Genomic DNA, 72,089 nt, shown 5'->3' on the forward strand with positions numbered 1-72,089 from the left:
CTCCAACCCCACTGCTGGCTTGCCTAGATGAGGGACTGACACTTCCCTAGCTTGCATTCATGTGCCTCCTCGATCCTTTCCTCCCAAGGGACCATCAGCTCTATTAAGGCCACCCGCCTTGTTGCCTGGGACCAGAGCACGATATGTGGTCGGAGGCTGGTAACGGCAATCTCCTCTGGAAACTTGAGTTGCCTTCCGAGGTCAACTCTCATCTCCCAGTCCTCTGCCGTACCAAGGATACCTAGACATCAGTTCTCCTTGCCTGCCTTCTCCCCAGGCCTGAGGAAGCAAATGAAGTGTGGCCCTTTATCTTGTGCCTTTCTGCTTCCTCTCCTTCTCCAGTCCATCGGCCAGTTGTGCCAGCACCTGATCATGGCATCACCTGAACCTCCCTTCAGTCAGGCCTGCCCGACAAGATGACAGAATGTGCTCCATTTTTACCGGTCTCTTGCACAGAGCACAGGAAGGATCCTCTGTCAGTCTCCATCTTTGGAGGTTTGTTGGTGTTGGCAGGACGTTGTACATGGAGCTAAGGAGGAACTTTATTCGAGGCCCCTCCATATTCCAGGGGTCCTTCCAACTGAGGGATCTTCCTCTGACACTTTCCCACCGGGTTTCATAGCTACTGCCCTGGCTTGTCTACTCTCCTCCTACACAGCCCTAATCTCATTCTGCACCATCCCTTTCTGGTCCTTTGCCCTTGCCTCCTTCCAGCTTGCTCATGTGATGACTCCCAGGCCAAGCCTCCCCTGGGCCACCTTGACCATGACATCTCCATGCTGTAAGCGCTCCTCCGCTTCCCTCAGAGCTCCACCGGCCTTAAACCTGTTGCACATTTATACATCATGGCCAACCGAACTTTGGCTGTCTTAAATTCCTCCACGACTGAAGTAATTGGCAATTTGCTCCCTGAGCTGTATAGCCCTATAGAGCAAAAGCTTTAGAGGACTGACAGCCACCTCCAGAGGAATTTTTTAATTCTCCTTTCCAAAGTCTCCACTGATGTCAAGAGAACCTCATACACAAGCAGTGGCCACAGGAGCCTTGGAAGGATGCTGTGTTGGTAGCCCCATACCTTGAACTTTCGGGGCAGGCCACTCCTCTCCAGGGGTTTCAGCCATTCTTCTGCTTGGTTGATCATCTCCTTCACACTTGCTTTGTCAGTCAGGTCGGCTCTGTAACACCTCCCTAAGCTCTTTACTGGCTTCTCTGTGACTGTTGGGATGGTATCTTCACCGATCTTAAAATGGAAGCGGTCCTGCACCCGTCCCTGTTTCAGTACCAAGCTTCTCGATTTTGAGGGTTTGAAGCATCTGCCCTCTGGAACTGACCTCGCTGTTATTGACAAGTCATCCATAAATGCCCTTACTGGGACCTGTTGGACTCCACTTGACAGCACATCTCCCCGTCTGGGCTTCTCCACTGACTTGATGAGGAGGTTTATCGCTGCTGTGAACAGAATCACAGAGATGGTACATCCAGTAGTGATTCCGACCTCCAATCTCTGCCAGTTGGTGGTGAAGTCACCAGAGGTGAATTGCATCTTAAAGTTCCCAAAGTAGTTCCAGAGGAGCAGTCGCACCTTCTGGGGGACTTGATAAGGTCTGAGATTGTGGTCGACCAACTTGTGCGGCACTGTGCCATAGGCATTCGTTAGATCAAGTCACAGGACAGCTAAATCTCCCTGGTTCCTCTTCACATCCTCGATGATCTTGGAGATGACGCTGCTGTGTTCGATGCAACCGGGAACTCCTGGTACTCCACCTATCTGTACAGAGGTGTCAGTGTACTTGTTGTTAATCAAGAACTGGGTCAGCCTCATCGCCAAAATTCCAAAGAACACCTTCCCCTCCACATTCAACAGCGAGATTGTGCAGAAATATTTCAAGCTGGAACAGTCCTCCTGCTTCAGCCTCTCACAGTTCTTGTAAACTCTGTACGGAATTCCATTCAGCCCCAGTGCAGATCTTCCCCTCGCCTTTCGGATGAAGTCATTGACTTCGTGCCATCTGGGCTCTACATCATCCAAGGAGATCGTCGGCTCCTCTGGGCTGCACAGCTTTCCTTCCAGGTCGAGTTCTTCCTCTCGCCTTGGGTCACTGTGCACTTTACGGAGGTGCTCTTCTACCTCCTCCTTCAGGGCCTTCAGCAACTCCTGATCTTTTTTCTCCAAGGAGCCCTGACAGGTACTTGAAGGGTTTTTTTGTAAACTTGACCCTCTCCTTTTCCCGCCTCATTCTTTCCCTTCACTGGCACTCCACTCTGCGCAAGGTCTTTATGCGCTCCCTATTGTAATCTCACATCTCTTTAAGGGCAGGTTTTTCATCTTCAGGAGCCTGCCGAAAGACCTTCCTCAATCTTTTCAGATCGCCTCTGAGTTTATCTCTCTGCTCCGTCCCAAAGTGCTCTACTCCCATATTCCAGATAATAATGGACATTGCCTTTATCTTCCTGCCAATGTCACCCGCGAGGACAGACTGCAGGTCTTGGTCTATCTCCCCATTGAAAGACTCCCAGTATTTCATGGCTGCTGCTGTTGTCCACCGCACTAGCTTTTTCCTCTTTTCCTCTACCTCAATGGCCCAAACTTGCTGACCTGTTTCCTGGCTGGCTTGCCTCTCTTGATGTTGCTTGTTGTCTGATACATTGTTGGTATTTGAGGGAATGCTTACTCCTTCATTGTGTCCCTGGAGATTCTGGGTGCTATGGTCGGACACCTGTCCCTGCCTCTCCTCCATCTCACCAGGTTGCCCTGTGCATTGCACACAACTGTGTCATAAACAGCCCATCCTACTCTGATGTATCTTCAGACCCCTATCGCCTTTGCAATCTTTTCCACACCTACAGACTCTTGTTGTTTCCCGTTGTTCTGAACCACTGTCCTTTGATCATCATCCGTGGTCATTTCAGTTGTCTGTCCTGTAGATCGCTCATCCTCCCCCGCTCTCGCATGACCTTGGGGGTATCTTACAATAAACTTTTCCATAGCGTCTTAAGTTGGGTTCCTCCTCAAGGAGGAAGTGTTTTGGCTTGTCAAACCTTGGCACCCCATTTCTGGTCTTCCCCAGATGCCACATGCTAATCACTGTAGTTTACTGTATATAATGTAAACCCAAATACATTTTATAAATACAATAAATCTGCATTTTAGCATATACTATAAAGTTTAAAAACATCTTGACTGCAATGATGGTCACATGCAAGTACATTATGTTGAATATTGCCTTAAAAACATGTGTGGCGTTATGTATGAAAGAGTATAATTCAAATAAGGGCTTTAAAAAGAATAAGTCTCATTAATGTGATTTAATAAAATTAATGACTTTTTCAACACAGGCAAGAGCTAAGCTTATAAACCATTTTTATTGTGAGATCATAAAAGACAGAGTTAAGCCAAAATCATCATCAGGATTTTCCAGGAGTCTGGCAAAAAAATTATTATTTAATAGGATTTTTGTAGAGCTGAGTCTTATTCTTAAAATGTCTGGATATAAATCTAGTCTAAACCTTCTGTAATATTTAGAATAGCACAATGTCTGCAAGTGTTTATACAGGTTCAGATTGTATATAAAAAAATAATACTAATAATTGGGTGGAAAAAAACTGAAGTTTGTGTGTGTGTGTGTGTGTGTGTGTCTGTGTGTGTGTGTGTGTGTGTGTGTGTGTGTGTGTGTGAGAGAGAGAGAGAGAGAGAGAGAGAGAGAGAGAGAGTGTGTGTGTGTGCATGCGTGCGTGCGCATTATGATTATGTGAATTCTTCGAAGTTACAATGCAGAATTTTCTAGCAAATAGTCTCTTTAAGACACATGGGTGGTGTTGTAAATCATTAAAGGCTGTTGATTAATGAGAAAGCCACACTTACAGGTAACAACAACTTGAAAAGTAATTAATTTGATTGAGCTGTTAAAGTTATTGGTACAAGGTTTGCAGAAGTAATTACAACAAACTATTTTTCCACCAAAAGACTAATCAGGCTGCAGAGACAGTATGGTTAACTGGAATATATTTAAAGAGTCATGTCATCTGCACATGTATAAGCAGAATATATACAAATTTTGCTTTATAATCTGTTAAATGCATATTATGAGCATGTGCGTTTGTTCTATGATAGATATTTTTTTCTGTCATTTTTCTACCTTTGGGTTACAGATTAGAGACAGTGGTAGTATTGTATATTTTATAATCGGATATATGCATTAGCTCACTCCTTTGACATCTTAAACTTGTGACACAATCTTGCTGGGGCATGTGGATAGGTGCTCTAATGCAATCGATTTTTCCATACTCCCTGTTCCTAGGATTAACCAGAGTTAAAATGGGAATCAAAACGCCCTATTATCTTTCATCAAAATCTGTCTGCCTGCCAGCGTCGGCTGCGCTGAACTGATGGTAAGCCATCCTCACTGCCTCCCTTGTGAACTGAAGATGATGCAATCTTTCCACAATTAGCATCATACTTTAATTTTCAGAGGGTAGAATAAAATGCTTTATTTAAAAAATAGGAGTGTGCATTATATATATATATATATTATGTATTATAGATATATATATATATATATATATATATATATATATATAGCGTATTGATGCACAAATCTGTTCCAGATTTGTCCAACATTATTTTTTATTGTTTATAATTATTGTTTATTGTTTTGTTTTTGTTTGTTTGTTTGTTTTTTTTTGGTGGGGGAGGTTCTCTCCCTTTGGTCTTAATTAAATGTTCTTTCTATTCTCATGTCATATATGTATGTATGTATGTATAAATGTATGTATGTACCAAGAGCTTCTTAAGAAACCACAACAAATTAAGCTAATAAAGCTAATTCTGATTCTGAAAAATATAAACAAATATTTAATTATAATATAGATTCTTAAAAACGGCACAACATATTTTTCCTTTTGACAGTACAGTGTATGATAATTGCTTCCATCAGCCAATCAGCATTACTGCAGACATGGAGTCATTAGTCACATGGCATTTAGCTTGAGGTGATTGGCTCCTGGCAACAGACCTGAGCACTCACGAGCTGCCAAGAAATAAGGTATATTTCAACTGCTTTATAATCTACTTTTTAGGCTTGTCTGGATGGCAAATATAATTTTATTTTATGCTGTTTGCCAAGCACTTGAAAAAATGGCCACATTTTTATATATTTGTTCATGTGTTTTGCATTAGCTCACTGTGTCGCCTCGTTTAGAAAAACAAATAAGGGTGTGTTTGTAGTCTTTATGCTCAAGGGTCTGCATGAAGATAGCAATTAGCATGCGAGTTAAAGTGAGAATAGGAGTTTTTCTGAGTTCACAACACAAATCTGTCACCACTGAGCCCTTCGGTAAGACACATAATCAGTGCATTGTAATTCATTTTTTATAAAAATTGCTAGGTAACGAGATGTACCCAATAATCACATAAGCAGGTTAGAATAGCTTGTGACAGCTGTAATTAAAAATAAACAGTTTAGAAAGATATGCACCCCTAGCATAACCCTGAATGGATAATGAATCTATAACAGCAGATGAAAATAAAATAAATTTCTTTTATTGATGGTAATTTCCGCTGGCTCAGCAGAGACACAAGAAGAGATTTGTCCTGGCCTGGTTTCAATTTTCACTGGTTCATTTTCTTAACTATAAGAGCTATTTCTTAGTCAGGCGTGTAATCTGTTCAATATAATTCAATTTGGATAAAAGGTGCTTGATAAATAGTTACCTGTAAACCACAAGCACATATTAGAACAATGTGTGTGTTGCTGTAATTTAGTAGAAACATTTTTGTCTTTTTTTTTTTTGGGTGGAGTAGTGGTTTGAAGTTCTGTTCCATCCTTAAGGTAGATTTGCACAACATAATAATGTGCAGCCTGTTCTAATGTTGCAGTTTATGAGCACATGATGTCTGGAGAAGTAGGTAAGCAATAAACAGCTCACAAAACACTCTTTGTGGAATTGTTTAGACTATTATGTTGGTAGATAATGTGTTCAGTTCACCAGCCCATAACAAAGTATATGAATAATTACAATGGGAGGCCTCAGGTGTGGTTAGTTGAATATTTGTGAAACTATTAGAGCTCATGGTTCGTTTTAAAAGTGCAGTTCTGTTCATTTTATCAGTGGGAAGGAAAAGCTAGACAGAAGATATAGTGCTAAGTTATGTAACAATTGTAGCAGATGCATCTCTTTCAGAGCCAAACTCATGCAAAGCCCTTTCAAAGAGATAGAGAGCAGCTGCCTCTCAGACATGTGGAATAGGATTTTCCATCAAACAAACATTCTCTCAAAGGGGCCCTCTTTTAGGAAAGAGCACCTCTTAGAAATTAGGGAAAAAACTCTGAGGCTATGTTGGCCCAATAAAATTAAATCTGATTAAGGGAGCGCCAAAGTTTGGAGTTGTTGTTACTATTTGAATGCCATGACAAAATATGTTTCTTGAAACTCCAAGCCACACATTCGGGCCACAGTGTTAGTTTTACTAGACCATCAGAGGTTTCTTTGGCAGTGATGGGTTTCAGAGGCATTTTAGCTGTCATGGTTTAAAATTTTTCTTTAAATAATACAGTTGAGACCTAGTAGCCTATTGAATGCTGGAGGGCTGCATGTCAATGTTACAACAAAGAATTGTATTAAATATCTTCCTGTGAGACCTATTCTTCAATGCTTTGTGGAGTGAAGAGGTGTCTAAATTGCCTCAGCTAACCACTGGTGTACCTCAGGGTTCGGTGTTCAACCCTCTCCTTTTCTCGACCTGTAACATCACTGAGTCCTGTCATAAAGTCTCATGACTTTTCCTATTCCTGTTACACAGATGATAGAGGGTCATTATAGTTCAACAAGCCCAAGATCTCATCATCTATTGCAGGAAATCTTTCTGACATTTTGGACTAGATGAAGGAATGCCACCTCTAGCTGAAATTAACTTAGGTCAACAACACTACAGGCAGCCATGAATCTTATTGTATTTGACATCCAGCTGAACTTTACAAACCACATCTTAGCATGCAGATTCATGCTCTGTGATATCAGGAAAATCAGAGACTTCCTGTCTGATTATGCTGTGCAGGTCCTAGTCCAGGCACTTTTTATAGCTATTCAGGGTTTCCCATACATTCATTAATTTGTGGCAGCCCGTCACAATATCAACGCTGACCGCCACAGATTGATTTTAGATTTTTTAACTATTTAATATGGGTACAATTGTATTTTATTGTAGAGCTGCGCGCTGCTTGCTCCCTCCCTTTCACAAACTGACAACGGAGGCACGCACGACTAGCCCCTCCTCTTCGAACACGATCTGAATCAAAACATGAGCATGCGTTAGTTAGAGGACGGATTGTTGCCGGTGCTTAATGCTTATTCCCCAGCGAAGATTCCAGAATCAATCCGGAGCTCAATGGTTAGTAATGAACACTGTTGCTCAACTTAACTCTGAGAAGTTAGTCTATGTTAAGCGCTGTCGCGTTTCCATTACAGATTCGCGCAAAACTTTTGTGTTTTTTTCTAAATATCGATAAACAACTATTGTATCCATTAACCGATGTTATGCAACTAAAACGTCATTTTTTTTTCTCGCGCGATCAGTCATTCCAAAAATCATGGCAACGGACGTTGGTAGGTTTATATATATCACAGCCACCAGACTAGACATTATATTATTATTATCTCAGTGCATATGTCAGTAAAATATGTCAGTAAGTTTGTGAGTTTGAGTGTGTGTGTGTGTCCATCCCCAGGTCCAGGTTTGTGTGTGTGTGTGTGTGTGTGTGTGTGTGTGTGTGTGTGTGTGTGTGTGTGTGTGTGTGTGTGTGTGTGTGTGTGTGTGAGCAAAATTTGCAACAAGAAGTCTGTGGAGCAGTCATAGCATAGAAAGTGTAGCAATGGCATAGCAATGTAGCAATAGCAATGTCTTTAAAGGGATAGTTCACCCAAAAATGAAGTTTCTATCATCGTTTACTCACCCTCAAGTTGTTCCAAACCTGTATGAGTTTCTTTGTTCTGCTGAACACAAAGGAAGATATTTGGAAGAATGTTTGTAACCAAACAGATCTCGGTCCCTATTGACTACCATAGTATATATTTTTTCCTACTATGGAAGTCAATGGGGACCGAGATCTGTTTGATTCTGTCATTCTTCCAAATATCTTCCTTTGTGTTCAACAGAACAAAGAAACTCATACAGGTTTGGAACAACTTGAGGGTGAGTAAACGATGATAGAATTTTCATTTTTGGGTGAACTATCCATTTAAGGTATCTGACACTAAGTGTTGGCAATGGAAATGTGTACTGTACTTGTCACTAAAAATATATGATATATTTATGATATATTTAACTTAATCCCCCCCCACCCCTTCCCCGGTCCCCGGTCCCCAAACACCACACCACCGCAAATAGAATCCAATTCTGTGGGAAACACTGCTATTCATATGTTTATGTTTTGCACTTAATGTTTTTGCTATAGCTTTAATTAAATACATTCATCCAAAATATGTTTTTGTAATTCTTAGGCATTTTTATTTTTTTAGACATGTTATTGATAAGTTACAAAACAAAAAGAAAGCAACATCTGGAAACACTGCATAATTTGTATCCATTTTAAACAATATAAAATGTACAAAAATAAATAGCTTTACAATGAAGAAGTAACAAAGTACAATCCTTCACTGAAGGTATAATATGTGTTGTCGCATTTTTAATATGACTAATATGACTAATGTATACAACTAGAATGGTCAATACCATATTAACATTCATATACAATCATTTTAAAGGAGCATTAACTATTTCTGAGTTTAGGTTCATGCTGTACTGTTTTTTCTCAATACGTTCACATCTACACAGTTCTTTCAAGCTTTCAGATATATCCACTCATGGAGTATGAAATACCCAGGAAGGACTGATGTTTCCAAACTTCCAGGTTTTCATTCACTTAGCAGTTTACAAATAAAACAGTGTTTAATACAAAGAACAGCGATAGTAAATAGTAAGTTATACAACCATCTGAATGGACACAAACATTATGTTTGTTGAGGAATTTTCAAAAGCTACATCTAACACTTTCCTGTTATTATTAAAGTTTTAGGATATAAATTAGGCTCAACCACTGTTTACCTCTGATATAGTTTTAAATATACATGAAAATAGCTCTAAGAGATTTATATGACCATGCTCTATCAAGTGTTGTTGATACGCTTTAACTCTGAAAGTGAAAATAAGACACTAATAAATGCAAGCCAAGATTTATAAATAAAAAAGATGTAAATTATTGACCAAATCACAAAGTAAATCAATAAAAAAAATTATAGCACCTTTATAGCACCTTAGCAAGTGACAGTTTCTAGTAAGATTGTCCCATTACAAGTTTAAATAAATCCATTTTACAATTCCACATTTATTTAAAAACTGAATGTACAAAAACAAAAAAGTTGGAACTGATTTAAAATAATGTCTTGAATATTAAGTCTTAGCCAATCGGTGTGTTTTTTTTATGGTTAAGAATCATTAAATATGACATACTTGAAAAATAATTTATGTGGAATGCTCTAAGAAAGCAATTAGGAGACAGAAGTTAGGAAAACTGCAATAAAGCATTGCTTGCTGAGGTAGTTATCTATTGGATCAAACTTCAATAGTGGTTATAAATATGCATGTATATATCTGGAAAACCAAAGGCCAAGTGATCAATCCATGCAACATTCACTAAAAGCACAAAAAAATTTCCATCTAAGGCATGAATATTTCCTGCTTCAACCTGAAGCACGGTCAAATGAAAATTTGTATTCTTTCACAGGAGTGTCTTATCACCTCTGAATAATTTGAAAGCCTGCATGATGTTCTTAACACTCTTGGTAGAAACACTTTTCAGACACTGATTCAGGCATCTTGGCAGGATCACAGTTCTCCGGTTCTACAATCTTTCCAGCGTAATCAATGCAGAGAATCCTACGCTGGTGTTCCCCATGGCCACAAGTTTGTGAGCATGAAGACCAAGGCCCTATTTGCCATATAGGACATGGCAGGTCTGCGCAGGGCCTGATATCAGACGGTCTGAGATCTTTATTGCAGTGATTTGAGTAGAAGCCAGCATTGTCTTTACATTCCACATTTCTCCTAGTCCATCCTGAACCACACGTTTTGGAGCATTCAGACCACTCGCCCGAGACCCACTGTGGTACCCCAAAAGGATGAATAAGTTTGCCAGCCATCTTTTTGTCTTTGGGTTTGCTAAACGACATGGTTTTGGGGATGTAGAAGGTGTATTTGACCTTTGGTGGGATGGATTCCCCAGCGGTGGAGAGCAGCTGTATTGTGACTGGTTCCTGGAGCTGGCGGAAGCTCTGAAGTCTCTCCAGTGTGGTGGACGAGCCACTGTATTTCAGCACAGCACCCAGCACTGGAATATACTGCTCCACTGTGGATACCGAGAAGTTGCCATTCAAGATATAATCACCATTTTCTCTTCGTACAGCCAGGTAATTTCCATCATGTGGTATACTTCCATGGCTCTGCTGTTTGATGTTAATGTTAGTGGCTCCACTTGGAATCGTCACAATGTCTCTATATCCATGGCTAAAGAAATGGGATAAAGAGCAACAATAAAGTTCCAGAAGTAAAAATTCATTCATTTTCTCCTTAGCGAAATAAATTTTTTACAATAACTTTAAAACTTTAAAGAAGACCTGTTGTGAGCTCAGAATTTGTTAATCAGTGGTATATGCTTTTGTTAAAGTCATCTGTTTGTATTACTTCAACTTATTTGTAAAATAAACATGTTAAACTGCAAACCAAAATGACAATACCCATGATTATGTACAGAAAATTTCACCAGAGACTGGGTGGCAAGCAAATCATGCAGGAAATGCACTCTCCCAACAAGCACTACAAGTCGGTCTCCCTAGGTCTCAAAATACTGTATATATAAATATTTAGCAATAAATGTAACCTTTTGTTTCTAGAGATAAAATCAACATCTTCAAATTAATACTTTTTATTTTAGCTTTGTGTTTGCCATTCGCGATCAGTCTTGTACCTTTGTCTTTTTGTTGGATTTTCAACTACTTTTTTTGCTTTAAATCAAAGTTGTGATTCATTGGCTTGGTTAATGGTTTATTATGCTTTAATAAAGACTTTTTCAAAATTCCTATTGGAAAAATTGAAATGTATGGCAAAAACTTCTGGAACTAACACATCTAAAAATTTGGTCAGCCATATGCATTTTATTATTGTGACGATAATAGACAAACTTTTATAAGAGAGTGCACATTAAAAAGTAGCAGTGAGAGATTCTTACACGACTTTATTGAATGAGCCAGATATCATCCTGCAGCTCTGGCCATTCCCTCCACACACACCGCATTTGTCCAGCTTCTTACTAGAATCAATCTCCAGGTCACAACCAGCTTTGATACACTGGCCTTGCACACAAAATGATGTGGTATCTGGACCACATGGGGTTCCATCAATTACCTAAGATCGAAACAGTGGTTATACTTACAACAAGTTAACTTTTCTTCCTGTAGCACAAATAATTGTAAATCTTCAAATGTAACTTACTTTAGCTGCAAACACTCTGAATTCACTGCTGCTTCTTGCTCTGCAAAACAGTTTACACCGATCCCGTAATGACACTCCAGCGTATTTTGGTATCCACTGCTTCACATTTCCATGAACATCAAAGTGATTTGGATTGTTGTACTTCTCACATTGTTCCTCTCTGAAACTTTTTCCTGCAGTAACACAGAATTTTTACCTTTTATAATAACACACTATGAAAAGACAGATAGCTAAATAAATTAACTGAGACTGAAGAGAACAACTCACCTTGGTTATTCTCACAGGTCTGTTTGTTGCAGGACTGATACTTCACTCTCTGGCCCACACAGTATTTACCACCATTTTGAGGAGATGGATCAGTGCACTCTCGGTAGGAGAACATCACTCCACCTCCGCATGATCTGGAACACGGTTGCCATGTTCCCCACTCGCCCCAGCCTCCATCCACAGCCGGCTAAACCAGAACAACCACACATACAAATGAATGTCCTACACTCCTGAAGTATGTGATTACAATGGCACTAGTATTACCCAACCAAATGCACTCTTAGACAAAAAGGTACAAAAGCTGCTACCACACTGTAAAAACTAAAGGTGCCTCAGGTTTCCTTTTGAGTACTCCAGGAACCTTTAAATTTATTTTAAGTGCCTCAAAGCTCTTTTTCTCATAATATGGTTCCTGGAGGAATTATAGTCTTTGCAGTTCGTGTAGGAACTCATGGGATCCTTGAAGCACTTTGTTCCCAGTTCTGAGGTTCTGGAGTCACCCTTTCATTACACGGAGACCTCAAAGTGCTCTGGAGGTTCCTGGAGGAACTCACATTTTAAAAAAGGATTATTGTAAGCTCTTTTAACATTAAAATGGTTCCTGGAAGATCTCACTTGTAAAAGCCAGCATCTGGAAGAACCCAGAGATTCATGTGACAAAAATTAAATTTGACTGATTATTATTGTTATTAATATTTACTTTTTAGGAATGTGATGGAACAATGACTTTTGTGGCACTTTCCATGTGAAAAAAAAAACGAAATGTTTGTAAAAATCTTCACACTTGTTCTGTCAAAACATAAATAAATAAATAAAATAACAAAAGGGAGTCACGTGGGACCACCAAGGGAGATGGCCGCACACTAGGGTAGCTCCTAAAGCCCGTTGATTTATGTTCTGAATTTTGAGATACACGTCAATTGTGGGTATAATTCCGACACCCCCTTTTCGACTTTGAGGTTTATCTAGTACTGCAGCCTTCGGAAAAATGGCAAATAATAACAAAGCGAACTTTTTCAAGGGAGCTACCACGAGGAAGAAACAAGCTAGCATTAGCCTCGCCCCGGCCCAGACCCCGGAGCTAGAGCTGCCTGAAAGCACACCTGCGACTGATGACGCCCCTCCAGCGGCAACGGAGGAGAGCACGGGGAGTGACAGCAAAAAGGACGTTTTAGAAGAAATAAAGAAAATGAATGCTACACTTCAGGGGGTGGCAAAAGATGTCACCACTATTAAAGACACTACTAAAGAACTGAAAGATTCAGTGGAAGATATAAAAGTGAGGCTGGGAGAGACGGAACAGCGTATATCAGACATTGAAGATGCTAGCGCGCTTACTGAGGCAAAAGTGGACAAATGCGAGGAGAGGTTGGAGGTGTTATGGTCACGCGTGGAGGATCTTGAAAACCGTAGTAGGAGAAATAATGTACGGATTATCGGACTTAAAGAAGGTGTGGAGGAACCCGGAAAAGTGGATCAATATGTGACGGAGATTCTGGATAAAGCATTTGAGCTTTCTGGAAGTGAATTTGAAATTGAGCGTGCGCATCGTTCCCCTGCACCAATGCCGGATCCTAATAAACCTCCCAGGGCGATACTTGTCCGCTTTCTACGTTCATCTGCCAGGGAGAAAGTACTGCGAGTGGCCAGAGAGAAACGGGGGATCGACTGGGAAGGTGCTAAGCTTTCCTTCTTTGAGGATGTTACGAGGGAGTTGGCGGAGAAGAGAAAAGCGTTCAACCCGGCGAAGAAGCGTCTTCGAGAGCTACAAGTGAAGCATAGGCTGGCTTATCCTGCAACACTTATGTTTATGTGGAACGGACAAAAGAAAACGTTCAAAGATGGAAAAAAGGCTGATAAGTTTCTGCAGGAGTCGATTTAGAGGAGTGCGAGACTTAATGTAACATTATGGAGAAGTGTTTGTCAACTGAAAACTATAAGGTAACAAGCAATGGGCAGAACGGGGCTGCATGGGTTGTGCTGCCGTCGTACATCTAGTGTGTCTTACGGACCAAGTAAACTTTTAGAGACTCAAGCTATAGTTAGTTTGGGATGGGTAAGAGGGGAGGGAGGGCAGGGGGTAGTCGCTTAGCAACGTTGTTCTGGGTTGCAGTGTTCATATTGTTCATGTTTGATTTTTCTAAGACAGCTAGTTGGAATGGGCCAGATGTGTTTTGTAATACTGAGTGCCATATATTTGAGTTGTGTAATGTTTTTGGCTTTGGGCAGATTCGTAAAGTGCACAAGGAGTGTCCTTTAACTTTTTATTTTATTTTATTTTATTATTTTTTTATAGAAATAGATGAATAGGTATATTAAAATAATATCATGGAACATAAAAGGATGTGGGAACCCAGTTAAAAGGAGGAAGGTTCTGACATACTTAAAATCTAAAAATACAGATATAGCATTTATCCAGGAATCTCACATTGTAGGAGAGGAAGAGGCAAAAAAGTTTAAAAGAGATTGGGTGGGCACCATCTTTCATAGTTCATATTCAAGCAAACAAAATGGTGTTTTGATCCTTATTAATAAAAATTTAAGCTTTGTGATGCTGAAAAAATATAATGATAAGGAAGGGCGCATTATATGTTTGGAAGCTTTAATTAACGGGGTTCGAACAATTTTGTGTAATATTTATGCACCTAATAAAGAGGAGCCAGATTTTTTCCATGGAATTAACAAGATAATAGGTGATCGTGAAGGGCAGGTTATATTGGCCGGAGATTTCAACCAGGTGATGGATGGGATAATTGACAAGAGTAACCCCAGGGGTAGGTCTTCACCCAGGGACAGAGAGGCTATTCATTTGCTGACGGAGGATCTGAGCCTAGTAGACATTTGGAGAATAGTTAATCCTAGTTCAAGGGAATATACATTTTATTCTAATTGTCATAAAACATATTCAAGGATAGATTTCGTCTTAATATCAAAGTCTCTGGTAGAGGCAGTGGTAGGTTGTGAGATTGGAACCATTGCCATTAGTGATCATGCCACAGTAGAGTTACAAATCGATTTGAACACGGATAAAACAAAGAGGGGTCGCTGGAGGCTCAACACTATGTTGTTGCAAAATAAAATGTTTAGTGAGGAGTTAACAAAGGATCTGAAATTTTTCTTTGAAATAAATATGGGTTCCACAGATAAAGTAGCCACAGTTTGGGAAGCGTCCAAAGCATATATAAGAGGAAAGATAATTGCATATGCGACAAAATTTAAAAAAAGTAATTTAGAAAGAGAAAAAACTTTGGAAAAAGAAATACGTGAACTGGAGAAGGATTTGGCAAAACAATATTCAAATGATAAATACCAGAATATTTGTAAATTAAAATATCAGTTAAATGATGTTTATAATAAAAAGGCTGAATATGCCTTATTTAGGCTTAGAACTAAATTTTATGAAGGTGGTGAAAAGAATGGTAGATTATTAGCGAGACAACTGAAGCAGCAAGATAACCTAAACAATATATCAATGATTAAAAAAGATAACCAAGTGGTAACCTCATCAAAGGAAATAAATTCAATTTTCAAGTCATTCTATCAAGATTTGTATACTTCTGCTGGTGCGCTTAATGAGGAGGAGATGGAGACATTTTTTTCAGGTCTACAATTACCAACTCTCTCTAGTGAACAAAAAACAAGTCTGGATGCACCTATAACGGAAGAAGAGGTCAGAGCTGCTATTTCATTAATGAAAAATGGGAAGTCACCAGGTTTGGATGGCTTCCCGATTGAATATTATAAGAAATATATTGATATTTTGGCTCCAGTCTTGCATAAAGTTTATCTTGAGGCACTAGAAATAGGCTCCTTACCAGGTACATTTAATGATGCACTAATCTCCCTTATTCCTAAAAAGGATAGGGATATTTCAGATCCAGCGAATTACCGACCAGTAAGCCTTTTAGGAGTTGATTGTAAGATTCTGACTAAGGTTTTAGCCTCCCGCTTGGATAAGATATTGCCAGACATTATCAATGGGGATCAAGTTGGTTTTATTAAGAATAGGTGTTCGGGTGATAATATGAGAAGACTTATCCATCTTATACACAAAAGTAAATCTAGTCTAGATCCGGTGGCGGCCTTCTCCTTGGATGCGGAGAAGGCCTTTGATTGGGTAGAATGGGGCTTTCTTAGGGCAGCCCTTTTAAGGTTCGGGATCGGGCCTGGATTTTGTAGATGGGTGAAAACTATATATTCCTGTCCGAGGGCAGCAGTTTTGACAAATGGATTGATGTCAGACTTTTTCCATCTCTCACGTGGGACCCGTCAAGGGTGTTCTTTGTCCCCACTGCTCTTCACGATATTTCTGGAACCACTGGCTCTAGCTATTCGCGCTAATACAGATATCAGAGGTGTTCACGCAGGGGGTACGGAACACAAGTTGTTTCTGTATGCTGACATCTGACATCTTAGCAGTGTTAACTGATCCCATGCAATCTTTACCGGCGTTGCTCTCATGTGTTGAGTCATTTTCAAGGTTGTCAGGTTATAAAATAAATTGGTACAAATCGGAAGGCATGCCGCTTTCAGCATCATGCCATTCTAGGTATATTACTACATTCAATTTCAAGTGTTTACCTTCAGGTATGAAGTACTTAGGAATATTATTAAACCCAAACTTAGAAGACATTATGCTTTCAAATATGGAACCTCTCCTCCTAAAAATAAAAACAAATCTGGATAAATGGGGAAAATTGAATCTTACATTATGGGGTAAAATTAATGTGATTAAAATGGTGGTGGCCCCGCAGTTCAATTATGTTTCCATGATGTTACCTGTAAGAATTCTTTCACATATATTTAGTCAATTTGAGAAGATAATTAAAGATTTTCTGTGGAACAAGAAGAAGCCAAGAGTTAATATAAAAAAAATGTGGGCCCCTAGAGACATTGGGGGAATGGCTCTTCCAAATGTGAAACTGTATAATTTAGCATTTGAGATGTCAAGGCTGGTCAAACACTGGACAGGGTTGGACTCTGAACTGAGCTGGATCAAGATTGAACAGGAACTAGTGAGCCCTTTTACGCCCATGGACATTCTCTCACAGGGATCAGCTAATAATGGAAAGGACTTTCATCATAACCCGGTACTCATGTATTCTAAAGCTGTATGGGTAGAGGTACACAAGATTTGTGGAGCATCTCATTTAAGACAACCCTATGCCTCGTTATGGAACAACTCTGCTGCACAGATTGGGAAAAAAACTGTATGTTGGAATGAATGGCTAATCAAAGGCATACACAGGATAAGCGATCTTTATTCAGAGGGAGTGTTTATGACCTTTGTTGAAATAACCCAAAAATATGGTCTGACTAGGGAAAATAATTTTTGGAAATATTTACAAATAAGGGATTGTATTACCAAAGGGAACTTTACTCAAAGCACAAATGCAGTGGTGGAGTTTTTAAAACTGTCTGGTACAGCACATAGAGCAGCTGTTTTCTACAAATTATTTAACAATTTAAAAAAAGAGATATGTGAAAATTTGAGGACCATCTGGCAGAGAGATCTGAGCTGTGTCATTAGTAAAGAAGATTGGTGCAAAGTTCTGTCACATTCCAATAAATATATAAGAGAGGCCAGGGGTAAATTTACTCCGTACAAATTAATACATAAATGGTACTTCACTCCTTCTAAACTTAACAGAATGGGAATTATGCCTAATAATATATGCTGGAAATGCAGCTCAGATCCAGGGACATTTCTGCATGCTATTTGGGAATGTGGGACAGTTTACCCCTTTTGGCAAAGAGTACTGGACAGTATAGGAAGGTGGATCGGCTTGACAATACCCATGTCACCAAGATTGTGCTTATTAGGGGATCAGTCTGTGTTACCAGGAGTTTTGAAATATGATTTTGTGGTTATAAAAGTGGGGGTGATTACAGCTGCTCGAGTGATTCTCAGTGTGTGGAAGGATCCATCTCCTCCAGAGTTTAACAGGTGGAAGGAAAATATGCTGAAAATTGTGTCATATGAAAAATTCTTGGCCAGGATTAATGATGATTTGGAGGGTTTTGACAAATCTTGGGGACGGGTTTTTGACTGAGATTGATGGATTTTTTATTGTTTAGTGCACTTCTCTTTTGCTAAGTCTATTATTTTTGTGGTGTTACATGTATAGGCACTTTATAATTTGATTTTATTGTACCTTCTTATTTTTGCATGTGTGTATGTCTGTAGTGATTATTGATAACAGGCCCGAAATGTAAATGTGAATTAAGCATGTGTTTGGAAGCTGTTTTGTTTTTTTTGTCTTTTTTTTTGTTTTTTCTTGTTATGGGTGTTTTGGTTTTATTTAATTAAAAAATGTTAAAAATAAATAAAGACTTCAGTTATAATAAAGTAGAATGCTAAATCAAAAAAAAAATAAAATAAATAACAAAAGGACATACAAAATCTTCTAAACAGTCAGTATATCCAACTAAAATGATACAATTATTTCTGAAAACACTGTTCTCAGCAATAGAGAATATATACAAGCAAACAGGCATCCAGTGGCTACACCATGTTTGTTATTATTATTTATTAATTTCCTCCAGACTTAAACTTAAATACTGCAATAACTAAAAATAGTTTTATTGAAATAGGCTAAATGTTAAATCATTTGAAGGTGGATAGTTTACCTTGAAACTTTAAAGCAAACATTAAAAATATTATTGAACTAAATATGACTCAACGCATTAATTTAATAAAACAATACTCTAATTATAACAATCGGTACAATAGTAATATTTAGTGATTTTTAATTTGCCTAATAAAATAAATTAAAATTATTCAGAAATAATTGTTTAGCCGTTGTCAAGAAGAAGAAAATGCATGAGGGTTGGCGTCCTCGCGCTCCTGCTGTTTGCTCGCGTGCACGTGCGTGGAAGAGCGATTTCAAATACAAAGAAGTAACGGCTCCTTTCCTCAAAGAAACAACCACTGCGCGAGGTGAGTAAAGACTCCGAAATAAATACACAGCTTCATTATTTGTATACTAATTCCTACACTGACACATTATACTGTATGTTTTTTTTATTTAAAATGTTTGTTTTAACCATTAATTGAATAGCCACGATGCTTACGAGTCTAATGCACTTTGTGGGACGAAATGGAGACCACAAACACAAGGTCACAAACCATAATTATTAGTTTGATTTACGCATGATGTTTACTGTACGTTTATTCATTGTAACTCTTTTTCTTTAAATTGTTGTCGTTTACGTTTGTTAAATAGTTACACATCCATGTTAACTTACATGTAACGTTAGTGTCACAATCATTAGATGGAGTGCCCATGAACTTCAGTAGAGGGCACTCCAATCAGGACCATTCCACATCAACCACCAGATGTCACTCGGACTCTAGCACCTCTCATCTGTTGCACCACACCCGAACTACATTCCCCATGAGTCACTGCATCACAATCACCCTGCCACACCTGCACATCATTCATCAGGCCAATTTCCTTGCCACACCTGCACCTCATTTACACACACATAAAAGCAGCACACTCATTCCCACTCTCTGCAAAGTCTTGTTTAGCCAGTCTAACATTTCCTTGTGTTTTCCTTGTGTTTTCCTTGTGTTTTCCTTGTGTTTTCCTTGTGTTTTCCTTGTGTTTTCCTTGTGTTTTCCTTGTGTACTTGACCTTTGGATTGTTTATACCGACTCTGATTCTCTGCTGCTTGCCCCCGACATCTGCCTGTTTCTGTTATCGATTCTGGTTATCCCTACATACCTGACGCCATTACTGATCATTGCCTGTCTGACCATTCTCATCATTAAAGTTCTGAACATGGATACGAACGTCTCTGTCTCATCATTAAAGAAGACTTTGCCCAACTAGGATCCAGCAGCTTTATTGAACCCCAGACCAGGTATGGAGCCAGCTAAAAGTTCATTCAACCCTGTAGGTGTGCTTTGCTCCATTTTTCAAGATGGCCGACCAATTGAGCTCTTTGTGGAGGAATTCATCCAGTATAGTCACCTTTTGCCTGGGGATGAGGATCTGGTAAAGGACTGTTTCTGGAGTGGTCTTGACGCTAAAAAAAGCTTAAGTTTACCAGAAGAAGACCCTAGCTGGACCCTGGGACAGTTTATTGACTTTGTATTGCAGTTTTGTGGCTCTCCCTTTACACTTGAGGAGGTCACTTCTCCAAGGTATCCAGCTCCTATCCGTTCGGTGGTCCCTGTACCTGAGCTTCTGCACAAGGTGGCCGCTGCACAAGATGGCCGCTGCACAAGATGGCCACTGCACAAGATGGCCGCCAGCCCAGCGCCGCTGCTCAAGATGGCCGCCAGCCCAGCGCCGCTGCTCAAGATGGCCGCCAGCCCAGCGCCGCTGCTCAAGATGGCCGCCAGCCCAGCGCCACTGCTCAAGATGGCCGCCAGCTCAGCGCCGCTGCACAAGATGGCCACCAGCCCAGCACCGCTGCGCAAGATGGCAGCCACGGTCGACTTTCCAGAGTCAAGTCAGGTCCCCGTCGACTTTCCAGAGTCAAGTCAGGTCCCCGTCGACTTTTCAGAGTCAAGTCAGGTCCCCGTCGACTTTTCAGAGTCAAGTCAGGTCCCCGTCGACTTTTCAGAGTCAAGTCAGGTCCCCGTCGACTTTTCAGAGTCAAGTCAGGTCCCCGTCGACTTTTCAGAGTCAAGTCAGGTCCCCGTCGACTTTTCAGAGTCAGGTCAGGTCCCCGTCGACTTTTCAGAGTCAGGTCAGGTCCCCGTCGACTTTTCAGAGTCAGGTCAGGTCCCCGTCGACTTTTCAGAGTCAGGTCAGGTCCCCGTCGACTTTTCAGAGTCAGGTCAGGTCCCCGTCGACTTTTCAGAGTCAGGTCAGGTCCCCGTCGACTTTTCAGAGTCAGGTCAGGTCCCCGTCGACTTTTCAGAGTCAGGTCAGGTCCCCGTCGACTTTTCAGAGTCAGGTCAGGTCCCCGTCGACTTTCCAGAGTCAGGTCAAGTCACCACTAACACACAAGAGTCAAGTAAAACCACAGTTAAACTTCATGAGTCTAGTCAGCTCACCGTTGATCAGGTTGATTTCCCGGAGTTGAGTCAGGTTCCGGTTGACCCTCCAGAGTCAGGGTTAGTCACAGTTGATCTTCCAGTGTCAGGGTTAGTCACCGTCGACCTTCCAGAGTACGGGTTAGTCACCTTTGACCTTCCAGAGTTAGGGCTAGTTCCTGTTGACCTTCCAGAGTCGAGTCACGTTCCAGTTGATTCCCCAGATTCAAGTCAGATTCCGGTTCAAGTCAGATTCAGGTCCCCGTCGACTTTCCAGAGTCAGGTCAAGTCACCACTAACACACAAGAGTCAAGTAAAACCACAGTTAAACTTCATGAGTCTAGTCAGCTCACCATTGATCAGGTTGATTTCCCGGAGTTGAGTCAGGTTCCGGTTGACCCTCCAGAGTCAGGGTTAGTCACAGTTGATCTTCCAGTGTCAGGGTTAGTCACCGTCGACCTTCCAGAGTACGGGTTAGTCACCTTTGACCTTCCAGAGTTAGGGCTAGTTCCTGTTGACCTTCCAGAGTCGAGTCACGTTCCAGTTGATTCCCCAGATTCAAGTCAGATTCCGGTTAACCTTCTAGAGTCGAGTCAGGTGCCCATTGACTTTCCAGAGTCGAGTCAGGTTCCGGTTGACCCTCCAGAGTCGAGTCAGGTGCTCGTGGACCCTCCAGAGTCGGGGTTAGTCGCCGTCGACCCTCCAGAGTCAGGGTTAGTCGCCGTCGACCCTCCAGAGTCAGGGCTAGTTCCTGTGGACCTTCCAGAGTTGAGGCTAGTCACCGTTGACCTTTCAGAGTCAAGTCAAGTCACTGGTGATCTTCAAGGACAGAGTCAAATCACAGTCGTTCTTCAGGAACCAAGTCAAGTCACAGTCGTTCTTCAGGAACCAATTCAAGTCACAGTCGATCCTCAAGAGCACAGTCAAGTCCCCAATGATCTTCAGGAACCCAGTCAAGTCACAGTCGATCTTCATGAATCCAGTCAAATCACCACTGATCTACCAGAGCCTCGTCACATCTCAGCTGCACTTCCAGAGCTCTCGTCCTATTCTGTCACGGCCATGGAGGCCGTCTATGAGCTCTCATTCATTCCAGTCATGGCTACGGAGGTCCTCCATGAACTCACCACCTGCCCTGTCACGGCCATGGAGGCCAGCTACCATCTCATCACAGCCACGGAGGCCGCTATTAACCTGTTTATGTTCCCTGTTTCAGTCCCACCTGACCAGACTTGCTTTCCTGTGCCATCAACTCCACTGTTTTGGTCCTCTGCTCCACCCTCGTGGGCCTCTGTCATGTCTGCTCAACTATGGTGGTCCTCTGCTCCGCCCTGGTGGGCTTCTGTCCCCTCTTCTCAGCTGTGGTGGTCGTCTGCTCCACCCTGGAGGGCTTTTGTCTCCTCTTCTCAGATGTGGTGGTCGTCTGCCCCACCCTGGTGGGCTCCAACGCCACCTGCTCTGCCATGGTGGACCCCTGTTCCCGAGTTAGGCCCACGGGGGTTCCTGTTACCGAGTTAGGCCCATGGCGGGTTCCTGTTCCCGAGTTAAGCCCATGGCGGGTCCCTGTTTCCCCTGTCAGGCCCAGGAAGGGTCCTTGTTTCCCATGTCAGGTCCAGGAGAGGCTCCTGATCTCCATGTTAGGCCCAGTTCTGCCTGCTCTGCCCCGGTCCTCGACCACTGCACTTCCTCATGGACCTGGCCCTCCGTCCCTCCCCGTGTTCCGCCTCCGCTCCACTGCCCTCCTAGATTGTTTTGAGCGTCTGGAAGCCGCTCCTTTGGGGGGGGGGGGGCTATGTCACAATCATTAGATGGAGTGCCCATGAACTTCAGTAGAGGGCACTCCAATCAGGACCATTCCACATCAACCACCAGATGTCACTCGGACTCTAGCACCTCTCATCTGTTGCACCACACCCGAACTACATTCCCCATGAGTCACTGCATCACAATCACCCTGCACATCATTCATCAGCCAATTTCCTTGCCACACCTGCACCTCATTTACACACACATAAAAGCAGCACACTCACTCCCACTCTCTGCGAAGTCTTGTTTAGCCAGTCTAACATTTCCGAGCGTTTTCCTTGTGTTTTCCTTCTATACCTGACCTTTGGATTGTTTATACCGACTCTGATTCTCTGCTGCTTGCCCCCGACATCTGCCTGTTTCTGTTATCGATTCTGGTTATCCCTACATACCTGACACCGTTACTGATCATTGCCTGTCTGACCATTCTCATCATTAAAGTTCTGCACATGGATCCGAACGTCTCTGTCTCATCATTACAGTTAGGCTATTAGCCTATTTTTCGAGTCATTTGCACATAACATACATAAAACTGGTTATGATCATTTTCTCTCCTCAGAAAATCCAGTATGACTTCTTTAAAAATCTCAAAAGGTTCACAGAGCAGCACTATGTAAGTATTTAATTATTTGACATTGAAATAACTGAAATAGTGTTTCAGCTTGGCCTAATCCAAAATTATATATAACTGTATTACACTGTTACACTGAACTGAATTAAACAATAAAAAAAACTACCCATATGTTCTTTTTTTATTCATCAGTTAATAAAGAAATGTGGCTCTGTAGTGGACACCTGTGAGGCAGTGGACAGACAGCTGCTGATGTCTGATGCTGGCTGACAATAAACAGACCTCTCTGGACGTACGCCATCTTTTGCAGGTGTGTAAATAAGTGAATGGTTGCAGACACACACCAGAAACACTTCTAAAACATTCAATTATTTATAGTTATTTATTTATAGTTTTTCTTTTTTTTAAGAGAAATTATAACATTGCCCTTCCTGTTACATGATGATCCTGCTGTCCTGGACTGTATATGATGAGGTAAGTATGAGCTTGTCCGTGTGTGTAGACATATGAAGTGTACACACACACATTATACACACATTGTGCACTTAATTAGTCCACAACCATTAATCAATGCACTAATATGACAAAAATAATTCCTGTGGTGTTCCTCATTTTTAAGATAATAAAAAAAATACCTGTGCTAAATGAATAAATGTAATATTGTATTATTAAATTTTATGTAAATCAATCTTTTTTTCAATGAACAGCCTACACATAATCTCAGAACAGCTGTGGCAATAACAGGAGACCCATTTGGTGAGAGCAGCACTGCAGACTTTCCTGATGGTGAGGAGCTTCTTGCTGATGAACCTGCCGACATGAGTTCACCTTACTATGAGTGCCTATGTTCTGTTCAACATTATACAGAAAAGCAATTAAAAGTACACTAAAGCGCACTATTTTTCTGCTGTATCTGTTGGCCATTCAGGAGGAGATCATGGACCATTTTCACAAGACTGATGCTGTGTTTCAGCTGTGTCTTCATCGTAAATCCTCACAATGTTTGTATATTTTGATTTTAAAAAAAATTATGTGCATTTATAACACTATACTTTGTATTATATCACATTCGTATCAAATTACAGAAAAAAATAGTTAATAATGAGAATGCAAAAATATATTTGTGATACTCTCCCATTAACTGCTCTCGAAGTTAACCCAACTATAACAACTTATGCTTCTGAGAAACTGGTTTATTAAGCTAAATACATCTATCTTGAGGCTTATCAATTTCTTAAAATGTCCTGTGTGAATTCTCCCAATCAGTTACCACTATTTAGAACAGGAAAGAAAATGTTACTAATAATTGCATTGTGTCTAAAATTTAATTGAATTTATTAATTTAAATTGTATCATTGTTTTATGTACATAAAATGTTTTTTAAAGTTCTAAGATAATTGAGTCACATTTATTTGTTTATAATTTTACCAAGGTGTAAATGCTTTTTTTTGTTGTTGTTTATAGCAGTATTAATACTGATGTTTCCATGAATGGGATTGTGATGTGCAGTATTGACTGTTTAAGGTGATTATGGATATTGTTGTTGTTTATCAATAAACTATGTTTTATACGCATTTGTGGTTCCTGGCCATCCTAATAAAAGGGTTCCTCCAGGAACCATTGAAAGTTCCTGAGAGAACCACCCCCATTTAGAGCGGTGCCTAGAGGCTCTTCAGAGGGTTCCGCCGGTGTGGCGAAGTGAAGAACCCCAAAAGGTGCCTCCAGGAACTTTTAGTTTTAACAGTGCAGGGTGGCATCTTTTCAAAAGGTACACCTTTTGTACCTGTTTTATGCCTAAAGGGAGCATATTTGTACCCACAAGGTATATTTTAGTACCAAAGGGAGCAATTCTTATAGGGTATAGATAGATAAGCACTTATAAAATGATTAAATGAAATGCAAAAAAATCCAGCTTCAAATACCTTAGCCCTCATGACTTCCTCAGAGGACATGCACTTGCTGTTCAGGCAGGTCCTACTGGGGCCACAGCTTGTGCCGTCTGCCCAGGGAAGACTCCCATTCCTGGTTGTGCACACAGACTGACCCTCTTGCTGGCACCAGAGCTGTCCGCACACATCGCTGTCTGAGGTGTTGGGACAATGTGAAAACTCCTCTCCAAATATCTGTTGGCACTGGCGATCCAGGCTGTAAGTTATGCCTGGCAACTCAGTGGGTAAAGCCACTATCGTCTCAGGGATGTCCAGTAAACAGTCTCCTGTTGTTATCCAGAGGAAGAGTTAGAGTGTAGTAAATCATGATATCAAAGGATTGTGTAATAGTAGGAAGACTGGGCTCCTGGAGCTGACATTTAGGGAAAATCGCAGGAATGCACATCTGGGGGAGTGAGCCGCGAGGTAGAACACGAGTGAGCACAAATGCACGTGGGGAACATGGGCCACTGCCCACTTCAAAATGATACAGCGATTAAAAAAGGAAATGTGCAAGACCGATACTACAGAGACGCGGCACGGTGGAAAGAAAACATTCCTGTTTCATGACTTGGAGTGAAGTGACAGGAATGCATTCATTCTGACTCATTAGAAAGCAAAGGAAAAAAAGAATCGACTAATTACATGCAAGAGGTGATGTAAAAGTGTTTTACAAAGAAGGGGAACACCGACTCTCAATGCATAAATTTAGCTGACTTTTTAATAGCATTCACAGGAATCTTTTTACTGTACTGTTGCAGCTGGGTAACCAACAAATAAAATTATTTAACAATTATTTTATTAAATTTATTTCAGCATTTCAGTTCTAGTTTTAGTTATTTTAGTAGATCAAACTAAATGAAAAAAAATTAAAATGGTACCTTGGGAACTGCTGTGTGTGTGTGCATGTGTGTGTGTGTGTGTGTGTGTGTGTGTGTGTGTGTATTAGTTTATTTATAAATAAGTAACCCTGATTTAATGAGATGTAACCATTAAGAAAAGGAGATCAAATATGTTTAAATATTTTAGTCATTGAATGCTCAAGAAATTGGTCCTTATAAAAAAAAAGAAAAAAAAAAAAAAAAAAAAATATATATATATATATATATATATATATATATATATATATATATATATATATATATATATATAATGAATTATTAATTAATAGGTTATTTAGAAAGTTGTACCACATATCATTTTATAACCTGAAATAATAATATGAAATAGACTGACAATTACACTCACATGAGGGTCTATAGGGGTCATCTCTAAGTTATAATCTTTATGCTTTGTTAAATAGTAATTTTGTTAATTAACTATTAGTTTTGTATTAAATGACCAATATTTCTGTTTCTAAGAAATAATAATAAAAAGATTATGGCAAACTGCTTATTAATTTTCAAGACTTTCATTCTTTTAATTAGGCTTTTTTGATGTTGTTATCAGGACAATTGTTTCACCCACTTTTGATATTTTTGACTTTAAAAAAAATATCCAATTTAACATGTTTATAATAGAAGACATGGATTCAAGTCACTGTACATATGAAATTGGGGGGGGGGGCATCACAATATTGACCCAGATAAATATTTAATTGCAAAAAATACATGTAAAATACACCACGATACCTATGAATTGATATACACAGAAGAAGGGTGCACATACCATGTCCATTGTCGAAAAACTCTGTGACGTGTAAAGCACTGCAGGGTGACCAAGGCAAGTTCTTACTGAGTCGAGTGAATACAGGGGCCATGATATGGTGCTCGCCTAGATGTCCAAAAAGCTGCTCACAGTTCTTAGCGTCATCATGAGGCATACTCAAAACATGGCCTAAAACAGGAAAAAAATCATGTTACCGATGGTCAAATCAACTTGAAATATGCTTAGGATGAGATTAACAGAGGACATCCAGACCTAGTTCGTGTGCAGTCGTGTAAGCAGCCTGAAGGCCGTTGTCTTCAATAACAGAACAGCTCCTTTTGGTGTCACACATGGTTCCAACATCAGCTACACCCAGCGTGTCACAGCTCTGGTGTCCACAGATGTCCTGAAAGGCAATTTACAATACAAAAAAAAAAACTTATTGCTCTTCCAAGTCTGCGGTTAATAGTAAGAGCAAAACATATTTGCCGGTGTTTCCATCATAAAACCAAGCAAATAAATAGTTTTGGCAAGCGACAGACCTATGAAGTGAGAAAATCTAACTATGTGGCGTCTGAACTGTATCTCTAAAACATGCCTGGAGTCTTTTCCATCCTTTGCCCAGAGATCCGAGATGGAGACAAATGTTTCCAAAGCAGAAGACCACAAAACACACATAATTCAAGGCACATCTGGTCTTGGCAGAGTCTGAGAGTCAGTCTCACATGTGTTCACCTTTCAGAGGAGCTGCTGTCTGTAATCAGTATGATCCTATTTTCAGCCTCCTTTTCAATATGCAATATTGAAATACATATGTCTGCTCTAGTAAAAAGCAATGCGGCAAACACTTTACAAATGTCAAGTTCTGAACCTGGCCATGTGCACACTTTTTAATGGCACAACCAAACAACCATTGCAAAAAACAAGTGTGCTTAATTTTATTAAATGTGCACTTGTAGTGTACTTTAAGTCTTGTAAGCGTATTTAAAACAAAAACAAACATATAATATAACATTAGTGAAATACAAGGCCACTTAGGAGTACTTAAAGAGAGTAGACTTTTATGTTACGTAACAGTGTTGGGGAGAAACTACTTATATGTTATGACATTACATAATTACAAAATGAATGTAACTGTAATGTCTTACAGTTACTGGGGAAAAAAATGTTAACAATTACAATGCAGGTAATATCTGAATATTTTCTACAAGAAGCTAGGATATGTTGAATAACATTAATGTGTTGCATTGCATGTTTTTGATGTTCCAGTGCTTTAGGGAAGTCGTGGCCTAATGGTTAGAGAGTTGGACTCCCAATCGAAAGGTTGTGAGTTCGAGTCTCGGGCCGGCAGGAATTGTGGGTGGGGGGAGTGCATGTACAGTTCTCTCTCCACCTTCAATACCACGACTTAGGTGCCCTTGAGCAAGGCATCGAACCCCCAACTGCTCCCCGGGCGCCGCAGCATAAATGGTTGCCCACTGCTCCGGGTGTGTGCTCACAGTGTGTGTGTGTGTGTTCACTGCTCTGTCTGTGTGCATTTCGGATGGGTTAAATGCAGAGCACAAATTCTGAGCTTTAAAATGAAATTGTAATCTGAATTCAAGTGTACCATTCTGAAATACAGAAGTTGAGTATACTGTAAGGTTAACCCTGCCTGGTTTAAATGTTTGAAAATGATTAAGTTAAAAATATTCATTGGAAATTTAGGAAAATATCAAATGTAATCAGTTGCATTACATCTAATGATCGTACATTTAAAATAGGGTAATTTATAACTTTGTCACACTTCACGAGGGAGGAACGAGGAGATGCTGGAGAACACTTTAATGAGAATTTAATTCAACAAACAAAAGGTATACAATCACTGGAACTCAGGAATGACGTTTAACAGTAGACGGGAAACAAGGGGCAGAACACACTATAAATACACAGACACTAATGGGACACATCTGTGAGCAAATTAACTAATTAATCAAACACGGCTGGAAACGAATTAACATGACAAGGGCCGGAACAGGGTGGGGGGTGGTGTGGGCACCCTGTGTTTTAATGTTAATGTCTCATCACTCCAGAAGACAGGGCATCACAATATGTTAAGGGGCATAACATTTCCGTCAAACGCTTGAGGTATTTGGCCAATCACAATGCCCTGGATAGCTGGCCAATCACAGCAAACCTCGCTTTTCAGAGTGGTGAGCTTTGTAGAAATCAACGGGTTTCAGAAGCTGGGGCAAAATGTGAAACAATAATGTACAGTATTTTGAAAATAATGTGGGATTTTTTTACCTTAAATGTGCACAAACACATTTCATTACACCAAATATACAAAATAATGTTATTTTTAGCAGCATCATATGACCCCTTTAAATGTACTAAATTGCAACTACATCATTGCAAATCTGTAATTAAAAATATATTTAAATACATGACATAGACATTTCAATAGAAATGGCATTAAAGTATGTTTACTTTAACATAAATGCTTATCATTACATTTGGCAGTACATTTTAACCAGTATTTTTATTTTTTTACAAGTGAAGACTGTTCTTAATTCAGCTAATGGCAGGACTCTCACTTCATCATGATCCTATAAATAGATGTCAGTTGACTCTGAAATATATAATAAATCACTGCTTACCTCTCTAGTAAAAAGTATGGCTGTATCGAAGTGCTCCGGATGCCTGTGGCTGGGTGGGTTGAAGAGCTGTTGCCAGGCACAAAAGTTGCGCAAAGTGACGCCTCCATTGCTGGAGATGGACGGCCCAACCTCTTCATCCTCCACAATCAGCATCTTCACAAGCACTATGTTGATGGAGTTCTTAATGCTGGGATGCTTGTAAATCTGAGCAGCCACTGACATCAAGGTCAGCATGTAGTGCTAAAGAGAGAAAACCAACAGCTCGCTACTCAGCAACTGTGCAGCAGATTGTTAAGTGTAAAAGCATGACATCTTGGCAGGACAGTGAAGAACTGCTGGACAGGAACAGCTTTTACTCTGCAGGCTCCACAGTTATTGTGGACAGTAATATCTCAGGATTTTTCACATGCAATACACTGCAATAGAATTCTGGATAATAATCACCTGTATTTATTACCCATATTTACTGTAGTATATAATCTATATATTCCATTCAATAGTCTTTAAATGGGAATAATTTTTAGCTGATACAGCCAAAGACCAGAGATTTTTCTAGAGGTTTTTTTTTTTTTTTTTTTTTTGACTCTACACAAATACGTGGTTTTTTTATTGGAAAGCCTTGACATCAACATTAGGAGCAGCTGGTGGTCCACGCTGACATGGGTTGCTTTATGAGGCATTTATTTCCATCTGCAAATTTGGAGATTTGGATCCCAGTATCAACATCTGGATTGCTATCTGCCTCATGATCCCAATCCGGACATCGCATTTTTTTTTTGCACTCAAGTCTTTTCCAATCATTTGTTTTAGATGACTCAATGAAGGAGAATTTCAGGGGGTGGTGGATCGCATGTGGGTGAGAAGATCAGTACAGTACAATTCATATGAATCGTGACTCGCTCTTCTCAACTGCAGTCTATGGAATGCACATTTTGATAAGTCCCTCGAGGTAGATCTTACTGTAAAAAGCTATATCCTTCTTTCAAATTTAGAATAAGTATTTGGCTTAAAAGTGCGAGGTGTAGCCTATATTTAGTATTTATTAACCTAAGATGGTTTGCACATCTCAACTGGTCTCAAAACATAGTCAGCGTGACCATGCTGGGAGACCATCTTAAGCTAGCTAAGACAAGCAAACAATTGCAAGTCCAAATCTAGGACTGTTGTTTCAGCAATTTGAGTTCTAAAGAACTTTCATTATATGTAAAGACACTTAATAGCTGGTGCAAGCTGGTTGTCCATCTTAGACCTGAAAGCTACCAGTCATTCATGTAATCTTAACATGGTCAGGCTGGTATTTGAAGGTGACAGCCTGTCAAGATCACCAGCTTGATTCATCTTGCACAGCTTAGACTAGAAACCAGCTATCATGTTCTGAAACAGCTTCAACTAGATTTTTCATTTGTGGTGAAAATGAAACACCTCTTCAGATGTACACTTGTGAGTCCCTACCTTGATCTCGTCTCCATAGAAATGTGTCAGAGAAGCGTCACCGACCACCAAGGTCTCAATAAACCTGGGAGTAGAGACAAAGCGCCTGCGTCTAGACATCGAATCCCGATCATCATCTCTGATCTCTGACAGCGGTTCATAGACCTGCGGAGACTTTGTAAAACTTCTTCTTTTAATGACATGCAGCTGCTCGTTTAACTTTCCAGATGTTCCCAAGCCGAGAAGTTTCGGTTCGATTAGATATTCTTTACCATCTGTGATAAATGATCCTAAAATCCCATGACATAAACTGACTGAGACAATAGAGTCCTCATCGGAGTCAACATCGCCGATATAAAAGCAACCTTTTAATAATTCTGCTCCAGTCTCTTCAGTTTGATTCAAGGACTTATAAAGTTCTGTGGACTCAAGTCTTTCTTGCGGTTTGGCTTTGATGCGATAAACCTTCAGTGCTGGCGATATAAAGGTGCTGTCCGGTGTCAGATTAAGTGTGAAATTCCTGCCGAAAGCCGTGAGTCTGAAGCTGGGCTGTTCTTCACTCCTCTTGGCCACTCGTCCTGCGGTCCTTCCAGTCAGCCGTACAGGTACAATCTCTTCAGTCTCAAATGAGTGAGCAGATGTTTCAGCAAAGAGCCAAACAATTAATAGAGATGTGACTAAACACGACCACATTTTATTAAATTGTCGCTATTCCAAAAAAGAAATTATGAATGTTGGTTAATTTTTTTTAATGTATTAGCTATTTAAATTTATTATTATAAACTGGTCTCAATTTTCTGAAAACCATTAATATCTTAAACATTTATAGTTAGAATCCACAAGCCTTCATTAGCTTTAATCTATTTTGAAAATGAATCAAATAGGCTATTTAATGCAACCTATAGACGTAATTGAATTAAAGCTAAAACGGAGCCAAGTTCGCGAGCTCGTATAAGTCCACCGGACTGTCTCTGGACTGAGGCGCTGGTATTTATACTTTGAGAAACGAGAGGTTTATTTTTGATATCCAGCGCTGCTGCAGTTTCTCCTCCCACAGTGCGCTCATGAAAAACCTTTGGATCGGGTTTGCCCAATGAAAACTGAGAAGCACAGCCCTTCCTAAATAGAAACAGTTTGTCAACTGAGTGGTTTGGGCATTTTTAGTTTTAAAGTAGTTATAAAGTAGTATATATATATATGCTCCTGCAAAACGTCAAATATTTTATGATATATCTTATATATATATCAACTCTGTTGTGCATATGTATGTACGATAGTTTTGTAAAATAAATAATAGTAATAACTAAAATAAATAAATACATATTTACTTATTACGTTTTATGAAGTATCACCGCTGTGCTGTTGAGCAATCTGGAAACGTGCCTTGTTCAAGGGGAACTATAAAACCTAGTAGCTTTTATTCAAATCGGGAAAAAAGCATCAGTTACATTATTTGCTATTTTACAATGCTATAGCATATATAGAGTGAGGCAACATAATGTTCAATCTCCACAAGGTGGCAGTAAGAAATTGTGTATGAATGTGTACACATGAACACGTTCTCTTCATTCACGTTTTAGTTCTGATTCGTACATTCTTAAACAGTTTATGGATATTCTTTGGCTCAGACACCAGAGGGCGACGGTGATTTAGATGAGGTAGAAATAAGTTCAACGCTGCTTTTACCATAAGTACATAAATATAAAGATTTTACATAAAATTGTTTAAGAAAATGTATACTAGCTATAAGATAGACTGTATTACTGTAGGCCTATGACTATTTCTCAACATTCCTAGTAGAATTCATATTTTGTTACATTAGCTGTAGTATGTAAGTTACAATAAAACATTTTCCTTCAGTTATAAATTTTTTGGCAGTCAACTCCACCAAGAAGATTATAGTGAACAATCTTTTCGTGAGCATTTATGATTATGACAACAACTAATCTAAATAATCTGTATGGTTCACAACCAGTCATGTGCTCTGTATGCCTATCAATGGAGAGTGAAAAAAAAATACACAAAAACAAGATATCAACTATGGTTTATAGCACATAGTGAACTTCCATTCTCTATAACCCCAGAATCAATGTTATACAGAATATGACATTTAGGTCAGCAATGATGGTCACAAATATAAAGAGAGGTCCTGATGTGCATTGTAAAAACAGCAAACCAATGGAGCTATTCCAATATCCCGACAGGCTAGTCCATAGTATCTCTATATCAAATGTGACTTGTTTCACTGTGGGCAAGGGCAAAGAAGCAGCAGTGTTCCCAGATGTGAATCATCTGGCAGTTCATGCAATAATTCACAGTAGGTGTCATCATGGTCAGTCATCTACTGTTTGTGTTGCTTCCAGAGTTGTCAAGGCCCTGTCATGACCACATGTGTGGAGCTCAGCTGATAAGAGGGGGTTGGGGTAAATAGGAAGGACTTGCTAGGCTATAGGCTAGGCATCCATCAGTACACAAACTTGCAGAGCCTAGTTTGCAAATAATGAAATCAATCAATTGTGGACCTGATTTATATGGATTTTGGTAACAAAGCATCACTCAAGGGAATGAATACATGATGGTTAAAAAAGGTTAAGACTGTACATGCTCAGGTACATATTTTCAAATATCATATTTACATATCTCATTATTTAATAAGTTGCATTTATTTTGATGACATAAATTTAGATTTTTCTTACTGTCAAATGGTAATAAAAATAGATGCAACTATTTATAAAAAATGTAGGCTAATTCATTCAAACGTTATTTATCAATGCAATGTTATATCTGTTAAGATGTAGCCTATGTAAAGTATTTTGCTCATAGTTTTAAATGTTTAGTGCAATTACTGACCATGTATTTTTAGATAATCTCTGTATGATGTTTGGGAATATTTTTAAGTGGTGACTCTTAAAGGAATTGTTAACCTTAGTGTATTTATTTATTTATTTTTCTCTCAATGGGATCAATGGGGACCAGCAAAAACACTATGCAAGTCAATGGGAACTAACTGAAGGTGAACTATCAATGTATGGCTTCAGGGATGACTACTTTTGAAAGTTATTTTATCTTAATTATGTGAATGTAAAAGACAATCTTAAGGGGAACTTTCCATTTTATTATTTTGCAAACATTATGGGAATGTTTGAAATAATTTCTTAATAATCTTAGGCAAACATCCAACTAAAATGTGGCAGAAAAAAAACATTCCATAAATTATTTTTAAAAAAAAGTTTTGTAAGCTTAATAACATTTTGAGGTTATGAAAGATCAGACAACTTTGAATGAAAATTCTCTCATGAACTACAACCAAAATTATTAGGATTATGTGTTTTGATGCTTTTACCTTCTCTTATTAATAACAGATACTTTATTGGTAATGATTGTATTAAACAAACATGAATTTTGTTTTATTATATTTTTTCATATATATTATAAGTATTTTTATTAAGAACGTTTACAAATGACCGGGCTTATGGAGTGGGAGGTAACCTCTGAAGCGCGCCTGGCTTGATGCTTATATTTAGAGAGCCAGAAGTGTCTGCAAGTGTTCAAAGTGAACCATGAGCTCTCATCTGTACTTCCCAAAAACTCTTATTACAATCTGCAATGTTTACATATGACGCAAAAGAGTAAAAAACAGAGAGCTGGTTCCACAGAGAGAAACACCAGGGCGATGGATGGGGACTGTAGCAAAGCTTAATTCTCATGACGGATGTACAGAACCGTGATCGACAGCATCACGGTGTGAGTTAAACACTCTGAAGGATATCTAATCACCGCCAGCAACGATGTCGGTTTTTCCCGTAGTTTTGTTTTGTCTCGTGCACATGCTGTTTTTAACGAAAATATACCTCTGTATGGAAACTGATTTTTGTGAACCTGTTCGACTTGACCGTGAAAAGTTCCCAAGGCATGACAAACTAAACAAAGAACTTGTTGTTTACAGAATAAACGCTTTTAATCAGGAATTGAATCTTAATCTTCTGCCTGACTCCAGTTTTCTGGCTCCTGATGGAACATTTCAGTATGACACAACATCTTCAAGTGCTTTTTTAGAAGGTGATTTTAGAAGATGCTTTTACTCCGGTGATATTAATGCAGACAGGAATTCATATGCAGCTCTCAGTCTCTGCGGAGGTGTCCGAGGAGCGTTTTCTTACAACGGGATGGAGTACCTCATAGAGCGCAGGTCGACCAGCACAGCGCCCGGGATGATCTCAGATGATGCTGACAAAACGCACATCATCCGCAGGAGAAGACATCTTCACGCACCGAACTCAACATCTAAGTGCGGAGTTACATCTAGTTTAAACCAGGGCGTTGTAGAGTCGTTGGAAAATTATAAACATGTTAAGGGACACACGAGGAACTTCACAGAAACTTTGTTGAAAAGCATGAGCAGATCGAAAAGATTCGCCTCTATACCGAGGTACGTAGAGGTCTTGGTTGCTGCTGATGAGTCCATGGCAAAATTCCACGGCGACGACCTGAAGCATTACCTTTTGACTCTCATGTCTGTCACTGCAAAGCTGTACAAACACCCCAGTATCTTGAACGCCATCAGTATAGTGGTTGTAAAGCTTATGGTGATTAATGAGGCAGGAAAAGGACCCAAAGTATCCAGTAACGCGGCACTAACGCTGCGCAATTTCTGCACCTGGCAGAAGAAGCTGAACAAGATCAACGACAAACACCCAGAGTACTGGGATACTGCTATTTTGTTTACAAAGCAGGTAAGAAATTATGTTCTCATATGGGCCAATGACTGTTCTTCAATTCAGTATATATAATGAACTTTTTTTTCTGTATTAATGTTTTAATTTTGTGGGGATTAATTAAGGTACAAATGTCTGGTGTTGTGGTTGTAGATCTGTAGATTTCAATTAAATAAGTAAATAAAACAAGAGATGAAGCAATTTTCAATGTATAATATTATTTTATTATTATTTGTTTTAAATAGTCTGGTAAATTAAAGTCTGTGTGGTGTAACCAGGAAGCAATTTTTTATTTTCATTTGCCAAAAAGTCATAAAACAACAGACCCCAGACCCTCATGACTGTGGCAAGACAGTTTTTTTTTCCTTTTTTTGAAAAATATAAAATCAAAACCTAAATACAGAATTTACATACCAACTTTGAAAAATGTTTGAAAACATTTTTACATTTGAGAATTTCACTCACATTTAATCAAGGTAATGTATTTCTTTGTTTGCACTACTTGACATTTGTCATTTAGGTAATTCAATCTAAATACTTACACAAAGATTGCTCCTTTCAATCATCTATGACATCACATTTTTCAGCGGTTTTGCCACAATTGAACATCAACACTGTCTTATACTAACATGAAATGCCATCTGGATAGAAAGTAGTAAAACATTTCAGGAAATAAGTCAAGACAAGGGAGTGCCCCTGAGAGAAAATGCAATTCTCTACCATTTGATTCCAATATAAACTTAAAAGCACCATTACATCACCAGAAAGCTGAAAACACACGTCATGTGTGTTATACTGACTCAAGCAGAGAAGTGATTCAAGTCAGCTGTCATTACACTGTTAACTATTATGCCAAGGTACCTGCATGGCACCTGTTATTTCAGCCAAATTAACTCATGCATTTCTATTACAGCAATCCACACTTCTATTTTGCTGCTTGGTATGTTAAAAATTTAACTGATAACTTCTGTAACTTCTCATAGCCATCAACTGCCCCACTCTTCATATCTGACAGCATGAGAAAGTTGGACCATTCATGTCATGATTATATTGGAATGAATTCAGCCTTCCCAAATGTTCTCCCTGAAGTCTCCAGGTGGCTGCACTATGATGTTCTCACGTGGTTCCATCTGTCCTCTTGACAATGCCGTAACCACAGATGTTTACAGGCATTCTTGGCCACCCTCGCTGCTCCACACAGCCCTGTGCTTCCCATTATTTCAGTACACAATAATAAATAATAATAATAAAAATATTTTGATCTGACAAATCGGTTCAAAACATACACACTGGATCAGGCCTAATCACTGGGGAAAGCTCCATGAGGAAGCATGGATTATGGAGATGAATTAAACGCTTACTACTGTAACCCTGGCTATCGTCTTCATACTACTCCTGAAACACTTGATGCTTGTTATGTCACATTGTGTCTCATCACTGATTTCACACTATAATCATTCTCTTCACAGGACCTGTGTGGGGCCACCACGTGTGACACGCTGGGTATGGCAGATGTAGGCACCATGTGTGATCCTAAGAGGAGCTGCTCTGTGATTGAAGATGATGGTCTCCCCTCAGCCTTCACCACCGCACATGAACTAGGTAAGAGCTTTGTTCGGCTTCAAAGGCAGTGTTTTGTGAGCAAAACAGGTGAACTGAAAGTTCTTGTCTGCGTTCTCTTCCCAGCATTAACTCTGAGACTCTGTCCGTGGTGTAATTACAGTTTTTCTCGATTGGTTTGGCTCATTTCTTGAAACCGAGATGACATTCTCAAAACCATAAGGTCATTTGGCCAAACAGTCTTACAGTTCTGCTCAACATTATAGCTCACTAGCAAAATCAAATATCTTTCCCCAAACTCTTCTTCCATGCTTCAAAAGCAGATTCCTTTCCCATATAAAAGGTCAGTACAGTCAAAATAGCACAGATCCTTCTCAATTGCCTTGGCACATGTGCATTCATTTAGTACTTTTGTCAAAATAACCTGGATGGTTTAGCACAACACCATGGATCCCCTGCAAAAGCTCATATCTCTCCCAAAACAGTTTATCCATGTGTCAAAACTAAATATCCTTCTCATATAAATAGTCAATGCCCCCAAAATGCATTATACCTTTGGCATTGTTTAAGCACTGCAAGTCAAAATGCTTAGACGTTTTGTCACTGAGGCACAGGTCTAGCAACAGAATACCACTATGAATAAAACTAAAAGATCTTACAGTAAAATCAGCCTCTAATAAACCACTCATACTCAAGGAAACTGTAAACATTTTTATTCGTACAAAGAAATGTTAACATTAGAGAACATACTGTGAAAAGAAAACATATACAGGATTCTGTAAATGTGAACAGTTATAAACACAAACAAAAAACAAAAAAAACTCTAGCCTACCATACTGTAAATAAAGTTTCAGAACTATAGTACAGTAATATTTTCAGTGGTCGCCATTGTCACCCTCTCTTTCCTGGCCACCATCCTCATCCTCCTGGCCATCGACGCGCTGCTCTCTGTTAGGCCATAAATTCTCATCCACATCGCAACGGATATTTTCTCTTGCGATGCAGCGAGGGAAGAAACGGCGTGAATGTCTCAACCATCCCCTACATTGATCCCCTGTGATGTCCTCACATGCAGCATCCATTGCATGCAGCAGGGCCCTCTGGTCTTGAGCCTGATGCTCATACACCCTCCACCTCCAAGCTGATTGATTGTCAAGTACTGTCATAAATTTATCAAATGTTCCAAGAAATTCTTTCATGGTATTATATCTTTGACTAATTTTGACAGTTGAACAGACAATTGTGCATATGATGACTTACACAATGAAACCATGCTGATATGTTTTGGAGAGAGTAACCATTTCACTGAAAAATCAACTAATCAGTTTAGATCAGCAAGATCTATTTATTTGGAAAATGTGCTAAATGTGGGCTCATTGTGCTAACTGTAGCTACTTGTACATAATCATTTGAAAAAAAGCACAAAGTCACTTGAGACATGTACTAAAGCATTTGCAATTTGATAAAACCAATGAAAAATGACATTCTGTTGTGAACAATTGCAAGGTGGTTTGGAGATTTGTCCATGTTATTTTGAGAATGTCATCTCGGTTTCAAGAAATGAGCCAAACCAATCGAGAAAAACTGTAAGTCGAATCCTTTAGGGTGATGGGATTTTGATGAGGCTTCTCACTTCTGAAATTCTATCTTGGATCCCTTGATCTTTGGACATGAATATTGTGCCAACTGTTTCAAGAAAAAGTCCTGTCACGCTGTATTATGAAATTAGAAGAACAATGACAACTGCATTCAAGAGTTTTCCACATCTCTTGATCCCTGTGAAAACAAAGGTTTAATAAAAGACAGATGGGAAAACATTATCAGATGCTAAAAGAACCACATTCACTGGTGCATCAGTGCCATCCTTTTATGGTGTGTACAGATCTATGAAACTCTTTGTACATGTTTGAATCTGTTAGCCATCGTACACCTTGCAAACAGACACAGACAGACAGACAGACAGACAGACAGACAGATAGATAGATAGATAGATAGATAGATAGATAGATAGATAGATAGATAGATAGATAGATAGATAGACTACATTTAAAAGATACTCCTATCAATGAACTTGAACTCTTAACTATAACAATACATTTTCATTTTCTGCAATGAATATGAAAACAGACTGACATGGCTTGACTATTTCTTTGGCTCTTGTCCAGGGCATGTGTTCAGTATGCCACATGACAATGTGAAGGCTTGTGAGGAGGTATTTGGAAAGCTCAAGGACAACCATATGATGTCTCCCACTCTGATCCAGATTGACCACAACACGCCCTGGTCTGTCTGCAGTGCTGCCATCATCACAGACTTCCTGGACTCTGGCCATGGTTAGTTCGACTGCTCTGCTGCAATCAACTCTGATGTGTGTGGCTCAGCAATGTCGAACAAATACATTGCTCAGCTACACAAATCATCAATTATAAACGTATAATTTGCATTAAGTACCTTTTCTTCTCCAGGTGACTGTCTGCTAGATCAGCCCCAAAAGCTACTGGCTCTTCCAGATGACCCCCCAGGCGTCAGCTACTCGCTCAGCCGTCAGTGTGAACTGGCCTTCGGCTCAGGATCCAAGCCCTGTCCGTACATGCAGGCCTGCTCCAAACTGTGGTGCACTGGGAAAGCAAAAGGACAGCTGGTGTGTCAGACTCGCCACTTTCCCTGGGCTGATGGTACGGCCTGTGGCAGCAACAAGCTGTGCTATCGGGGGATCTGTACTGATAAGCAAAATACCACCAAAAACAAGGTGAGTGATGATGTGCTAACTACAGTATATCTGACTATAGACAATTGTGCTCGTATCGTTTTACTTCACACACATCAATCATTTCTGGATTTTAAAATGTAAACTCCTGTTCAAAAATCAAGTTGTTTGTTTGGTCACTAAGACTGCATTTAATTAATCAAAAACACAGTAAAACTAGTAATAATGTGAAAAAATACTTGAGTTACTCGACAACTCGTTCGACTACTGGTTCATGGTACTGTAAATGAAAATACATAAATTTTAATATTTTTTTTATCAATAAACGCTTATTAATTCATAGCCTTATGCAAAAATTACATATATAAATTGCCAAAACTATTATGACATTACATATTAAAATTTTCATGTAACAGCCAGTATCTTTTTTTTTCATAGTTATCACTGAACAAGTATGCCGTGTTAAACTAAAATAATTATTAATTTCTAATTATATTTATCATACAAGCAGAGAGATGTCATGACAAACGTTTAGTGATCATTTGAACACGAGGGAATCAATTCAAGTCTTATTGTTTGGTGAACTTCACTAAACAAATGTGCGTTTATATATAAATAAATTACTGACCATAAATTTTGAACACTTATATTGAAATTTTTAACCCTGAACACTGAAATGATTATATAACATAACATAAAATAACATAAGTGCCCTGCGATGTGGACATCACAGGATATTCTGCCATGATTCCAGTTCGAAGCGAACGTATATGTTCCATTCAAAGTGCATTGAATCGTGCGAGACGTGAATTTAAATTGTATTGATTTACAGAGGTATATGATGTCACACTTGTCTGTGTGTGCAGACGGACATTGTGCAATGCAAATCCGTGAACGAATGTTCCGAAGAGAAGTAAACTTCAACTAATTTCCCCTGCTCAAGGAGTACGGAGCAGTAAACACTGTTTAGAGACCATGTCAATCGGAACACAGTTCATGCACGGAGCTCACTTCTAACAAACTGATTATCTGAATCAGGTATGTTAACAAAGAGAGACATACAATATGTGCAGAGCAGTGGGGCACGAGGACTGGAATTGAGAACTGCTGCTTTAGAGTCTTAATGAAAACTCAACGGTAGTGTAAAACACAACCTTTTTACCCGGTCAAAAACAACTCCATTTACAGCAAGTATTTTCAGTGCATTTCCCTTTAAATGCTAATGAGCTCTGCTATCCCCGCCCCCTACCTCCATGGAGTGATGCGCCTTTCTTTGAGAGACTGTAAACTTCTGCGACTATAAGCCGCTTTTATCGTGAAAAGTGCTAACAAGCACATTATTAGGTAAGGCGATTTGCAAAATTCATTAAAAAAATGTACACTCACGAATACTAACATGAACATAGACACATCTATGTAAGATTGGGGATGTATTCCCTTCAAGAATAAAAATATTCCTCTGCGTCTTCAGTGGATCAGATGTCGGGAGTAAATGATGACTGCTATGTGCATCGTTACATCCAACAACAAAACATTTCAGTTACTTAGGAGAAATTGTTGTCGACAATCAAAACAGCATCAAAACAGTTGCGGACACTAGTGGTGGGCGGTATGACCAAAAATTAATATCACTGTATTCTTCCAAATTTACAGTGTTTATTTTTTTCCATGCATGACCGGGTGTAAACCACATTTTCTACTGATTGAGAGAGTAAATAGGCTACTGCAGTAGATTGACTTAGAATGCCCTATTTTATACTGTCATGATGAGGGAATATTGTAGAAAAATAGTGACGAAACACAATCCATTAATACATGTTAACCAGGAGTCACTCTCATTTATAATCGCAACATCGTCTGATAAAATCAATATGCATACAGTAGATGCATGTAGAGCGGCTATTGCGGTGGTTGTGGCTATATTACTTTTTTGTCTTAAGGCATCCTAGGTAAATATGACTTACTTCTTTCAGACGAATCCAGTCGGAGTTATATAAAAAAATTGTCCTGGCAATTCCAAGCTCTGTCATTGCAGTCAAATTCAACAGTCCACAAGACATTAAATAAAGTGCACATTCATAATAAATGTGCCTTATATGGCTCTGGGGGTAAATAAAGGCCTCCTGTTGCAAATCCATGCGTTTTCATAAGAAAAATATCCATATTTCAAACATAATAAACACTTTTTTCTCACTTCCGGTATCTGTCAATTGCAGAAGCCATTCCAGCGGATGACACAGGACGTCGGCTTTGCATGATTAGTGATGAATGCAGAGAGAGAATAAAACAAAATGCCGGTCATGAATTAGAAGTGCAAACCATGGATTTGTACAGAAAAATGACGGAGGATTTCAATATAAGCCAAGAGGAAACTGGTTTTCCTTTTCTAAAGTAAGGAAACTTTGGAACTTGAATTGAGCTTCCTTTGCTCCTATAAACAAACTCGCAAGACTAGCAACACACACGTGCTACATCATCTGCTGGAACGCCTTCAGCGTATGACAGATACCGAAAGTGAGAGAAAAGTGTTTATTTCATTTGAAACATGGATATTTTTCTTATGAAAAAGCATGGATTCGCTACAGGAGGCCTTTATTCACCCCTGAGCCATGTGAAGCATGTTTTATTATGGATGTGCACACTTTATTTGACAACTTGTGGACAGTTGAACAGAAGCACTTGCTGACTGCAAGTGATAGAGCTTGGAGTAGCCAGGACAATTTTTAATATAACTCTGATAGGATTTGTTTGAAAGAAGAAAGTCATATAGACCTATGAGGCCTCGAGAGTGAATAAAACACAGGCTAATTTTCATTTTTCGGTGAACTAACCCTTTAAGAGTGTAAAATATATTTATTTTATTGCATTTATTTATTTTTGTGGCATATAAAGCATGATACAATGCTTAAAAACATTTAAATGCTAGTTATTTAGAGAATGTTCGCCAGACTTCTCCGCAGGGATGTAATTGTTTCTGTTGACTTATTCTACAGGTAGATGGCCATTGGGGTCGGTGGGGTCCATACGGTCCATGTTCCCGTACTTGTGGGGGAGGGGGGCAGCTTGCCAAAAGGGACTGTAACAACCCCGTCCCTGAAAACGGGGGCAAGTACTGCCAGGGACTGAGAGTGAAGTATCGCTCCTGCAACATAGAGCCCTGTAAAGACTCAGGTAAAAGAAATATCTTTCAGGCTGATGTTCAACAACATGCATAAGTCAATATTCATATCTGACAATGACCTTTCGTTTGTGACAGGAAAGAGCTTTCGAGAAGAGCAGTGTGAGGCGTTCAATGGCATCAGTCTGAACACTAATAGACTGAGCCCGTCTGTAGTCTGGGTCCCGAAATACTCTGGAGTCTCTGTTAAGGACAGATGCAAGCTCATCTGCCGAGCCAACGGCACCGGATACTTTTATGTCCTTGCACAGAAGGTAAATAAATTAAAATATATACTTAAATACTGCAAAGTTGTTTGACATTCATGGTTCATGAGCAGAAGTGCAGTTCTGAACCAGTGTGCAGTTCTTATCTCATGGAAAGAATAACATCCACTTTTCAAAGTGAACAAGATACTTTTAAAAAGTAATGGTGAGAGCTTATCTCTCAGCAATGGCAGTATGGAAAAACACAGAGGGGAAAACACAATTTCTACCGAGGGGAATGTAATCGCAATTGCTACCGAGGGGAAAGCGATCATGATTGCTACCGAGGAAGACCCCACGGAATGCGATTTAACGAGAGGAATGAGGAACATGATCTGTACATAGGGACACAGGGGGAACACCCCCCAGGAAAAAAGTAAGTTTGTTGTTGTATAATAAATAAAAGGAGTTTGATGAAACTTGGACAAGGGGAGCTATGATCCGATGTTTCTGCAGATCAGTTGGTAGGGAAAGGCACTAGCATAACCAAGGTCATTGGTTTTACTGGATTTTACTATTTTATAACTCAACACCTTTAAATTATCCTAGATGGCGCCTTGCATGGCTGACATCGCCGTCGGTGTGTGAATGAGTGTGTGAATGGGTGAGTGTGAGGCAATTTGTAAAGTGCTTTGGATGACCATGGGGTCTGTTGAAAGCGCTATATAAATGCAGTCCATTTACCATTTACCATCTAATTAAAAAAAAGAGGCTGATGGTGTGGTGAATATGAATGTTATCTGTGTGACAGGTGGTGGACGGGACCCCTTGTTCTCCTGATACCTCAGCTGTCTGTGTTCAGGGGAAATGCATTAAGGCTGGCTGCGATGGCAAACTGAGCTCCAACATGAAGTTTGATAAATGTGGTGTGTGTGGTGGAGACAGCCAAAACTGCAAGAAAGTCTCTGGAATGTTCACAAAACCCATGTAAGTGCTTTATCTCTACGGTTTTACAAGATCTGAAGGAATTGCGTCAGCTGCAGCAATGTCTTCAGGCTTGTTTGCCATTCAGAAGTGAAATGAAAACTATTTTAAATTTCACTTCTGTTCCTGATTTTTATATGTATTTGAATTGAATGTGAGTTGGTGTTAATGTGATTCAAAGGTGCGTTCACACTTGTCTTGTTTGGATCGATTAAAACAAACTCTTGTGCGATTTCTCTGTTAGTGCGGCTCATTTGAATAAGTGTAGACGCTGCCATCCGATCTCTGGTGCACACCAAACAAGTGGACTGAGACCGCTTAAAAGATGGATCTCGGTCCGCTTTCAAACAAACTCTGGTGCGGTTCGAATGAAATATGAATCCAACATGGACCAAATACTTCTAAATGAAAAAAAGATGACAAGATGACAGGATGCGACGCAATGCAACATGATTTGATGGCCTAAAACATCATCATGCTAATATCTGTAAATTCCACTTTAGCTTCATTCCGGTTCAACTTCTAACAGAAATTCCTAAATGGTGTCCTTAATTCAATTCAAGTTCCAAATTATGGAATTCTGAATATTGTCTAACTCTATGATCTAATTTTTCAGGAATGGATATAACTTTGTGGTGACTCTACCAGTCGGAGCTGCAAATGTGGACGTAAGGCAGCGTGGCTACCGCGGTTTGATAAATGATGACAACTATTTAGCAGTAAAGAACATCCACGGCAAATATCTCCTGAATGGAAACTTTGTGGTTTCAGCGGTAGAAAAAGACATTATCGTAAAGGGAAGTCTGCTGCGCTACAGCGGAACGGGCACATCAGTGGAGATGCTGCAGGCCTCCAGACCTCTCAAAGAGTCTCTCACGGTGGAACTGTTGTCGGTGGGTAAAATGACACCTCCTCGAGTGCGCTACTCCTACTACCTGAGTGTGGGAAATAGAGAGGGCAAGGTCCTAAAGAAGGAGGAGAGGAACCCTACGCAGAACAGTGTGCTGGAGGATAGCAATAAAGTGGAGCTGAAGAAGCCGGCCTATCAGATGCCATCTTATAAATGGGTGGCGGCGGATTGGAATAAGTGCTCGGTTACCTGTGGGAACGGGGTTCAAAGTAGACTGATACAGTGTTTGGATTCAAATGGGGAAACAGCTACACATTGTGACAGCACACAAAAGCCCAATGCAATAAGGGTGTGTGGTGACGCTTGCCCAACTTGGAGCACTGGCGAATGGTCCTCATGCTCTAAAACCTGTGGAAAAGGCTTTAAGAGACGCTCACTGCGATGCATCTCTCAAACTGGGCTGCTTTTACCAAGAGACCACTGCTCAAGCAAAAGAAAGCCACAGGAACTGGACTTTTGCATTGTTCGGCACTGCTAGAGAATGATTCTGTGTGTTATGGGACCATTTTAATGGAGCCAAATTGATCATTTTATGTGTGCATCCTGTGTTGCCTCATTTGTAATGAGAATATTCTCACAAAGGATGTCTTTTACCATTGCAATGTTACATGTTAAGGTACAGCTATCGCCTACCTCGAAAAGGACAGGGTGTTTTAAAGCAACCAAATAACACAGACCACATAAAGCTGTAAAATGTTATGCTTTGGCATTAAAACTTTCGCAAAAGCAGACTTTTACAGTATCTGCTCTAAATATGGTTGTAGATAAAGTGACAACATCAGACAGTGTTTGGATTTGTATTCAGACTTTAAATACATGTGAACACTTTGATCTAAATGTGAAGCATATTGTATGCAAAAATAGGGTGACTTGGTCCATGCACTATTGATCATTTGTATTCGTACAGTATATTAGGCAGAGATAGTTGGTAGATTAAAGCATTCCTTCTCATTGAAGATTCAACGAGCAGAATTTAGGGGTTACATATACGTTTAGGGAAGACAAAACAATGATGCCAAAAGTAGGCTTTTAGTTTGGGTTTAGAGAAAGTAATCAGTAACTTACCCTCTTATTTTAGGCAGATTATAAATACATATTTACATTTATAAAATAATGTTAATTTTTAATATAATGGTACTGTATGCAAAGGGATAAAATAGTTAAATATTTTAAATGAATCATTTAATATGGCACAGAACTTCATCAATTCAGCTATCAATATAAGTATACCAGTTAGAAAGTCATTTGGGTATCTTGATTTTTTTTTTTTTAACTAATCTCTGCTAAAAAAAAAAAAAAAAAGACAAGAAAAAAATTATTTTAATATAGCCTCCATGCTACAACTTCTTATAAAATATGATTTCAATATCAAAAATCTTCACAGTATGCAGAGGAGAAAAAAAAGAAATATTAAACTCATGCACATGCTACAGCCATTATGATTTTAGCTGTAAAGTCACCATGTTTCTTAGATGAAAATTAACAGTATGTTTAATTGTAAGTGTATTAGATGTACTCTCTGCTGGATCTATAAAGACACATTGTAACTTGTGTAAACCAAACGTTGTTGTTGAGAGCATCTCATTCATTCCAAAGGTGCTTCCTTGTATCATTATGTTTTCTCATCTTTTGATGGTCATACAGCAAAAGGCACTTATGTTTTTCTATTAAAATCCATTGTATACTATGTATACATCCATCAACTGTGCAGAAATAAATACAGAAATGACATGAACTGCTCTGAGGGGTCTCCTCACAATGCGTATGAATTATGTATATGTTAATGGTAAGCTTTAAACTTGCTGGAAAGTCATTTGGTCACAGCAGCTAATCTCCTCACTAAAGGCTGGATGAAGTGTCAAGGACAATCTCATCGCGTTCAGTGACACTGGAATTCTGCTGAGGCAACTGTTCAGTCTTTCCCGGGAAAATCTCAGGCCTGATAATCCTCTCCAATTGTGTGACGGAGCTCAACCATCTCCAATGTTTCACGTGTCCAGCCGAGCCATAGGTTATAGCCTATACTGGTATAAACTTTGGTATAATGCTTTTTTTAAGCAAGAACAAAAAAAAGGGTTCATATATATATATATATATATATATATATATATACTGTAGAGAGAAAGAGAGAGATTTTTTTACTATATATATATAGAGAGAGATGAGGATTTGTAATCCAAAGGTAGTGAGATCGAGTCTCGGACCAGCAGGGATTGTAGGTGGGTGGAGTAAATGTACAGTGTTCTCTCCACCCTCAATACCGCGACTGAGGTGCCCTTGAGCAAGCCACTGAACCCCCAACTGCTCCTCGGGCACTGCAGCATAAATGGCTGCCCACTGCTCTGGGTGTGTTCACGATGTGTGTGTGTTCACTGTTGTGTGTGTGTTCACTGCTGTGTGTGTGCACTTTGGATGGGTCAAATGCAGAGCACGAATTCCGAGTATGGGTCACCATACTTGTCTGTGTTAAGTCACTTTCACTCACTTTATATATAAATGAATACTTTTTTAAAAATGCAGTACATAGAATGGGCAGTTTTTCAGGTGTAACCTAAATGTGTAAACCATATCTGCATTCGAAAGCAGTCACATTAAATGGGACTATTTCTCTTTACCAGCCCTGCACATACCCTGTCAATTAAAACCAGTGGTGGTCAGCTGTTTCCAACTCAGATATTTCCAACTCAGTGATTTTCATAACAAATGAAATTCCCCCCTGCTAGGGTTATAACATTAGACGCAGCAAGCACTAACTTCGCATAGAAATCACAGTATTGAAAACGCAAAAGCACTACTTTCCCAGCCAAGGTTAAATGAAATCATATACTTCTATAGATATTTAATAACAAAGTAATATACTACGTGATATAATTTAAATACTGTAAATATCAATGTTGCTTTAGTATCATTGAGATATTTGTTTTATTTGATTTAATTTTACATTATTTTAATTACCAAACATGTTTTTATGGATTTAGTTTTATTAATTATAATTACCATGACATAATTTGTATAATATATATATGTATATATATATATACACACACACACACACACACACACACACACACACACATATATATATATATATTCTAATTTATATTATTAAAAAAATTCATGCACATACAATTAAATTATTCACACTGTGTTTTTCATACATATCATTTTCATTACAAGTTCAAACATAATTAATTAATTTATATTCTAATTTATATTATAAAAAAATAAAAGCACAATTTAATTACACACAATTACACACACATACAATTAAATAATTTTCTTTACATTTTACTTTAAATTCTGTATATATCATTGACATTATAAATAAAAAAATTATAATAATTAAAACAACTAAAGGCAAGCTTAGTTAAGCCCAAACTAAAATCAAAAAAAAATTTTAACAGTGTTTATTTCAACATCAATTATTCTGTAAATAATAAGAATGTGGCATCATTAGTGAAAACAATGTGAATTTCCACTGACGACAAAAGCATTTTCACAACTGGAGATGTTGGATGCAAGGGAACAAATGGGTTTCCATGTGCTCATATGAAGTACTAATAAATATTATTCTTAATTCATGATGCACACACACACACACACTCAGCTGCAATAAAAGGAGTCTTGGCTATGAAACGAACAGCTTCGCATTTCAGGTCTCACATATTTGAGGATTACGCTCAACACCTACAGAGAAAAAAATATATAGTTTTTCAGGAGTACACAGAGTCCTTTTAAAAGCATGCATGATGACAGCTTTAACACATTTGTTTAGTACTTAACTAATCCAGAAAACTCTTCATGCAATTATTTATAGCTTGATTAATCTGAAAAACATTAATGCGCTGAACTAAACCAGGTTCATCTTTGTTTGACTGAGTTCCAATAAAAATGGTTGCTTTCCTATCTAAACACTGCACACAGTTTGTCCTACTCCACAATATTAAAACTCTCAGCTGCTTTGGATCTATTGTTCCACAGGATTGACCTCGCCTGCTCTCGGACCTTGAGAACACCCATGAAAATCTATATGATCTGCGTTTCTGAAGTTGATGCTTGCTGAAGTTTGGACATGTTTCAAAATCAAAGACATTATCCTGTGGCAAATAAATGAAAGAACAAAAATGCATTTTTGTCAAACTAGTCAAACATACAGTCTCTATTTTGCATTCAGTCTCATAAATCCTTGAATTAAAAATGTATTAGTGATTTTAAAATGTACTCCCTACGTCTACATTCACACATTTGGTGAATGTTAGCAGATGACGCAACCTCATTGTAAGCTTTTAACCTATTGTTACCCATTAAGTCTTTTTTGGACCACCATACAAATCAAAAGCCAAGCGTGAAGACGGCCAGCAATAGTTAAGCAGGAGGAAAAAAGCTCTGTGAATCAAGAGGCCACGTTTCTTTCTTTGGCTTCTCTTGCCTGTTTTAGAGAGCTGTTTTAAATCCACGTCATTGGATACACTGCTTTTACAAGGTCATTTGAGAGTTCAAGCTTAGAAAAGGAACAGGACCTTCTGTTGCAGAGGTCTCGCGTAATAAGCTGCTGGATTGTAAAAAATCGCAAAGAAATCTCAACATCAAACCGAAACATTTAAAATGATCCAAAGCACAAATGCTAATTCTAGAGATCACATGAAGCTTCCAGTGAGGCCACTGATGACCGAGGGAAGGCCAAAAAAGCATTTTAAAAAGCTAATTTATTTGAAGTCTATTTTTATTTCTTGTAAATTCAATTATTCATTTTAAATATGTAAATTCATGTTTGTACATATGTGTAAAATTCATAGACGTTAACAATATATGGTGGAAACCTACAGAAGCTTGTTTCCACCAAGGGATTATTTCTTTTATTTCAATTTAGACTTTTTTTCCTTATATTTCTGAGTGTAGTGAGAAATATAAATGCAAAACTGTAGGAAAAAAAACTCTAATCACAGAATTGCAAGATGTAAACTCTATGTTTTGCCATTCTGATTTTTAAATCTTGCAAATCTCAATTGCTACAAACAAAACCTGGTTTGTTTAATATAAACTAATTGTGAGGGGGAAAAAATCCACAGGTTTCCACTGAATTTAGAGGGAAAGTTAATCCAAAAAATACATCCTGTCAACTTTTTCTCACACTCAAGAAAATAATAAATAAATGAAAATGTTTAAAACTTGAATGACTTTCATTCTGTTGTGGAACACAAAAGAAAAATGTCTAAAAAAAACAAAAACAAAAAAAACAATGAACAATGAACAAAAATGCAAGTCAAATGTGTCCAGTGTTGTTTAGAACCCAAATTTCTTCTAAATATTTTTATTTGTGTTTTTGCATGAAAAAGAGAATTACACACAGGTTTAGAACAACACCAGGTATAGGATATATACATTTTTAGAATTTTTTAATAATTTTGTAGCATGCTCTCTGGTCAGATAATCATTGAAATATCAAAAATAAATACTTATGCGTGATTTTTAATAATCAGTTTGCAGAACAATCATATTTAAAGGTGCCATAGAATGCAAAAATCACTTTTAAGGTGTTTGAACACAGTTGTGTGGCTGCAGTATGTGAAAAACACCAGCCTATAATGGTAAAATCCACCCACTCATTGTTTTATAATCCCAATAATTCAGAAACAGTCTCTCCACACAAGCAGTTCCAGGTTTCTCACTACAATGATGATATAGTCGGTGTAAGCCGACTATTTGTCACCCTCTCTGCCCTATTAGCATAAACACAACCCTGAGTGAGAAGCAGCGGTCCGCCATTACTGTTCTCTTGGTGTAGCTGCTGGAGGTACAATGTCAGCGCCAAAGAGCCATTAAAAAGTGTTGTGCGTTGGGATGCACCAACGAAGAGTCTCCATAGACCACTGAGGACACGGTGGTTAACTTTCATTTTTCGAAGAAAATGTCCCAGGAAAATAAACAGAAAAGTCCTGTACATTTGGGCTAACATTTTACACCAGACTCAACTGCCTCACAAATGAGGGTCAGTTCAGCGCTGGAGTTATGCAAAGTTTGCTTCTGAAAGAGGGTTCGATACCAGCGCTTTGTGCGCAAACATCCAGACTACAGACAAAGTAAGCATCACACATCATATTTTGTTTTCCAAAAGAGTTTCTTGGCTATCTGTAAGGCTAAAGTTACTAAGGCTAATTGTCTCTGCCTGTTTTCACTAATGATGCCTTCATGTGCTACCTGAATGAGTGTAAATAGGAATGTGTTATGTAAAAATTGCGATTGGAAGCAATGTGAAGTCAATAACAAGGTCACCACCAGTTAAACAGTTATTCAGGTATGCTTCGCCAGGGTTGCCAGGTTTTCACAACAAAACCCACCCAATTGCTACTCAATACTAGTCTAATCACGTTTTGAGGGGGATCCCCCGGTAAAAATCGCATTCCGGTCGGGTAAAATACTCGTTTTTAATGGGATTCCCCTGGTAAAATTTGCTTTTTAGGGGCTAAATATCACGTTATTGGGGTTGCTCGGCAAGACCAGGGACTTGGCAACACAGACTGCTCCACACTCCTCTGAAAAGGGAGGCAGAAGCAGCAGCTCTTTTTCATTTACAAGGGACAAGCATAAATAACAGCATGTTTTGGCTCATACCCTTAAAGTGGCAATTTCAACAAGCTATAAAAAATTATCTGTGGGGAATTTTGAGATAAAACTTCATATACACACTCTGGGGACATCAGAAAACAATTAAAAATATAGTATCAATTTATTCTATGGCACCTATATTTAAGCTAAACTCACAAAATCTTATAAAATATCAGTCAGAATGTGCAAATAGGCTTTTCTACAATATTCTTCAATATTTCATCACAAGGAACTTCAAATACTTTTTATTTGGAAAGTGAAAAATGGCAAAAACACTGCATGAATTTCACCATCTGCATTAGTTAGTGGGTATAATTGGGGATTTTACAGGGTTACTGCAGATTTAAGTTGCTATGGTGAAATGTTATAATGCACACCAAAATAAGGGTTGTGCCTAATGTGTGAGAAACTTTAAAGACATCATAGCAAGGTACAGAGAACTGGAATTGGTGAGATCACAGCCACTCCCTAATCAACAACACAGAAATAGCTTCAGATTATGACATTGTGCAGCCATAATCATTTGCCCAGGCTGAGTTTGAAGCAAATGGAACGTGTTGTTGACAACCAAATTTACTGTTACGATGGAGAAGGAAATAAAAGGAAACACTGTAGATGATATATTGAATGTTTAAACAGAAATAGTGAGGTAGCCTAAAGCTGGAGCTCCCAGGATAAAAGACGTTTCCACAAAATACTGACGGATCCATTACGTAGAATCATGTAACATTGTCTTCCCCCATTTTTTAAGTGAACAGAGAAAAAAATCATCTAATGCCAAAGGACTGTTTATGAATGTTCATATGTTTTCCCATGAAAAAAAATAAAAATAAAATGTTCAGTTGCTTTAAATGTGCACTTGTAGAGAATATAATATTAAAAGGCCACTCAAGGCTGTGTTTCTTAAGTCCACTTTTAAAACAAAGTCACTTAAATCACAAAAAAAATAGCAAGTGTTCCTAAACATTCAATATCATAAACATGATATTCTGTTTGCACTTATGTATATTATTTTCAAATGTCCATAATATTATTTCCATAATAAGTATTCTTTTTAAAAGTTTACTCTTTTTCACAAGGGCTTTGGAGTAAAAGTTTGGACATCGAAACATCATAAAAACCTATGTTAAGTTTGTAAAACAGACTTTTCCTTATTTTTTATTTTTTTTTATCTGAAAATATTTTAGTGTTCAAGAACTACAATACTTTGATTAGCCTGAACTAAGGGAGGTTTGAGATATAATTTGAAACGTCAAGAGGGATCTTCCAGCACTGAGCTGAAGATATGAACCATGGCTGCTTCTCTGGCCAGCCGCTCTTTCTTACCCTTACAAAACAAAACTGCCTTTTGTTATCTTAAGAAGATGGAACCAGTGGATGCCAGGAATCCACAATCAATGCCAAATGCTTTGATCCCTTGGACTGTCTCCACGGATGCTTGGCCTTTTTCAAGCTGACAGCAGTAGTTTTTCATCAAAACACAATATGAACTCACATGTGCAATAAATTGCATGCAAAATGACATAATGAATGGCCTCTACATTCACTAGTAGCTAATTAGGGGAACAACTGCGTTGAAATACACACACAGTTCCTCAATGCTCGCGCCTGCTAGCTTGTTTCTAATCACACAGGAGAGAACAGCAAGGGTTAAATCTTAATTTGCTGTGTGTGTATGGCAAGTTGACAAGGGCCGATTACCCCCTCTCCTCGCATGCTGTGCAGACACAGGCTCTGATAAGTGTGCTGTGTAAAGGAGGTAGTGAACCACGATCAGTGTTGGCAGTGGAGGCAATTTACCAGACACTTGCTCTGCCATGACTGGATGGAAGTAATGAAATCATGTGGCTTTCACCCTTCAACTGATATTAACAATATGGTTGAGAGACGCCTTATTAAGGAGGAATCCAGTGAACTGATCTCTCCTGCTGTTTGATAATGCCCTCTTCCCATAGTGCCCTTGTTCTGTGAATGAAGCCAGATGGCTCCGCAGAGTATGGGAAAATATTCATAATTAAAAATGTGTGTTAATTATAGACAGTATGTGGTCGTCTTTACACCCTTTTAATGCAAAGAACACACTTAATGTATATGTTAAAACATGGAGGACATGCTGAACATGCAGAATTTACAAATAAGTGACATGGGCTACTCTCCTTTACATTTTCTTTTTTTTGTTTTTTTTGTTTTTTTACATTTTTGACCATTAATTAACATGACAACTCCTGAAAACTCAAATTTCTGAAAATAGGTTTTAAAAGTTAACAATAGCATTTCTATTTTGGTGTGTGAACTACAAAAACATGAAGTTATACAGTATAAACAGTGACATCATGTCCATGCATATTACATGTTCAGTCAATAGACCCCTTAATCGCCTACGTCACTGTGACGTCACCGCTCTAGCTGGAGGCAAAACATAAGGCAGAACTCATTGCAGGTGCGCTAAAAGTTTGAGGTTTTGACTTTAAAATGTCTTCTTGTTGGGGTTTTTTTCTGCCAGAATAGAAGGAACAGCACTTTTGTTTCAAAACTAGTTTTACCGGATCCCGGCAGACATTCCTTCACAGAAATCAAGAAGACAATTGTGGTTGAATGCATTACGGCGTACAGACTGGACGGAGATGATCATAAATAATGCTCGTGTTTGCAGTGCACACTTCATATCAGGTAAAATAATCTATGCATATGAACTGGTGTGTTGGTTTTATCTAGTAAATCAGCAAGTTTCTGTTTTATAGGTGAATAGTCGCCAACCTTCAGCACACTAGCTAGTTTAAATGTTAAACAAACATACAGTGATAGATGTGTGTGCCATCTTTTGAATGGTCTCTTAAAATAATACACATTGCTAATCATAGTTAGCCCAGCGATAGGTTACATTAGAAAATAAGCCTTGACAAAATTCCCCATACCACCCAAAAGTAATTCATATGGCCGTATGGCATACGGGTCAGGTAGCCTGCTTCCATCCGCGAGAGTTAATAAAAAAAGAAAAAGCTGTCACGGTCCCGCAGAGTCAGTAACTGTAAATATTCAGACAGTTCCGAACCTTCTTCTGCATCCATGTTTAATAAATCCTCCTAAAACATGCTAGTTTACGCTTGTCAACATTGCGTCCGCGCCTCTTTTTGCCTCCAGCTAAGCCCCGCCCACCCGGAGACGTTGGAATGTTTACAAACTTTTAAAGTCCACATGAAATCAAAATTGACTATATTTACTTTGTTCGCCTAAATTGATTGTTTTGTGCTGAACAATTCATCCATGCGAGTCAATCCACACAAAAAAAATTTTTGGCTTCATAATTTTAATCAAAATCTGAAAATGCCCCTCCCCTCTGCATTGGAGGACCTTCACTGATGACGTAGGCTTGAGGAATTTGGTGTCTGCTTAATCCGTAACCACGCCCCTCCAACTGACAGTAGACAGGCTGCCTGTGTGTTTGCGAGCCCTGACAGCACGTGAAAGGAGAGATGGCGAGGAGGTGCATTTTTGGTTGTGGAACTCACGGAACACTTTTCCCTTTCCCTAAAATTCCCTCGTTACGGTCCAGATGGCTCGATTTTTTACATTTCGAGGAAGGAGGGATAACAGAGTGGTCACGGATGTGCTCGAGATCTGCCTCCATTTTTTGAATTAAACACCTACTTATCTAGATCCAATCAGGTGCTAGTTGGAAAATAAGCCATGCCCACTATTTTCCTCATTTATTATTCCGTTTCTCTCGGAAATACGTGACAACACTGGAGAAAAGTCGTTTGCAACTTCCGTTTCACGGGGACTTTAAGGGGTCTGTATGTGTGCAGGCACGTAGTATCTTTGTGACATTGCCAACTACAGGCCTGGCATGCATACAGCGTTTTTAGTTCTGTACGCAAAACTTTTATAAATAATGCAAAGAGAAAAAAAATCTGTTTTTATTACAATATTGTCTTGCAAACATACCTTAAAATGAAAAAATAAAATAAGATGTGTCATGGTTGATTTCAAATTAAATTGCATTAATATGTGTTTTTGCCACTTCACAACTATGGAAGTGCCTTCTCGCTACAGAAAAGCGATTTTGAGGGAATAAAATCAGAATTAAAAATTGACATATTGTAGGAATTTTGAAAATTAAATTCTGAATTGTTCTATTCAGTTGAAGTTAAATTCTGAAAATGTTATATTTCCCCCTCCACAAAATGAAAAATAAAAAAGGTAATGGCAACTTTTTCTCACAATTAAATTTTTTTCTTGCAAACTGCAGTTTATATTGACAAAAATGGTCAGAATTGTGAGCTAAAAAAAAAAAAAAATCACAATTACCTTTTTATTTATTTTATTATCCCGTACAGGAAACAAGCTTCCATAAATGTGACCCTGGACCGCAAAACCATTCTTAAGTGTACATTTTTTGACATTGAGATTTATACATCACTTGAAAGCTGAATATATAAAAGTTTTCCATTGATGTATGGTTTATTAGGATCGGACAATATTTGTCTGAGATACAACTATTTGAATATCTGGAATCTGAGGATGCAAAAAAATCTAAATACTGAAAAAATCGCCTTTGAACTTATCTTGGCTATTGCTAAAAAATATACCCCAGCAACTTAAGACTGCTTTTGTGGTCCAGGGTCACAAATACTTCAGAGCCAGTTCTGAGTTTGCAGCAGATTCCAACAAATCATTTTTCAGTCTAATTTAAAATCAATCGGGAATAGTTACTTATAATTAAAGATACATTATAAGAGTTAGATAAATTACAAGAGTTTTTTTGCGATAAATAGAATAATTATTCATTAAAATATAATTATTCAATTATAATTGTAAAAATGCTACAGAAAAAAAAATCTGTTAATAGGTTAACACTAAGTTTGTTGACTATATACAGGAAAAAAACCTGGTAAAGATCGAACCAGACATATTTCATGTAACTTTACAGTATAACACAGTTAACTGTACAGTAAAAAAAAAAGTACAAATCATTTAATTTACTGTCAAACACTGTAAAGAGATGTACCCAGAATTCCCTGCATGACACTAAATTTTTTGCTTCTTAAAAGTTTTTGTTATCCTTTACATACATTAGGGGTTAATGTTACATCTTCTGTTGTTTAATAAATGTTTATTGCATTATTTTAGCGGCATGTGTGTTACACTGATGGTGTTTTGGGGTTGTATGAATAACTCTGTTCACCTTCTGTATATTAGGATATTCTTCAGCTTGTAGAAAAGCAACTTGTTCTCTTTTACCACCTGAATTATTATGGGTTTTTTAGGATATGTTAAAGGTACAAAACAGATTTTAGTAGCAGTGTGCGTTGTTAAATTTATTGGTTTACATTGAAATTTTCTTGTTTGTAAATTAGAGCTTCTACTGTAACATTTACAGATTGTTCTGTAAATGTGTTTAAAGTTTTTCTGTATTTTATCTAATTATTCTGCTAACCACAGCTGCCAAAATGATTACTGTATGTAAAAACTACAGAATCTTTTTACAGTGTGGGTTTATCTGCAGTTAATGGAGGTTAAAAATCTTACACCTGGGTCAGGGTTTCCTGCTTAAATCATAGCGCTTGCACAACAGTTTAATTACATCAGCTCCACAAAGTTGTATTTGTTTTCGGTGCTGCAGGTTTCTCTGATGGAGGTGACTTGCATTATTAAGTACCACACGGGAAAAGTAAAATTTAACAGGCCGTCCACACCAAAGAAACCAATATGGCATGTGTTTCAGAAGATGTGTGTGGTTTCAGGGAGGACTTAATCATGGAAATGTTTTGGGCTATGCATCACTGTAAGTACAAAGACTATTAGCAGTTTTATGTCAGACAAAAAACAGATATGTTACGCTGGCATGAGAACATCTCATGTGCTAAAACTTCAAAGCACTGTCATTAAAAACTATTCAGGAACTACCTAATATACAGTAAGATTAGGCTTAACTCCAGTGCTTTTAAGTTGGTAGAAATGAACATTTGTTTCAAATTTCTTTGATTGACTTACAATGTACTCCCACCACATTCCCAGCACATTTATGTAGTCAAGTACGCCCAAGTACACTATAACAATCCCTGTGAGTTGAGTCCCGGCCTGGATCCAGAACACACCTAGAACATTCCCAGCAATCTTTTACTATGCTTTTGGACACTCAGCTGCATTGTTAATGTATTAACAATAAATGAAAATGTTTAAAAGTTAAAATTTATATTAAATGCAATTAGCTGAATTTTGGAGTACTTTTTTGGCCCACTTAAGTATGACTTAAAGGGTAAGTTCAGCCAAAAATGAAAATCAGGCTGCATTTTACTCACCACCGAGGCATCCTAGGTGTATATGACTAATCCAGTCAGAGTTACATTAAAAATTGTCTTTGATCTTTCAAGATCTATCATTGCAGTCAGCGGGTGTTGCATTGCTTTGGTCCAAAAGATGTGAAATAAAAAGCGCCATTCCATTAAAGAAAAGTGTCTCACATGGCTCCGGTGGGTGAACAAAGGCCTCGTGAAACGAATAAATATAATCTCCAGAAGTGCCATCAATTACAGATTAGATTTGTTATTACAGATTTGAAATTATTAAATTGTAATTTAGTACATTTTAAAATATATATTAATATATAATAAATAAATATCTAAACTTTAAGTGTAATATTGAATAACACACTAGTTAAAATTATAAGCAAGTACAGTACTTTCCATGTGCTTTAGTATGTTAGTCAACATGTCAAAATAAGTGCACTTCTTTAAAGCACGTCAGAAGATAATTAAAACATAATGAGTAGAAAAGTACCTTAAAGTTAAACTGTTTATTTGACATTATTACAAAATCCATTGTACCTATGTATGTTTTGAAATACATTAATAGAAGTGTACCCTCTTTAAGTACACAAAAGTGACCTTTTATTTCATTTAATATTATATTATCTCAAGTACAATTTTTTTTTTGTTTAGTTTTTTTCATATACACAATTTGAAGTATACTGCAAGTGCATATTCAATACAATTAAACACACTTCTTTTTTCATAGGCCGACATTCTCAGATCACAAGTAACACAACTTCTCCCCCTCACTGGCTTACCAGCTGTGTCTTTTAACTGAGACAGATCAGCTAATAGCACATAAACACTTTATATTTTGTCATTATAATGGTGGTTAAAAGATTATGCAATGCTAAACAAATTTAAAAGGCATTTAGATCAAAACATGCCAGTTCAACGAAGTCATTCCATCAGTTCTTGAATGTCCTACATGTATTGGTAATACTGAAGTGAAAAGCACTCTTGAGACCTGGATAGTCCTGCTCAGTAATAGGATAATTAGTCACCCCAGTGGTCCGATTCCATTCATGAGCCCCTTTCACACTAAACATGAAGGCCACAACTATACCCTTTATTTTCAGCTGTATGGATGTGTTTTCAACACCACCAGGCCGAGCCAATATCTTCTTGTCTCATTTGAATCCAAAAGGATTTTTGATGTCTAAATGATGGATTCTTGTTTTCCAGCATTTGAACTGTCTGAAATCTCATGTTCTCCTGTTTGGATTACAGCCAATGGGAAATCAGCATCTAACACCACACATATCTCAGCTGTCTCAACTCATCAGTCTAAAGCACTCATGGGCCAAGTATTTGAGGGAACATCTAACAAACAGTGTCTGTTTGAACAGATTTCGCCACGTTTGTATTTTCAGAGAGCAACTGGCCATTTAAGTTAAATTACTCTGAAGTCTTAATTTCAGTCTTTTCATCACACTAAGCTATTGTAGGGCTTCAGAAGACTTGAAATATAATGTATGAGTCATATTTATGATACATTTATGGTGCCTTTGTGTGCTTTTTTTAACCTTGAATGCTTCAGGAATGCTTTCTAAGAATCAAATTCTTCTTAGCTGCTTTTTTCTTGCATATTGTCTTCCAGTTCCTCAGGAGAATCTTATCTCTGTTTCATTTTATTTTATTTTTTTTCAAATTAGCAAGTCTTCAGCAAGAACCATAATCAGATAACACCAAATAAATGTTCTGTAAAAATATTTGAGAAGTTTTTAAGAACTTTTTCGAGAACTGCACTTCTTACTAATGTCTTTGGAATTCATCTGAAGAAGATTCTATCGCAAGAATATTTTTCGCGAATCTGGCCCCAGTTCACACTGATTATAACTAGATGGAGAAAAGCAGCCAGCACATTCTTCAGAGTTTCTCCTTTTTTTTAATTGTACAGGTTTGGAACAACACAAGGGTGAATAAATGATGACAATTTGTATTTTTGTTCAACTGTCCCGTTAAAGGAATTAGTTCACCCAAAAATCACAATTTGCTGAAAATTTACTCACTCAGCACATCTAAGATGTAGATGGATCCTACAAACACACAACTTTTTAATTCACAAGATGTTAATTAGTGGACTGAAGTGGTGTGGATTACTTGTGGATTATTGTGAGATTTTTATCAGCTATTTGGACTCTCCTGACGGCACCCATTCACTGCAGAGGATCCATTGGTGAGGAAGAGTTGAAATGTTAAATTTCCCCAAATCTGTTCTGATGAAGAAACAAAGTAATTTACATCTTGGATGACCCAATAAAATTTTCACAAAATTGTAATATTTTGGTGAACTCTTCCTTTAATATTTTGCTCTGCAAGCATCTACATGTCCTTCTGACTCTCGTTTCATACTGCTTTTCATACCACAATATACATGACAAGACAAACAATCCTGCATAGTTATAATTAAATGTATGTGTTTTTCTTTAAGTACTGAAATAACAGTTATACGGCCTCAGTATATACACTTTTTAAGACAGATTGAGGTAAATGGCTCACTATAAATTTAACTGTTGCAATTCGACTGCAGCCTGCAACCCTTCAGCTTACATTACCATTATGAAACTACAGAGTTCAGCTGCTCGTAATGCATCAACAGGGATAAAAGGCTAATCGCTTGAAGAGAAACACAAAACTGTCTGTGGGATATCCATCTGTGCCCCTTACAGCACTTCTCATTTCAGTCAGGTGCTCCGAGGAAACAGACAGACCTCCATGATGGCATTCTGCTGACATTCCTCTGGGTTTGGCCAGATGAATTTTACAGATGAAGTGAACGTCATAAACAGTTAAACACAGTCAACACCATGAACAAATGACAAACTACTAATGCATTCTTTTAGCAATAATCTTGTTGAATTCTTATAGAATTATGGATCAATAATAGTTTAATTATGATCCATAAAAATAACTAAATTTGACTTTTAGCATGATCAAAATCTTTCTAATTTTAACAAAGATACCAGAAATGTCACATGTTTATTTGTGGAAACTTGGCTCTTTTATACATGTGGAAACTTGACTGTTTTTTCTTTTTTTTTAAGATCATTTGAGAACTAGATTTTCCAAGAACTTCTTAAAAAAAAAAAAAAAAAAAGGCCAGGAAGACTTTGGAATGGAAACCTGAGATAGGAATTGAATAAAATCTGTTTCTCAATTTCCTTTTTTTTTTTTTTTTTTTGCTAATGCATGTGTGGGCCTGGTTAATTAATAACTCGTTAACATTTTTACACACTTTTACAAACTAGTATTAAAATTTTGCAGCACGTTCTCTAACTGTACCATAATTCAGAACAAGTTATTTACTTGTCACTGTCTGTTTTGTTTATTCTGGTTCTTGCGTGGTTTATCTTACTTATGTGTGCTGGATTCAGGATTTTGTTTAGCTTAACTGTAAGTAATAATTCATTGCAAGTGGATCCTCGGGTTTTCATCTGAGTACGATTAAAGACTTTGCCCAAAAATGGATCAAGCAATGATTTAGAGAAAACATTTGTCTAATTAAAATGTCCTCTGACAACACAACAGCCAACCATTTCCAGCTTTGTTTCCAAATGAAGCATTCCAAACTTTCATTTTTGTGTTTCTTTCAAAAGTGTAACACTGCAGCACGAAGAAACTCAAGAGCAGCCAGAAATTCCACGGACACTGACCAGGTTTCAATAGCTTCACATTGCCACAACTCCTTTACTTCAGCCTGTTCAGTTCACAGCTGATAATGGTAATCCTATTTGTTCCAGAGCCATTCAACAATCTACTACAACTTCCAAACTGAGAGGAAGACCCAGGAGATACACGAGTTCAGCGTCAGGAGCCACTCATAGTGTAGAACCTGTCACTTTCAGACCTGCTTCTCATACAGCTCCCCACCAAAGGACCCTCTCACTGGACCTCCAAACTGAGCAGTTAATTACAATCACCTGTTTCTTATTCCTCTATATACTCAGTGTTTATTCTCACTGCAAACTTAAGGGCGCTACTTCCGAAATCAGTCTGTTTTTAGTTATGCTCATTCTTGTCTGATTTGTTTTACATATATACTGTACATGTGCATTTTTGAGATGCCAACTGGAATACAAAGCATGCACAACATAAAAAGTATGCAGCTGTTTCTGGTTCATAATTTGGTAATAATTTTCAAACAAATTAATATTGTATACAAGACAAAATCTGACATTCTGGATGTGAAAAATGGTCATTAAGCTGTACATTTGTCATGTATCTGTTATCACTGCTGGTTCCTACCTGGCCAATACAAGCCTTAGATGCTGTATGTAGTTAGAACCTGACACGATGTGAAGCATCATTCTAAAGCAATGACTGGACTGTCCATCAGACTTTTATAGATATGGCCGATAACACGGATAATCCGCAACCCTGCAGTAACAGAATGCAAGATGTCTCATACAAACCATTTAGTGCTGAGCTGCAAAACACACCTGCTCAGGACTAAAACAATAAGCCTTTCTCCTCGTCTGTAACCATGGCACTCACACACAGTTATTGTAAATACTGATTCGGGGTTGTCTTCTCTTTTCAATCATTGTGTGAGTCGATTTCAGTGGTTTGGTTACGTTTGAGAAGAGTGACACACCGGAGAACATCAGTGCACATCAACTCCTAAACAAAAGAGAGCAAAAACAAAGAGCTCATTGTGGAAATAATATCAACATGACCTCATCTTTGTATCTTGTGTCTAATGGGAGAAGCTGTACCTGTCTCTTTTTATTGTGCAATGACACCTGAGCTCTATTCTCAACATAATTTGGAATTTCTTAAAAAAAAAAAAAAAAAAAATTGCAATTATAATGTTTATATCATATGTTATAATATAATATAACTTTTATATGTTTATGCTTTCTTTATTTTACATTTACTAAGAGGGGTCAGAATTTGTCTCTCATCATACTGTACATGCACATTTCACATTTACTCTCTTGCATACATTTCACATGACCATGACTGAAAGAACGGGACCATGAGCCTTTGGATTTGGATTGAATCCAACATAGTACACATCCGTAACAGCACATGGAGCTGATTACACTGAAAACCAAAGCATTGATCCTCAGTTACCTCACTACCAAACACTGGCTGTTAAGATCATGACCCGCATGGGAGAGACAAAGTATTAACTTTTATGGTTTACAGCTGCCATTTACAAACTACACCAACCTGCAGAATGCAAGTCTGATTGTGACAACTTTACTGTTCATTTGAGCTAATTTTATGGTACGACCACTGTTCCTCATTCCAGCAAAACTGAGCTTCATTCATGACTGCAACACAGTGGCTTTGTGCAGTTTACTTAAAAACCGCTTTGCTAAAGTATATTATATCAGCCTGCTGTTCTTCGTTCCTCTAGTTAATGAGGTCAACTAGTTGAAAACTGTATAATTTAATACATTAATAATTTAGTTTGAAGTAAAAGCTTCTTTGAATCAATTTAGACACTTTACTTCACAGTACATTTTTACATTAGCATTGTTTTTTTCACTTCCTAACATCCAAGAAACACTCTTTTTAGGTTTTATTTTTACACTATATAACCATAAACGAACATTGTCAGAATGCAGGCAAGAATAAATATAGGTAAGGAAAAAGAGAAAGCATTTTTAAGGCTCAAGTATATAAGCAGTCAAAGAGCTGCTGACTCCCAAGAATGAGAGATGGATTCTTCTGCCAGCTCGTGCTCAGAATACCTCAGTGATCAGTAAACACAAAGGCCCCTGAACTCAACTCAAACAAGGCCCAACAGGCTGGGAAGACCGAACTGTGAGGAACAGCTGAACTCTGAAAGCCGTAGAGAGTGAAATCCTTTAAGACTCAAGCAATATTTACTAAGGTATCATTTGACTGCCCTTAGGTACATTATACATCTTTGTATGGTTCCTAAAGAAATGAAAAAAGTCAACATTTAAAAGGCATTAATATGTGGTTTTCGAATACTAACAAACAGCCAACATTCTAGTAATATGCATGCTATAATGAGCAACTAGTTAATAGCGACAATAGCACCTTAAAATAAGGCATTACCAAAAAAATACATTCATTGATAAAACTGAACAAAAATCAGATGATCAGATCTGCTAACATTTTTAAGCAATAAATATGAAAAATAAACATTTATATTCTTATGTTCTCATGCAAAACTTGTGAAATTACTCAAATTGTTTCAATTCTGCAACAGCGGATGACTGGTACTGGTTAGGCTTGATTGCCATTTAAGCTTCACTGCCAAAAGGTTCCTTTGATTTCTGTTCGATCGGATTTTCACTGGCTTGTTATGGAAATTCCAGTTCTCTGAGCGTATGATTTTCACAAATCCTGGAATGAAACACCATACATGACATATTCATGCATGACTGCTTGTAATCCATCTTGGTGACATACATTCCTGAAAACTGTAGCAGCATGATGTAAGACAACTCAAATTGGGTTGTTAAGCAGAAACTAAATCATATAGCATTACATAGTGGAAGACATGTTCTCCTGAAACAACTTCTGCTACTCAGCTGTCCTATTAGCTGATTTGCATGGTCATATGTCCATTCCTTCATTTTTCTAAGGATTATTAGGACATAGTACTACTTTTACATATGGAGTAATGCTGTGTTGGTTCAGCTTACGCTCACAGTGACGGCAGTGGGGGATGTACTCTTAGATTTTACTGCAGCACTCTGTACGAGTTTCATTTATAACAGAGATCAAGCTAATTCAAGCACTCCAGGAATGATGTTATCGCAAATGTGTTTTCCACTTACAATTTGTTCAGGTAAAGTGGTCTGTTCAAGTCTAAATTGTTGTAGGATGTTTTTTTTTCAAGCTTTTGGCATTGTTTAATTAACTTTATTGTGCATATGCTCATTGTTATTTATGGTTATAAAAGCTCTAACTGATTTTCATTTTCATAGATAATCTGAAGTAACAGAGGTTACAGAGCCATGAAAAGTATAAAATAGAGGTATAAAATATTAATTACAGCCACAGTGTGCAGTGTGTTATAGAATTATAGACCTGTAATTGTGAGTATGGGGAAGCATAATGAAGCAATACATATGATATTTCTTGCTGGGTTGAAATGGGGATTTCTATTACAGAAATCACAAATGCATTGGACTGCCAACATAATGAGTCAATGGAACATCCATTACATAACGGGTCTGTGAAAGGGAAGCACATATGATGCTGTATGTGAATTAAATCACAGTCATGCTGTCATTAGTCCCTGTGTGCATACATATGTGATGTCCTGCATCATCTGGACACAGTTATTGAGAAAAGTCAACTGCAAATACACCAATACATTTAACAAAGAACTTGTAGAATGACTATTTAACTTTGTAATATTAATATGTTTTGGGAACGTAAAGCATTTTATATATTTAACAGGGCTGCTTTTATTTGATAAAAAATACAGTAAAACAGTTATATTGTGAAATATTATTAAAGGTTAAAAAATATTTTTAATTTACTTTATTCCTGTTATGCACAGCTGAATGTTTTTAAGCATTATTAACCCAGTATTCAGTGTCACATGATACTTCAGAAAGCATTGCTTATTTGGTGCTCAAGAAACATTTATAATTGTTATCATCAGTTTTAAAAAAAAAAGCATACATTTGAAATAGAGAAAGTCCACATAGAGAAAAGTCATTTTTTTATAAATTTAATGCATTCTTACTGAAGAAAAATATTAATTTCTTTTATCGAGGAGGTTACTTTTTTTTTTTTTTTTTTACAAATCCTCTATTTGTAAAGTTGTAAATATGGATATTTTTTACACAAACACATCGCTTCACTTCATAGGGCCTTATGTGGAGGACTTTTTAAGAATGAACATTATTTTGCTTTAAAATCTTGAACCCCATTCACTGCAAATATAAAGCTAGGAAGAGCCAGGACATTTTTAATTTAACTACGATTGTATTCTTCTGAAAGATAAAAGCCATATACACCAAGGACGGCTAAAGAAGGAGTAAAACATGGCATAATTAAAATTTTTGAGTTACTGTAACTATCCCTTTAAGCTTTCTGTTTTTGGATCTTTTGCTAACTACAAATTGAGAAAGATTAAATTCTAATAATATGTGGTCTTGCTGTTCAAACTGAAGGATTTAATACATAAAAATTAACTTCAAGAAATAGTTCACCCAAAAATTACAATTCTGTCATCAGTTACTCATCCTCTTTTGAAAGCATTCTAAAAAAGGGTAATTGTAACATTTTATCTCTATAATCCCAATTAGCCCTTAAAATAGCAAGATTACATCTTTATATCAATAAACTCATAATTTTGCCTTTTACACAACTTTAGTTTATATCTTGAACCTCGTGAGATCTCACAATTTTAAAAAAAGTTGCAATTTTTCAATCCTGTAGCAGAAATAGGCTTCCATACCCTCATGTTGTTCCCAGCCTGTGCTGTAGGCTATGACTTTCTTTCATTTGAGGAACAGAAGAACATATTTTAAAGAATCTTTCAGCTTTTTTAATTCACTACAAGTAAATGGAGTCCAAAACAACACAGCACAGTACAGCAACCTGATGATTGTCTTTGTATGAAAAAAACAACAACAACAAAAAAACCAGACATTTTTCAAAAGGTTAAGGAGTGCAATAGCAGGATTTTCATTTTTTTGTAAACTATCCCTTGAAGTCATGAGAGATGCTCCAGTATTGATGCCCATCATGAAGAATAATTGCACATTAGACTGTCATCATTGCTATATGTGAAATTGCACAACATTAGTGAAGTGGAACCTGTCTGTCGACTCCATGAAGAGCAACATATCACTGACATCAGTTTTCTACCTTAGACCTGCTCATGCACGTTTGAACATCAACACACTAAACAATACTAAAGTCATCATCCCCCTCCATGGAAGGACTCCCAATCTTTTCCTAATGCTTCAAACAGTTCCTTTACATTTGATGCATGGAACACTCTATATTCGTTTTGAGTAAAGTCTTCCAATAACAACTAGGAAAAGTTTAACTCACACACATTACGTTTAATTAGAATAACTAATAAACAATTACTATTGTAGCACTTCCGCAGCAGCTGGCTGCAGCTGGATATGTGCTCAGGTGTTTCCCACCGATTCCTGGGAGAGCTCGGATCACTGTTTTTCACATACACGTATATTGAAGTGGTATTTTAAAACGTTTCGCTACATGACAGGCCTGAGTCATTAATCAAGAGCTGAAGTTTCTATAAGAGCCTTTAAGACCACTGACATTCCAATCTGTGCTATGCTGAAAATAATAGGCTTGCTGTTTTGATTTAGCTCTTTCATCCATCAAATTCTAATTGGCTGCTCAAGGGAGCGATTTTGAAAGATCTTTAAACTTTGTTTTGGACTTTCTTGAAGAGCACTTACTCATTCACTGTTCACAATGTCCTTTCAGACTTGACATAATGAAGTGTTGTTAGGGCTTTTCATGGCATTTTGTACTACACTTCTCTGCTGCATTCAGCAGTAGCTATTTAACATGTAGCTTTAGGAACTGCCAGAGAAAAGGTTTCCATTGATTTTCAAAAGCAAGTCATCTTTTGATTTTAATTTTCGGACTTTAATTGATTTCTAGGATCATTGCAGCTATATGCATCAGAAACTTCAAATTAATTAATTAATTAAAAATTTTAATAATCCAGAAAGAAGAAGATGGAACTGTTTGGATCACACTGTGAAACAAAAATTTCAAGCTGACAAAATTAACATGTTTAAATTGACTTCAAATAGGGGAAAGTTCAACCAAAAATGAAATTTACATCATTAATTACTTACTATTTATTGTCCTTATTAAGTCAAAATTATGTCATTATTTAGTTATGACTATCACACTCTTACTGGTTTAACTGACCAACATTTTTCTTTCATAAAATGTATGATTTTATTAAATGTATGATCATTTTACACCAATTTTATTTCTATCACATTTGATATATTGTGTTTAATATCATATTGTGATGGAAATTATATTTTAAATACTTTGAATATGCACAGTTGCCATGATATGGTTCATTTATAGATGGAATTTGAAGTGTCCGAAATGCAATTAAATACAATTAAAGTTTTTTCATCATTTGACAGAATTACAGATTAACTGGGGGGAAAAAAGAGCGATATTCTGTACTATAGAGGCAATGTTTTAAAAAGGAAAATAAATAAATTGCACAATTTGTATTAATAATATGTGCACTGAATAAAATACAATGGATCAACAACATGTAATAAGTCATATTTTTATGATGGAAGTTTATTCAAACTCTGGGTCTGTGAGTATAATAAGATAGATTTTTACCAAATCACAGTCAATATTATAATTTTCTATCAAATAGAATCAATACAAGGCAATTGAAATGTGACCCCTTACATTTTTTTAAAAATTTGTTTTAAGGGGGAAAATAAACAAATAAATAAAAAATAAAATTAACCCCAGGGACATAAAAGTGGCTGAAGTTGTATTAATATGCAGGTTGATCACATGAGCCTTTTAAGTTGTTCAGCCAGTGTTAGTGTTTAAGCTCAAAGGCTAATATGCCATAATGTGCCTGTTCAAAAGTAAAGTTCACATAAATAGTAATTGTTTTAGTATACAAGTGACTCAAAGACGATCGTATCTCTGCAACATCTGTAAGAGGTTTAGCACCGGTACAAAGAGAATTTCCTTCTCTGAAATGTAATCATGGCTTACACACAAGAAAAAAAAAAACCTGTGGCCACAGATGTTTTAAAAGCTGTCAAAACATCTATGCTAATACAACCATGTGCCTTCCCGAGGTCACTAATTATATAAAGCCTTTAGATGGCAGAACAACAACATTCTCAGAGGTGACAACACGCAGGTCTGCTCGCAATTTTGCCTTGACCTTTCTCATGCAAGTCACCAGCATTTCTCATTTAAATGTCAACACCTTGATTTAGACAGGCTAATACACAGGAAAATGTGAAAACGCATGCATTAAAGCTTAAGAATTTCAAAGGAGGCAGTGGAAGAAGCATTTTATGTAGAATGTAAGGGTTTTCATAGTAGAGAGCCACTGTTCTGGATCCTCCATACAGAACATTAGCTTCATCTGCATGAGAACATGTGTTGAGGGAAAATATATATTCTGCCTTGAAAGAAATTGAAAACAGACTCACATACTACATAAATGTAGACGTGTAACGGCTGAATACCTGCAACATGTTCTGTACAATAAAGTTAAATAGTTCACTGAAAATGAAAATTTGCTAAATATATATTTACTCACCCTCAGGCCATACAAGATTTTAATAAACTAGTTTCTTAATCATAACAGATTAGGGAAATTTAGCATTGCATCACTTGCTCACCAATAGATCCTCAGCAGTGAATGGGTGCCATCAGAATGAAACTCCAAACAGCTGATAGAAACATCAAATTAATCGCAAGTAAACCATACGACTCCAGGCCATCAATTATCATCTTGTGAAATGAAAAGCTGTGTATTTGTAAGAAACAAAACCATCATTAAGACATTAAAGCTTTGAAAATTCCTCTCACATCAAAATTCAATGGCATCTCTGTTTGGGGCTGTTATTGACTGTCTTTGCTTGTGAACAGTGTTCTGTGCATATTTTTCTCCTGATTCAGACAAACAGACAATACTTTTTTCACTGTAGAAAGCAACATTAAGACATTAATGATTGATCTGTTTAATATAAACCCAGCTTTTCACCTTACAATATATTCACTTATGACCTGAAGTCATAGTTGTGTGTTATTGTGATGTTTTTATCAATTGTTTGATTGATTGATTGATTGATTGATAGACTTTATTAATCCCACATTGGGGAAATTTCTGTGTTACAGCAGCTCAAAAATAAAAAATATAATATAATAGAATAGAATAAGAGTGGTTACAATAACAGTATTAATGATGTTTTTGAATTTGTACATACTGATGGCATCCATTCACTGGAGAGCATCCACTGGTGATATAATGCTACATTTCTTTGAATTTAATAAAAAAAGAAAAAAAACTTCTATATTTTGATTAATAAATTAAGCAAATTTACATTTTTGAATGAAATATTGCTTTAAACTCCATTGTAAATGGTGCACAATAAATATAGGTACTTCATATTTATTGAAGATTTATCTTTGATACTACACTGTGAATTGTCTTCTGGTGCAGAATACTGTAGGTGCAATTTCAGCCTTTCACAGCATACTTCAGGACATATTAATAAATGTTCTGTCAAAATACACAATATCATATCTGTTTGTGTATATTGAGCCTTTAAAAGTGACTGATTGCATACAAAGAGGGAGATATCTAACTCAACATAACGCAAAGAGCAATACTGTGTTGACAGTTATACCATAAAACAGAAACAGCCGAGAGGAATTGCTTTGCTTAGTGAACCATAAACAAGGGATTGAAAATAGAAATGGGTATGCTGGGTCGTGAGATCATAAGTTAAGTCTTCATAAGTTACACAGTAAAAAAAAAACTATACATTTTTTGAAGTTGTAAATAAAACAACATTATTGGTGTTTGTTTTACAAGAAAATACTATTTCAGTTCCATACTTTTAATTTATTTTTTTATTTTTATTTTTTTTAATTGTGAAATTTGCTAGCAATTTCTAAAAGTGTCAATGTTTCAATATTTTTTCAGTGTACAAGAATAGAGTATGAAGACTGACGGCTTCCCCACAGGAATGATGTGATAAAGCCAAACAATTATTTTGAGGTTTCAGACCACCTTCTCAATGTAAAGAAAAATCACAGCCAACATAGATTGGTTAATTATGCAATTAAGGTTATTTTACGTAGTGATTTGTGGAGTCAGTGTGGCAAGAAATTTGCAGCAGTCATGAATTATGTTGAATGAGCTGGTACAAAAAAACTTGGCTTATTATGTGCATTGGTTAATGTCCGTTGCTATAGGTCCCACAATATGTCTCTTATGAATTGTACGTCTCTTCTGAACAATTCAAGAATAATTGTCTTGTGCTCCAGCTATTTGTTTTTGGCTCCAGACACTTGCTTAAAAGTAACTATTTGGCATTTTATCTCTACTCAATCCACTTCACTTGAAGTGAACATACATAAGCTTGAGCACTCAGTCCTTGTTTTGATCATGTAGGCTGATAAGAACATTTAAAAGCAGTTGACAAACTGTTAAACAACATAGGCCTTTGGGAACGAGAGAGGTCATATGGTCCATTAGTGTCACTCAATTATGCTAAGAACCCTTGAGTAAAACCAAACAATCACAACATCACTGCTTATGGTGTAACAAATTAGTGTTTGTTGTAGAAATTTACACACTACAGATAAATCTAACTCTATATTTGTCTTAGCAGTTACATCAATATTTGTAGTTCTATATCATTTATCATGTTGACTGCAAACTGGATCAGACAACTTGATTTTCCATCTTATTTATGTACACTATGCAGTGTCAAAAACTGGTCTGGCAACCTAAAATGCATTTGATGCTATAACATCTAAATTGAAAAAGTTTTAATATAGTCATTTATGTTATTTAAAATAACTAAAGCATCCTGACAACAGATTACACCATTGAATGTAATCTTTTAAAGACCCAAAGAAAATTAGAGGTAATCTCTTTGTGTAGAAATGTCCTAATTTACCTGAAGTCACACTATACAGTATACTATATAACCTTTTGTGACGAGTGGGGCGGGGCCGAGGGACATGGGAGCGAGGCCGGGGGAGTGATTGGAGATGAACTACACCTGTTCGACCCACCGGTCTCGAGGCCCATGGAGGAGATGGAAGGATATAAAACTGGAGCGACGACAGTGAAGGACGAGAGAGGACCAGGCCTGGGATGTTAGTTGTGTTTTGGTTTTATTTTGCGCGCATCAGTCGTCCGTGAGGGGCTGATGCGCTGCTTTGTGTTTATTTTGATCATTAAAGTTTTCTGTTGATTGTGCGCCGGTTCCCGCCTCCTTCTTCCGGATGAATACAAAGGTTTATTATCATTACAGTGGTGCCGAAACCCGGGAGAAGGAGGGACGCGCTGCTGAAGATCCCTCGCCGCTGTGGTGAATCCGCGGTGCCAACGAGCAGGCGAGGAGGTGTGGTTTAGCGAGGTCTGCGA

The 72,089-nt window shown here is 37.9% G+C and overlaps 2 protein-coding genes and 1 long non-coding RNA gene across 3 annotated transcripts; 2 read left to right on the top strand and 1 right to left on the bottom strand.

Annotated features, from left to right (window-relative positions):
• Window positions 1-8,497: 8,497 nt before the first annotated feature.
• On the bottom strand, window positions 8,498-31,799 carry LOC132108097 (A disintegrin and metalloproteinase with thrombospondin motifs 8-like). The gene is made up of 9 exons (XM_059514641.1): window positions 30,845-31,799; window positions 29,393-29,632; window positions 27,027-27,159; window positions 26,775-26,942; window positions 25,101-25,393; window positions 11,810-11,996; window positions 11,543-11,715; window positions 11,280-11,455; window positions 8,498-10,558 (listed from the first exon to the last, which is right to left on the bottom strand). The coding sequence occupies exons 1-9, from the start codon at window positions 31,514-31,516 to the stop codon at window positions 9,826-9,828; spliced, it is 2,775 nt and encodes a 924-aa protein (XP_059370624.1). The 5' UTR covers window positions 31,517-31,799; the 3' UTR covers window positions 8,498-9,825.
• Window positions 18,542-24,272, top strand: LOC132108098 (uncharacterized). Its single transcript, XR_009424407.1, has 7 exons — window positions 18,542-18,753; window positions 18,871-18,929; window positions 23,167-23,220; window positions 23,371-23,488; window positions 23,588-23,652; window positions 23,886-23,964; window positions 24,107-24,272. It is a non-coding gene; the product is annotated as an uncharacterized LOC132108098 (long non-coding RNA).
• Window positions 31,800-34,354: 2,555 nt separating the features above from the next.
• Window positions 34,355-45,781, top strand: LOC132108099 (A disintegrin and metalloproteinase with thrombospondin motifs 15-like). Its single transcript, XM_059514643.1, has 8 exons — window positions 34,355-35,556; window positions 37,008-37,140; window positions 39,264-39,431; window positions 39,564-39,847; window positions 42,799-42,976; window positions 43,062-43,237; window positions 43,980-44,155; window positions 44,769-45,781. The coding sequence occupies exons 1-8, from the start codon at window positions 34,612-34,614 to the stop codon at window positions 45,538-45,540; spliced, it is 2,832 nt and encodes a 943-aa protein (XP_059370626.1). The 5' UTR covers window positions 34,355-34,611; the 3' UTR covers window positions 45,541-45,781.
• The last annotated feature ends 26,308 nt before the right edge of the window (window positions 45,782-72,089 follow it).

This window comes from Carassius carassius, chromosome 28, assembly GCF_963082965.1.
Source record: "Carassius carassius chromosome 28, fCarCar2.1, whole genome shotgun sequence".
NCBI classification, from domain to species: Eukaryota; Metazoa; Chordata; class Actinopteri; order Cypriniformes; family Cyprinidae; genus Carassius; species Carassius carassius.

Excerpts from the sequence above, each read along its gene's own strand:
- LOC132108097 (XM_059514641.1), bottom strand. The coding sequence starts at position 31,516 with ATGTGGTCGTGTTTAGTCACATCTCTATTAATTGTTTGGCTCTTTGCT. Across the intron at positions 27,160-29,392 it reads CCATACTTTTTACTAGAGAG|GACATCTGTGGACACCAGAG; the intron begins GTAAGCAGTGAT and ends ATTGCCTTTCAG. Across the intron at positions 11,997-25,100 it reads AGGAAGTCATGAGGGCTAAG|CCGGCTGTGGATGGAGGCTG; the intron begins GTATTTGAAGCT and ends GTTCTGGTTTAG.
- LOC132108099 (XM_059514643.1), top strand. The coding sequence starts at position 34,612 with ATGTCGGTTTTTCCCGTAGTTTTGTTTTGTCTCGTGCACATGCTGTTT. Across the intron at positions 37,141-39,263 it reads CACCACCGCACATGAACTAG|GGCATGTGTTCAGTATGCCA; the intron begins GTAAGAGCTTTG and ends GCTCTTGTCCAG. Across the intron at positions 42,977-43,061 it reads AGAGCCCTGTAAAGACTCAG|GAAAGAGCTTTCGAGAAGAG; the intron begins GTAAAAGAAATA and ends CGTTTGTGACAG.